This window comes from Taurulus bubalis, assembly GCF_910589615.1.
Source record: "Taurulus bubalis genome assembly, chromosome: 4".
Lineage (NCBI taxonomy): Eukaryota > Metazoa > Chordata > Actinopteri > Perciformes > Cottidae > Taurulus > Taurulus bubalis.
Genome location: NC_136592.1, coordinates 23268460 through 23340548, shown reverse-complemented (window position 1 = coordinate 23340548; position 72089 = coordinate 23268460).

Genomic DNA, 72089 nt, shown 5'->3' with positions numbered 1-72089 from the left:
GACAGCATGAGCCACACAATATCACATTGTCACGCAGTAAACAGAGCTCTGCTTCCCACAGAAATAGGATTGCTTCCCCTTGAGGGGCTAATGACTGTGTCACTGTCCTTTTTTCCTGCACTGAATGAACAACTTAATACAGACATAACCTGAACGAGCATCAAAGCGTGCAGAACTAGCATGAGATACTGATCATATTTAGGCCCTGTGCTCAAGATTTGACCTGTGTATGACTACGATCCTCACTCATTCCTGTTGCATTAGTCTGCCCTTGTGTTTGAAGTGTACTTACAGTAAATATGATACATACACCAAGGCTAAAAGCTTTACATAAAACTGTCTTCAAAGAGCATATTAACCCATCTTTGTTTACAAGAGACAAGACAGAGAAAAAGACAATTTGGCACAATGGTCGTAAAACGCGGCGCTCCCCACCTCGCTGGCATACACACACACACACACACACACACACACACACACACACACACACACACACACACACACACACGCCAGCAAACACACGCTCTGCAGACATAACGCAGACACGAGGCTAAATCACAAGGGACGGGAGCATTTAAGACAGAGTGTCACATTTCTATGTAATAAATAGCAAAGATTGATTTGACCTCCCAGCCAGGTCCTGCAGTTTACTTATACACAACTTCAGAAAAATGGAAGCTCTGACTCTCTGGGGATCCCTTGGAAGGAAATCAGATAGCCTGTTGTGGGTATAAGGGCCGCGGCGGTCCAGCAGGGTCAATATGGCCCTGCTATCAGGCGGCCCACCTCTCCACCAGCGCGCCTACAGCAAGATGAGAGGGCCAAGCCTCAAACATCTCCAGCTGCTATCTCAGCCTTTGGTACAGGGATGGGTGGAGGCTAGGAGAGGAAGGTCAAAGGGTTTGGGTTACCGTGTCCTTTGGGACAACAGACCTATCTTTTGCATTATTCACAGTAGCCCACCGTCCTCATATTCCAAATATAGCCATTTTCACACCACTTGCTTTCGAGGGCTACAACACAATATGATCTGCCATCCATTTATAAGCTGGCTCAATCCAAATACAGTGAAAAGAAAGGGTACAGGCGGCAAACTTTTACAGCAAAATTTGCCAAAGATCCGTTTTCCAAAAAAACATCTCAGGAGCTGCCCTAGGGGCTGGAAATTAGAGTAGATACCAGCAGGTGTAAAGTAAGATCCCAATTTCAAGCACATCACCGGAAGGCAAACGGCTTCTTCCTCTTCTACAGTGCATATCTGCAACCTTAAATAGGGGGCGGTGTCTCTGTAAGCATTTACAGTGACACAAGGGGAGGAAATTGCCTGAGACACAGGGCAAAAATGTATGTACGTCTGGCACGCAGCTGCAGGACGGAGCTCCTGAAACAGACCGCCTGCAATACTGTGTACCACGCTACATACCGACAGCGGTTAACTTACCACTGTTTCAAGCCAAACACCTGTGCTTCTCATTTCCCGATAATACTGTCGGTAGAGTGAACATAACATCGCAGAGGTAATCCTAAGTAAGAGTGAAAATACATAGAAGCGGCTCTCAAACAGCAACATGTGCCGCCTATAAACCTCATCTTCTGTGGAGTAATTATATCGCTATAACATGAATTATCAATGACCCAACGCGTAGTGACAACATCTTCAAAATATTTCAGCCACACCAAACAGGAGTCACCAAATCAGATGAGTCCCATTTTCATGACAGGGTCAATGAGAGATGAAATCACATGTGAGGAATGTCAAAAGAGGGATCTATATATCTGTCTCTCCCTCTCTGCAAGCCCAACACCTACTGAACATGCACTCCATCTGGATGGCCTTGTGCTCTGGTAAAGTATAACTACATGTGTACATGCATGCCCGAAGGATATGCAATAAACATTTCGACATGTCACAAAATGCAGAAATATTAACGTTCTATTATGTGATTCAAGGAGGATATAGCCTCATTACCAGGTAGACGGGTAAGTGTCTCTCATTTGGAGCAAAGCCTACATACCGCTATAACCGCAGGAAACGCTGGAATGCTGTGAACACATTGGCCGCTATTGACTACCAAGCTCGCTTTCCTCTCAGCTCTGCAGAACGGAGGGAAACCAGCCAGTGATGAACGATGGCAGCACAGTCAATGAAAAATCAACTGGGAAGCACAAAGCTCTTAATGCTCAGCCATATTGGCTGCTGACGGGAGCAAATAACATCAGCATAGCACTTACAGAGACCAATCATACATTTCCACAAGCAACGACAGAGGTTCCGGACCGCAATAAATTCTTTCCCCTGATTAAACAGTAAATTCTGCATGCCTATCAGGGTCCCATTAAGTGGGGGGCTGCTTTCAAAAACATCATTAATCAAGTGAGAGATATGGAGGGAAATATCAGTCATCGATTGTAACTGCTTATGACAGTTTACACAGCTTTATATCTGCAGGGAGTGCTCGCTGATCTATCAATTACCAGCAGCCCTTACCGCATGCTAATTGTGCATTTTCCCCTCTAATGCATTTGCACTGTTATCTTATAGGCTAATGAAACCAAACAAATCAATAAATATAAATTATACATGCAAAGATGTACTGCTGTGAACATAAAGCCTCTAATTAATTGCACTTGATTAATTTATATACTTTAATTATCTCTCCTAGCTGCAGATGGCATAAATATCTGGACAATCTGCTTATTGCTATGTCAGTCATAAAACGGCAGACGCAGTGAAACTATTAGGTGAGGCTAGCTTTGTCACAGGAAAACACACAATTGCTGACATAAAAAAAGCCTTTCCTCTGAATAATTTAAAGAGACCAAATTGCCAGACAATGCAGGGCTCGCTACTGTTGTAATTTCTTTGCTGGTTTGTTATGGTGAGTAGTATGTCCATTTTGCATGAGCAGAATAGCCCACCACTGCATGTTTAGTTTCCATGCTTTATGTCTTTTCTCTAAATGGTTTAAGCTACATTTAAGCAATTTCCCTGCAGAAGTTTAAGGAAAGCATTTGTGGCTAAATGAAAAATAGCATCACATATCTGCTGAAATTCATATGTATTATGCAATAGGTCTGCAAAACTTCCACTCAGTTTTTTATGCTATTACATTTCAATTTAGTTTGATTATTGAAAACTGTGTTTGTGCTATGACTTACGGGTGCTTCTGTTTAAACTCTTCAGATGATTGGTAAACAGCCTGTTAGCATTGCCAGCATTCTTTATTTAAACTAATTGCTGTGCATAGCTACAACTTAACAAACTTGCATGAGTTTCAAGCCAGTTTAAGGGACAATATTGGATCTGGTGAAGCAAAGCGTAGAATTCACAATCACTACATGTAACATCATTATAATGCAACAAACTAATGCAGCCACACTGAAAGCAGCAATATGATACTGCAATGTACTGCAATGAGCACAAAGTTAATAGGAGGTGAAGTTAACCAAATAAGTTGCCTTCCGAGGGTGCACTAGGGGAAAGATAGCGAGGCTTCTGAGGGTTTACATCTTGATGCTGCTAATGAGGGTGTTTTTAGTATAATTACCCCAACAGGGTGCTTGGCAGTATAATTACTAGAAAGACATTACAGAGGAACATTAGTGTGTCCAGGTACAGTAAATATGTCGAGCTACAAGGTGACGAGGTCTGCTGTTTCGCGAAGCTGGATCTTTTCTCAACATTCACTTTATGTTCCCCGTTACCGGGAAATGGAAAGTTATGCTTGAAACAATAACAGATTCCCTGATAATGTTTTACATGTTTAAAAGATTTATGTGTGGAACTGGAAAATGGATGCGTGTGAACACTTGCAATGCAGAGAGTCAAGTGGGAGTCCAAAACAGTTACGATTTTATAGCTGAGACTCAAACTGCAGCTAATCAGCTGCTCACAGTTGAATTTACTTTATGAAGTAAGAGAATACCTGGCAGGGATGTCTAGCACTTTTGCGTAGGCGACTCCAGACATATAGTTTAGAGCACATAAATGCCACAATGCCTGTAAAAACACCTGGACTTTTTGGCCTCGACTTCAAACATTGCCTTTGCACTCTATTTACCCTTACAGACCTTTCATGTGGTTAGGTGAAAAAAACTAATAATAATCTCATCCCATCATAGCTGAATGTGTGACATGATTTTTATCTCACTGCCCAGTTGAGGTTGTAGCGCTTTATTGTTGTTTGTAAACAGCTAAGTTAAGAAAAAAAAAAAGTGGAAAACAAAAGCACCGGATGCCTCACATAAAGCAAATATTCATGTACAGATATACAGATGAAGCCCATTGGCATTTATTATGAATAACCTTTACTTAGAGTTTGAGATATTGAAAGCTGATAGATATATACTTTATTCATCCCTAAGGGGAAATACAAATGTATATACACTCCTCATGCATCTATTCTTTTGCATCATATATTGTCCTTGTACTTGGTGTCTTTAACATTTTTTAAATGGTTACATTATATTTACTCTTGTTGAATTTGGTAATTCAATTGATTGGTTTAAATATAAGCCCTGTTTGACCACACATACACAACCATAATAAGAAATACACCGCAACCATATAAACAGAATTTGAGGATAGAAGCAATTTCTTCGACAGCGTGTCTTTACTTTATCTTCCCTAGCCTCAGAGCAGAGACTTTTAATCATCCCGATATGATTTAGTCACTTTTAAACAATAATGATCATGGAAGCAGCGTCATTTGGGAGGAGGTGATCAATCAGAAGCTCATTCAGCTTTAATTCATGTAGATGCACACCTAATACTCATTACAAAGATGCAATTTCCAGCCAGTCAACGTAGATTAATGGGGAACCATCTCTCCTAGTGTTTCTTTGCGCAGTGCCATGCCTCCAGCAGGATGGATGACTTTCATACAGACAGAACTGGTCCACAGGCTCATTTGTTTAATAGACATGCTTATGACAAACTGGTTAACTGAAAACATACTCATCAGAGAGCAATCAAAGTGACACACAGTAGAGTTTTTCTTTGGTAATTTTATTGTTTTGGTTCGACACATTTACAGAATTCAAGTCACACATTTTTCCATCCAAAATATTTTTAGAAAAATAGTGCAACAAAAGAAAAAAGTGATACCTGAATGATGTCACGTCAGAAATCTGTAGATCCATTTCAAACATTTCACTCCCCTTCTTTCATTTGTTAATAAAAGAAAAATATTGTGTCAAACAAAGAATAATGTTGTGGACAAAGGTGATTCTCTTTTCTGGAAATGATTATTTTTTATATTGAGTGGACTTTACTTTAATATATAGACTATTTTTTGTCCTATTGAATGTTTTTTTTTTCCTCCATATATCTCATTATGGAATACAACTTTTCAACCGTTTACAATTCTAGACATAAAGCAATAGTTTTGTTTTGACAACTTGCCCCACATAATAGGGCAACACTATTAGGAGTGTGTGTGTGTGTGTGTGTGTGTGTGTGTGTGTGTGTGTGTGTGTGTGTGTGTGTGCACGCAAATCGTCACACAAAGAAAAGAAAAATACATAATTTCCGTTTAACTTCCGCTTTCAGTTTAACAAGTAAAGTATTAATTGTATTTTTTCAGTCTTCGCAGAAACAATTCAGTTCTTGGATTAATACCCAGACGTTGTGGTGAACCATTTTCATCAAAGTAGTTATGATGAAATCTTAATTTGATCACAATTAACAACAAGACCCAAATAACTATGAACAATCCTGTCCTTTATTTCTCTATATAACCCACAGTATGCTCACATAAACCCATGCAAATCATTCATATTTCTAATAAGTCTCTCCAGGGTTTAGTAGATACAAAGGAACATTGGGACTTTCTTAAAATACAAATTAAACCTTGATTAAATAAAGAGGAATACAATATCATATTGAATTAGTTCACCATTGCCCTCGAGTATTTCACACTCTTTTATCCTTATTTTTAAAATATGATTTCCATCCCCAGGTTAGACAGAGGAGGAGAGGGAAAGCTGAACTAGATACAACCTGGTATCTCCAAGCCCAGGGAATCTACGAATTGTGCAGTTCTGACTTCCCACGTATCAGCTGGAGCTGGTGGCATGGCTGAGGGGGGATTACAGGAGCTCCAGGTGGCTGGAGTAGAGTTTCCTGCCCTAGGCCATATCACTGGCTGTGGGTTGGACCAGTGTCCCTGCCCATTGCCCTCCCCTTCCTCTTCCCCATATCCTCCTTCTCCCTCAGCAGGACCAGCCATCCATCCTGCATTAATTGGGTTTGGTGCTAGAATCCCCCTCTCACGGCACACGCTCACGTCCAACCACCAGCCGTAAAGACAAGCATGTTTAGCGCAACAATTATGATAATTGCTGCAGAGCACTCAGCTAAGGGAATAGGCAAATCTGATTAAAGGCCCTTCTGCATGATCAAATATTAATCTGATGTGTCTTCACTCTGACCTGGCTTGGAACATAAGAAGCTCTTATGGTCTTATGCATTAACAGATTTGCAAGGGCTGAACTCATAGCAACTAATAATATTGGACATGCAAGTCTGAGCGCTAACCAAATCTTCTGGAAGCAGAATCCACTTAGAAGAAAACTAAACAAAAATAGCAAGGATATAAATCAGACTAAGCTTTATGACGAGTCAATTATTGCAAATTAGGAATGACAGTAAACACCTTCTAGTAGGAAATTCTCAGAACCACCTGTTGTTCTAAACATTTGACTAAGCCCTGTTTTTGCTATATGTAGCTGACCATAAACCTTCACACACAAACACAAACACACACACACACACACACACACACACACACACACACACACACACAGCTCTACCTGCTTCATTAGAAGACGTAAATCTTCATGTGTTTTTATTTTTTAGAAACAATAAAGAGTTGTGCAAAAGCAAACCCATGAACACAGAAATACAAACAGGTCGACATAAAAAAAACAGTTCTCCCTTTTTAAAAGGAATCCTTAAAATGTATAATTCTAAGATGCAATGAGTGTTGAATAACAATTTGAATATTTTCCATAAATCGTCCAAATTATTTTATTGAGATATAATCCAATATTTTGTACACACATCACTCAAGTCTAACAAGAGGATGATCAGAGGGTGTTAGCAGAACTTTAAACGTTAGACAAAAGATAGAAGAAAAAAAATCCATAAAATATATTTGAAAATGTATTTAATAAAATCATGAGATAGCAGCCTCATGTATCAGTAAACATATCTACGGTTCAGCGCCATGCATGAAGTCCAGTGGGCCTCGTCAGATTTAACTTCCCAGCCTACAGTAAAGACTAGTGGTAAAGAGTAGAGAGCAAGCAATAAACAAGATGGCCATGAACCAGACAGCAACCGGCAGTTTAAAGGAGATTAGAATGATATTAAATCAACACAAATACCCAGTATTTAACAACACAAAACAGCTTGTAAGAATCATTGGATTATGAATCTGGATTACATCTCTACACCCTCTTTGCTGAGGGGGGCAGGAGGGGAGGGGTGACCTAATCTACTTACAAAGCATATTTAACTCACTATGATTTATAAATAAGATCAGGCTTATTCCAAGGTCAAATCTTAATTCAAAACATATTGTTTACCCTGTTGGGCACTAGTGCAACAGATGTCCCTGCCACCCGCTGCTCCTCCACAAATAAATACATTCTAGTATGAAAATAAAACTGTGAGATGGTGCAGCGTGTGTAAAGGGCAAGAATGTGCAACTGAATAATGCAAAGCACAGGACACACCAAATAACATTAATACATACAGTACAATACATGCACACAGGACCAATGATGAGCAACATTCAGAACACAAAGTGAGGGCTGTAAAATCGAAACATTAAACTTAATAACATAAATTCACTTATGGGAATTTCTAATTAAAGTCTAATTACATTTCAAATTCATTATACAAACTTTATGTCTACCAACGTAAAAGGCTATCACGGTGCCTAATCAAATTTTATGCATGCAACTCATGCCGGCTCTTGATTCTAGGGATTCAACACTCTCAAAGTTGAGATCTTCACAACATTAGATGTTTTTTTTAACATTTGAAAAACAAATTGGAAATTCATTTTACAACCATTTTATTATTGACTCTCTGAAGTCATATGGAGTAATCCACTGACACCATGCATTTAATGTAGAGCATAGTTCTGTGACCCAAGTCTAAGGCTGTTTGTGAGAATGATCCTTCTTGACTAATATGAGATTAACCCAGATGCTTTGCACAGGAATACAAACGCACTCGCTGTTAGCGTGATGGTGAATGCATAGAAATGCCACACAATGATAACAGTGCAAGACTAAATCCAGTTACCTACAACACCTGACTATTTAGGATCAGGCAGTGAAGCAACAGTTCAAGGCCAATTTAAAAGTATTTTAGAAAATACAACATGCATGCATGTCTTTTTCTGTGGGGGGGAGGGGAGGGTGAACGAGAGCAATCTGAGGGAACTCACACGTACATGAGGAGACGATACAAAACTCCACACAGGGAGGAGAAGTTTTAAACCTGGAGAATGCTCTCTCCTGATGAGCCATGTGTTGGCAGGCGTGTAACACTGCTGGGACACAGAAAAGCATTTTTGTACAAACGGAAGTAAAGAATAGATAAATGAATACAAGTAAATCCACAGATCCATTTTTAAAATTAACTTTATCCTTTGTGGTAAGATTTTATTTCTAAAATAACAATCCTAAAATGTCTCAACATACAGGATTGTTCCCGCCCTATCGATGAAGATGGGAGCAGTATTTACTGTAAATGGGGAGCTGTTCATGCCATGTCCTCTGCAGCAGGAAATAGTGACATCAGTCAGTGGCAGAGATTGATCTGCTAAACTACTAGAGCACTGACCAACATACAGATGGAGGAACCAGTGCAGCAGGACCAAACAATTCGTAAAAAATAATATATTTGGGAAACCTTAGTTTCAGTCAAGAGCGTAATCATCGTTCTACATGACCATGTTCGTGACCATGTTTGTTTGACTGAAGGTAACCACAGGAACAGAGCTGATGCTTTACACTACGTTAATGGTTAAACTCGCTTACAATTTAACAAACACTGTTAAGCCAGTGATCACATTAGCCAAACAGTCAAAACAGATACAATTTTTCTGTTGTTTTTATTCTTTTTCGGTATTAACTAGCTGTGGTTTAAGTGTGATAATGTAATGTACTCAGGTGTTAATAATGCACTGGGACTGCCACTTAACTTCCTTGGATAATGTTCTTTGCATTTGCCTTGTCTACATTTAAGCATCTAGAAATGGAGCATACTACTGTGCAAATATAAAGCATGGCGATGTAAAGAAGTGATATCTAGTAATAACGTCTCTCTTTTTTGGGGATGGAATAAAAAGTCAAATACAATATCTAACAACGTGACACAACTGGAGGAGTGAGCTCATGTTTGGCCGGAGAAAAGCAGAATGTTATTCTTCTCCTCTGAGTAGAGCAAGCCCTACTACTGTCAGCCCGCGGTCATTCCACAGCCCAATCTAAACACTGGAATGGGAGAGGAGATTGAGTATTTTCATGGCACGCTGCATTGCACCCCGACGCCATAGACTGACCAGTGTTAGAGTGACCACAGCTCATCTGCCTGCACGGGAGAAGGTCAGTAATCCTTCCTGGACGCTCGAGGAAGAGTGACAGCGTCAAGGCGGAGAACCCTTTCTGAAGCACGCGTGACGATATGCGAACAGAAGACTGCTTCTCTGCTATCCACGCACGTCTCTTGTTCTGTCCTCCTACACAATTGGATTATAGCAGTACACCTCTTAATGCTGAACAGTTCCCTAAGATTTAATATGCCACAATTTGATATATGACTTAATTTAGATGGGAACCTCATGACATGCAGCTTGTGACCTCCTATTGAAACCCTCATTAACTCTTTGTGAGCATATTAATGCTTTTAGACCTGGACTAGGATGAGGAGTTATCAAGCTTTATGTTAAGTTGTATTTGTTACTTCTTTTTTTTAAATGGAACGCAAATAATTATTTGTGAGTACCAAATTGCAAATGATTTCAATGAATGATCCCAGGTATTTACAATTTGTTTATTTCTATTGTTATTTAGCTATATTTTGATGTAAACTACATGGTGATAAAAACTTTTCTCAGATTTTGAAAAAGAAATCTTTTTGAAAAGATAAAAACACTTAAATTTTGACTAATTTATTGAAACAATAATTCCTTTATTTGTGTTTTATAATGGTGCGCAAATATGCCTAAACATGTCGTACAAACTAATGGAGCAACATGATTACATTAACCATAAATTAATCATATTCTCCAAGTTTTGTTTCAAATGCAAAGATTCCTGATTCAAGTGTTACAGTACGTACATATATATATGCTCTTTTTTATATCCATATTTCTTTGGGTTAGGGAAACATAGTCGCGATATTGGCTAATTGTAAAAATGTGTGCACAATGACATTAATAGGTCTTTTAGTCCTTTCCATTCACTGCATGTGTATTTTTTTCACGCAAGTGTAACTTTTACAAATAATAAAAAAATAATTTTAAAAAACGTAGAGGAAAAAAAATCATATCTACATTTTGTGAATAATATCCAACCACTATAATTCTAATATCTCCATTATTTATATTGAATTGTGCAATAAATGGAGGTGTGCTGCTACAAGTGGCTGAGGTTTATTTGCACGTTGGTGCACATGGAGCCCAGGCAGGTGCACACAGCCCACCGTGGGGTATCAGGTATCCCCTTGGCCGAGGCCTCTCCCATTTGTCATGGTGAATGAGTGGTCTGCCTGACTGCACTTTCTCATTCCATTTCCTCCCAGGCTGCACTGAGGCCCTACCACCCACTGTACGCTGTCATTTCTTTAACCCCTTTTCCATTCACATGAAGTGTGGGCAATAATGCTCTCTCGCATTCCTCCTTTCAATAGCTTACACGCTACGGTCCCCCACCTCTGCGCGCGCACGCACGCACGCACGCACGCACACGCGCACACACACACACACACACACACACACACACACACACACACACACACACACACACACACACACACACACACACACACACACACACACACACACACCTTCTCCTGGTCAGCCTACACCTCCCCTAATGGTGTGAAAAACAAATGCTATCCACTTAATAATAATGATCAAAAGAAAAGTAATTAAAAGTATTAAAATACTAGTAATTAAAATGCATATTTAAATATATTTAGCTATGACATCAACATAATCTAATTCTTCCATTAGAAACAACAAGGCCCTGGCAGATGCTCATAAGCTTAATTATTAACTTCTTCGCAAGAAATGTAACGCACTCTCTCCTCACCCTCTCCTCTTAGTTCACTAATAAAGAAAGATGTTAGTGCTGCTCTTACTTACGTCCACAATGCCTCCCACCATCCATGCTAGAGCTGTGATATTTGGCTCAGCCATCCTACCCACCATGTTCCACAACAGTAAAAGCCCCAACACTGAGCCCACCGGCACCCTCTCTGCAACTGTAAGAGGCAACTGGAATGGAAAACATTGTCTGTTCCTACTCAGCAAGGGGAAAAAAAGAGCTGGAGCACAAGTAAGAGTAATTGCAGAACACCCCGAGCTCATCCTATAAAGAAACTTTGCTTCTTTCTTTTTTTTCGGGGGAAAAAAGAAAACCAGGAAATCTCCACTTATTTCAACAAACATTCAGGAACAAAGCCGGACTTTTTGGGGGGTTTTAAGTGTGCAGTGCCTGTCCATGTGAGACCCTGAGAACATATGTTGTCTGGCTCCACTGTCGGTGCTGTGTAAAGAGATTGCAGCACCATCTGCTGGTGACAAAAAAGACAATGAAAGAAAAAGTAGAGAGGAAAAATTTGAGGGAAGTTGGGAGACCGATGGGTCCAGAAAGAGCGGGTTTAATAACCACTTGGGTCACTCACTCTACCAGCGTTCATGGCACGATTTGGTGCTTTGGATAAAAACACCGACATGACTGTATGAGGAAGACCGAGACGATGGGAACAAGTGCTGTATGTCAGCATCACAACTCAACTTCAAAATCACGAACTTGGAGAGGTAAAAGTTCACGGAGGCCTCTTCCTCACATCACATTCATAACTCGTATAGACGTATAAACAACCTCTTTCGTGCTTGCCCTCATTTCCTGCGGTGAATCCCGTGGACAACTAATAACGAGTTAATCAGCCTGATTGCACATTCATCACTGTGATCGGTTTCTTTTTTTTTCAGCTGACGAGGGGAAGCATGTTTTACTTGGGAAATGAAATATTTGGTGACCTGTTGCTTTTGACCTTACACTGGAGACCGAGGCCCTACAGCTGAGTAAACAGCAGCGCTGCTGGGTGGACAGGTAGCAACTAGTGCCCAATCTCCTCAACACTGACCAGTAAAACAGTGTTGTTACCCTGGATACATGGTTCATAGTTTAAAAATATGCTGCAATAGTTGTATGACTCATCTAAAGTTTAACTTTTACGGAATGGCACTATGTGAAAATGTAGGTATAAGCGCCAACATTAGAGGCATAAAACAAAGCCTATTACACAATCAGCAAATCTTTCTTTGATAAAAGTATAGAGAATTTGAGAATTTGAGCTGGTCTCATCTATGACTTTCATTTAAGCCTCAGCCGTAACCTCACATCTTCCTTTTCAATGGACTTTGTGAGCTAATGCACAATTTTAGTTTCTCGAAGTCAATGATCTGTCTTTTCTTCCTGATGTGGTAAATGAATGCACACATTTGTTATACTAGAGTGCTAAGTCCCAGAGCACTGAGAGACGCTCAGAATGATGAAGAGATTCTACTGTAGTCCTCCTCGGTAAACCCACATCACACACACACACACACACACACACACACACACACACACACACACACACACAGCAGCCAAAGAACTTCAAGGCGAATTAAGATCTTTACTCTGGGTCTATTCAGCTAACTTCAAAGGCTGATATGAAAACCAACAAGACCAGAGGGCTCAGGAGATGTTGGGAAAATGAGGAGAATCAATATCTTTGAGAGGAAAGTGGAGGAATTATGTAAATGTATTATTCAAAGTTAGGGAGAAGTCTAAATGCATTTGTTTTTCCTGCAATAACGTCCAACACGTAACTTAAAAACCTTTGAGATTTGTAAAGATCTGGTGCTTAAGCAAAGTTTGTTTTACTGACTCCATGCAAAGTGGTAATTTATGAGGCTGTAAATAGACAAAGGCATATGTTCATTTTGAGGTGGAATCCGAACATGCGGTGCTTCTGCAGTATTTTAAGCAACAAACAGCTCCAACAATCCAATATGCATTATATTGTGTACATGTAACATATCATGCTGAAGATAATTATATCATACATGTACATAATAAGGTGTAAACTACACCTGTATCATGGAGGCGTTAAACATGGCATTCTAAATATCTCATTTTGTTCACTATCACTTCTTCAAGGTGCTTTTTCAATTGGTACTTCTAAAAATAAGCAAAACAATACATGTCAGATAAAACACTTAAAGTAAAATTAATTATGATTAGATCTCAAGCTCCGATGTACTAGAAGTTGAGAATTGAAGAAGATAGATTGGTTGTGCCTGATCAAGGTCTATTGAATTCTAAACTCTCAGCCATCCTCAAATGACCAGTCAGCACTAATGCATCCATATTGTGTCTATAAGTGTGAATTGATTTATATTGCTGCAAAGCATCCCCAAGACGTTGAAAGAGCACCATTGGAACCCAATACCAATTATATATGTTTGTTTCTGGGGAAATGGCCACTCAGTACATCGGATCAATGTGAACATCAAAAGGTCAGAGCAATACATTTCTGCTGAAAAGTTAGTGTGCCATCAAGCAGCTCATCTGCCAGCCAACAACCTGCTTCTGACTGGGAGTGAGGTGCAGGAAAGATGGACAGATGGATGTACATCGGCAATGGTTCCAATATGAACCTTGCTCTTCGCCGGTTTCCAAATTAGAGCAGCTCCAGTCATAAGTAGGCTCCTCATCTACACCTATACTGTAAATATACAGATAGCATACAAACAAAATAAAAGTTCTGGAGTTTAAATGAGGCCCTGTCTGAGCCTAGTTTGAATGGGGGGCTTTTATAATGAGGCGATAAGCATGGGTAACCTCAGCAGTCTAACACAAACTCCTTGAAACTGAGAGTACTGTAACCTTCCCCATAGGAGCAGAGCCTATCGATATTCATATGCAAATCTAATTAAAGACCATATTAATTACCTGGGCCTGAATGCCTCTGCTGAAACTAACACCTGGCAAGCCTGCAGAGAGGATATCCTTATGCAAGCATGCCTTATAGATTGTTGCTTTTTTTCCCCTTTAACTGCTCATGCCTCTGAGGACCTTTTGAATCCATATTAATTTCCTCTCTGGCAGTTATGTGGACAGGGTATGAACTCTGCTATTTCACTTTTAATCTGTCAGTAATTTAGTAATGTGTAAGCTAATTATGCGGCAATAATAATGTAATTGGTTTTGGGAGCTGTTCAAAAAAAATCAATGTGTTTGCAGAGAATGCAGTAAATTGCATTGGGTTATTATAATCATGTGTCAAGTGCTGATTATGTTATGAAACTAAAAAGTGGATGTCAGCCACAGGTCAATACAGCCGAGCTCCATAAAAATCTATGCCTCTCCATTCGTTAATGTGAAGAAGTCTGAGCACTGTGCTCTGCTTCCTCCCTTTACTGCCACCATTTGCCCATCAACATCCTGTATATATGACAGAAGCCTCAAGTATAAAACATAGAAGATAATGCAATAAAACGGTTTCTTTATATTTGTCAAAATAGACATTCAGGCTGGTTTACAAACTGCCAAATCATCTCCTCTTGAAGATGATTCTTACCATCTGCCGATGTCATAAGCATCACTTTTGTGTAATATGTAAAACTAAAATGAGAATTTAAAGTCAGTTTGCCTGGTAATGTAATGTCTATGATATAATAAGTACAGAATGTAAAGTAATTTAACAGACCAAAGGGATATCAGGAAAAGTGAGAGATAGTAGAAAGCAACAAAGATGATACTGAACTACAGAGAAAAATCAGGTAACGCAGTGCAAATTTTAAAGCATGATGTACAGTACTAAAAATAAATACTTCAGTGCATCTTGATGAGAAAGCTGGAACAGTTTGGTGAATAGTCGTGTGCTTTTCGTTTCCACAGAGAACTCACAAAGTGAAAAAGTCGAGACGAATAACTACTTTTTGAACTGCCAAATCCACTGGGTCATGAAGTCCCAGATGACACAATAATATAAAAAGAGCTAAGATAATTAGGAAATCAATTCCTATAAAAGAGAAAAAACACAACAGTTAAAAAGTTTACACAAATTCAAATGAATAACCACGCACTTAAACATGATACTTTATTGTTTGATGAGACTTGCATCGTCTGCAGGACGGAGTGACGTCTTGATGCTGCAGTGAGAGAGCCGCCTCTCCATTTCTGGTAGCAATTACAGCTGTCGAGGGTTATGATTGATAGCCTTTGTTTACAATGTTTATAAGGGGAGACACATTTCAAAACATCGTTTTGGTGTACACATAAATAATTAAATGCAAATCCGGAATAAAGACTTTTGCAATCGCACCAAAAGGTTCAATAATCAAACAGCAACAACATTTCCCATCTTTACCATGAAATTATGTCCGCTTTACATACCCGCTCATACATCTTAACTTGACAGGTTTCAGCCAACTCTGACGGTAACTGGAGGTAAAAGCAGTGCTTATGTCGAACTGTACATACTCATCAAGAGAGGGGTTTGAACTTTTCTCTTCTGAAAATGATTAAAATTAAATATCTTGAAAACAGAGCTTACGCATTTTTAACTGCCTGCAATACGTCATCTTAGGAAAGCTCAATTTCCAATTGCAGGATCATTTCAAATACGGAGACACAAAGCAGGAGAACTTAATTCACCATGAAAACTAAATCTATGCAAATTTACTTTGATTGTGATTTAGTTTCATGTGCCTTAAATGTTACTTTGCAAAGAAGCTTTCTCTTGACATTTTTGAAGACTAACAAACTGTTTGAAAAATGTCTGCCTCCCTGGTTGATACGCCTCAGACATGTCTGGCTGACACCGAGGCAGTGAGTCAATTGAAGCTTGTATTCCACAGAGAAGGCATTTAGATGAGACCAGGACCCGTATTGTGAACAAGGGGCACATCTTTCTATGACTCCAATGGATTGTTATTGTTCCATAGCTGGCAAAGAGCCTTAAGATCCCCACCCCCACCATTGCCCCATTTCAGTCCTTATTCCTTTAGCCTTCTATGTTTCTCAGGCTGTTCTCCTGCATTGTTTACTTATTATGGACCTTTTTGCTAATTATCTTTACTTTAAAATATACTATGGCCACAATTAACTTGACTTCTGTGGGAGAAAAAAGCAATAGCTGTTTTTTTCTAAGCCGAGCAGCATCAGTGGCTTTTTTTTTTTTTAATAGTGGTGATAGATCCCCAGTGCTTCTCTCAGGTCCTGAGTGGCTGAGCTCTGGGTTAGCCAGGACTACTGAAACATCCTTTCACTCCCAAATCAAACTAAACCTCTCTCCTGTTTAACAAATTGCCTGAACCACAGAATTCCTAATCTGGGGAAGGCTTGATCAAGCTTTGAAGTCTGCAGGTCAGTGTAAGGCCAGCATTTGAAGTCACTGCTGAGGTTGGACTGAGCAGATTTTCCCTGGTGAAGGTACAAGAATACAGTGAAAGCAAAAGACACTGACACAGAACACTGTCCATTTTCAATAGCTCACTTCCTTAAAAAGAGTTTGGGTAGAATTCCTTTTGGGATTTTGTGGTCGATTAAAATGAACTGTTCAGACAGGGGTTGGAACACAAAATAATATTAGAAGAAAACGGAAGAATGAGAGATGATGAACTAATGTTATAGTTGAATACGTCACAAAAACCACAAGAGTCAGTTCCTTAACATGGAGAGAACTGAGAAAACGGTGAGCAGTAGGAAATGTTAATACTCAGTCCCATTAAATCTGGTATGGAGATGCTTAAACCACGTCACACAAACAGAGGGTTACCATTATTGTTTTGACTTAATGATTTGGAAACTTCTATCTAAAAAATACTTGAGCGCCATTAGATCATTTAGGAACCAAACATATTGCATTTCTACCCGTCAAATACTTTTTCACAGCTGTGGCACACACACACACACACACACACACACACTCACGATTGTTTTCATATCTCACAATGACACATGGGCTGTAGCCTCCCAAATAACAGTCACAAGGCAAAGGTTGCCGAAGCCACTTACTCTCTCCCTGGTTGCTGTGCATGGAGAGCTCAGTCCCTGGGAGAAGGATTCGCTTATGGCAGAGCTGGTCAAGCAGGGAATGATTCGCGAGAGCTAAGGTCACAGGCAGATGATGAGGCTAATTAATCTTGCTTTGCACTCTACTCGCTAATTATTTGCTTCCGTAATTATGCGCCGAATACTAACCCACCCTCCTGAACCGACGGCGCCCATCCCGACCTCCCGCCTGTTCCTAAAGAAACAGCCCATAAATTTGTATTCATGGTGAACGTGGTGGCGAGAAATGTAATAGCATTGCTGTATTTGTGACGGATGTTTGAGAAAAAGCAGCGTGTCACTTTGCACAACCGCGACCCAGCACTCGCCTGCTTCCATTCGCTACGATGAAATGCATCAAACGCTCTTCTTCGCACCACATCCCTTACAGCAGGAAATCACACAGAAACATGGGAGGATGTAAAGGGTGGCGGGAGGGGAATCATTAAGTAACTCATTAATTCTACATAATCACTCTTTCAGACACTTCCTCTGTGTGCATGTCTTACTGTTAACAAGCCAGCTTGCATGAGCTTGGCAGAGACTGCAGAGACTGCAGCAGCAGTAAGCAGCAGAAGCTTCAGAAGGTGGTGATGGTTGGGTACTCAACATAAGAGACGCGAGACAGAGACAGGCAGTCACAGAGTGTGGGGATAAAAAACGCTGGAGTAGCAGGAGAAGGCAGGCTGGAGACCCCAGGGCTCAAACAAGAGCTAGATTTACCCTTATGTGCTAGTCTGGAGGAGCCATGGTCATTGATCGAGGCTGCAGAGCCATGGAAGCCGCCATTTAGGCTGGAGCAATACAACTGTGCTGGTATTGATTGATGAAGCTGGTCCTGTTAATATCATTTATGGTAGGGGGGCTACACCGCTCTCTGGCAGAGTAAGCCCCCCCATAATAAGTGGTAATTGATGGCATGGGAGGCCACGGCTCCCTCACCCTGCCTTCCCCCTACTCACTGACCCCAGTCCTGTGAAAGTCAGATTGATTGCCTCTAACACAGTTATGATTGATATTATCAGATTACATAACCCGCTACAGAAGCCTTGTGGGCCTACTCAAGTGGGCACATTGATTTTTGATTAAGACGCCACTCAACACATCTTGGAAAGAGCCGGGAAAATATATCCTGCAGATCAGGCTGCTTCACGAGATTTCTGAAGGGATGTTTTTGATCGCATCAGTGGTTCTCCAACAGCGCGTACTAAAATGGCTCATGGGCGATACAGAATGTGAACGCCGTAGCTCGTCTAACAATGTTGTTCTCATTGCAAAGTGAAGCAAATTTTGATCACAGCAATGATTCCAGTCAGATAATCTCATTGTTATTTGGTTACAATTTAGTTGTACTTCCCTGGCCATATTGTAATTATCAGTCAGATAACTTAGTGGTGCTAGCTGGAGAAAACTAAACTGAGTTTTGAAACTTTGTTGAAATACTATTTGTGTTTTAACATGCTTGTTGAACAGCTTTGCCTATTTTATCTGAGAAGCTGGAAGCTATAGGGTGAGAGGAGCAGACCGACACAGGATTGTACCTTGTAATCAAAATATCCGGCCATGGAGAATATGCGACACGGAACCGCAGGTTTAAAAATCACTACGGCCACACTGATCATTTTCACGAGCATCCACTAGTTTTTACAATTAAATTGATTTATATATCTCATCTGTTGGTGACCAGTTTGTTAAAATCCATTTTAAACAACAACAAAAAGAGAACAATAAACGCTACATGATTACAGTTAAGCATACTTACTGTAACAATACACTCCTTGCCTCAGAACAGGGGTGGCAGGTTTCTAAAAGCACCGGTGCAGTAAATGGCTCGACTGTAGCATGACCAGGTTGAGTGCCCACACCCCTCCTCCTGAAAAGAGTTGTTCCATTACTGTGGACAGATGGACGACATCCTGCACATCTCAATGGCTTTCTGTGAGTTTGATGCAATTTTCATTTGTGTCTTGCCGTAGGATGAAATTTAAATGTGTATGAAAAACATATTAGTGTTTCCCTAGAGGCTTGCCACAGTTTGTACATGCATACGGTGTTGAGGTGACGCTCAATAGACAGAAGTCTATTGTACCTGAGAATGTGTGATGCAGGCTGTGATTAATGTCTTTTCATGACTTTTCTGACACCTCTGGTGTAATGGCTCCTTATTTTAGAAATGGCTAATTATCATTTCACTTAAGAATTTTGTTGTCACCATTTTTTCCTGACTGGCAGGGTCATATTTAGCTTATGTGAGAGCTGCCTGGTCTATGGAAAAATAGTGAGGATGATGGAGAGCTAAAATCTAGTTATGAACCCATAACAAACCTACATTTTCAGTTTGATGGCAATTTAATACAGAAAAAAAAGGATCAGTGAGGCAGCTGTGTGAAGTGACCTCTGGCTGACCAGAAGAGGGAACAAGGCTGGAGTTATGTAGCGAGGAAATACATCTTACGGCAGGGGTACAGTATGAACAGGTCTACTTGTTCAAAACCACAATATTTCCAGATTCTGCAGGGGTGACGTGAAATAAAAACACCACATGGTTAAAGAAAACACGTGGAGTTATTTTTGTTAAATGTAAATGTCAATAAACTTGTATATCTCCACATGAAAAGCGAGAGAATGCAAAAAATAAAAACATATACATATATGTGTATGTGTGTGCGTGTCACATACAATAGTTATGTTATATTATGTGTGTGACTTACATTAGTCTGATTGCTTATATTATAGTGATAGCCTTTAGAGAAACAGAGTGCTAGCAGTGTTCATTGACTGTGTAAAATGAGGAGCTGTAGCTGAGGGATGATAACCCCTGCCTGTACCGTTTTGCATTCGGTCAATACATGGAAAGATAAATTAGAACGGACTTATAAATATGATAATAACAAACTGTTTCCTCTTGTGCAGTTCCTCAATGTTTTATTGCATGTGTGGGCATTCTTCCAAATAGAGTTGAATTGATTTGTTTAATGATCTTCAATCCCTCCAACGCTTTTCCCTCATTCTAACAGCCTGCCTCTAACCCCTCAGCATCTAATGCCCTAACCCCCTGCCTCTTTATCCCACCCTCACCGTCATCAGCACAGAGTAAAGCTGTGAATATGAGCATTATGAGCTTTGGGTTCAAAATGTAATGGTTCACAAATCAGCCACTATGGATTTTCTGCTACTCTAATCAATATCTGCTGGACGGGGGTCAGGATTTCCAGCTTACAAATATACTCCCAATTCATATCAGTGAGTTAAAAGTCCCATTGCTGAGTTGGAGTAAGTTCATGTCATAGAAGTAAGAATATTAAGGGAGGCAGACATTGTTTTAAAGTCCCAACTTCTGTGCTACAATACATTTTGGCAATTTGAAATATGGCAAGGAGCTTGGCATCCATGCATTTGAGTGTGCACCATCTCCTCTTCAGTACTGGCTCATGCTTGGCCCAGTTGCATCTTGGACATGTCAGCTTCCATGCAGCAGCTGTAAAAAGCCTTATTGCCTGTTGGTAATGATCGTCTTATATTGACTGCTAGGCTCCTAGTTTACATCAAATCAAGAAATGTGTTCATGAAATTGTGCAAAGTCAGTTACTGTAAACATGTTTTAGTCTTTTAATATAATAATTGTCAATGACTAAAATGTTATTTGCTTTATTGTGAAGTCATTCGTTGTAAATTCAAAACATGTAAATGTTAAAAAAGTAAATCTTCATTTGTTATAAAGATTCCCTGAACGCAAATGCAACTAATACTTCTATACTCTTACAAATAGCAAAACAACCACTGATAAAGCTACATTATTGTTGCAGTTCTTGCAATAAGCGTGTGAGCATGACCAAACTGTTCCCAGCATGACTTGGAGTCCTCATCTACACAGGAGACCTCTACATGATGGCCAAACGGCAAAGAGAAACACAGGGCTGTTCACTGCAGGGCAGCCTCACATGATTAATGACCTCCAATTAGGGCCGGGATGGCAGGTTTCATGGGTTCCTACTGCCCACACCGCCCCCGACTAACGATAATCTTTCTCAGGCATGCCTCAACAGCTCAACTCCCCTACATCAACAACATCCCAAGCTGGGACAAGATGCTCTGCTGTCCAAATAGGACAGGGCCCAGCGTTATTCTCTTCTCCATGACATCAATAGTGTGAGATCATTTAGTTTCATTGGGTAACAAAGCTAAGGCACATTCACATTAAGGTCGTTAGAAGTGGTTTTAAATGAGCTGTACCTAAAACAAGTTTTATACTACACGTTTGTATATGTTGCTTCTGCTTCAGCTACTTTCAAATGCCAGAAGCCAATATGGAGCAAGTTGAAATGACAGTAAAAACAAAATTATATTTTGTGATAGGAAACCCCTTTCTAGTGCAAACATTGTCTTCATCAACATTACTGATGAATGAATGAAATAACATAACAATGATTACTTTAGCTACCTGCATATAATGATTTAATCGCTCACTAATTATTTCCATTGGAAATATTCCTATTGTCTCTCCACTTCCAACTAGAGCTGTAGGACCATCAAAAAGTACCAAGTTCAAGGCAGTTCATACACTGGAAGTATTTTTGGCAGGGCGGCTGGAATAACTTCAGTAGACTTGGACAATATAACGAGATTATCATTCAACACTATATTGGTTTTCCACGATAATGGTCCTCACATGTCCACAATAACCGAACTGATCAGAATTGTTCAAATTCAGTGTTTCTTTCTGTCTGTCTCTCGTTGCTGTTCTTTTGGTTATATAAATGTAATTTGGGGTGCTGTACTTCTTTGACCGCAAGGAAAAGTGGGTTTTGAAAGGCTTAACAGCAAAAGAGATGAACGGATTGAAACAGAATATTTTGGTCAATAAAAATGGGAATTTTGCAAATGATTACATCTATCTTTTTATAAAACAATGTTTTACTTTTGAACTGAGGACTGAGACAATTAAAGAGACAAAAGCACAGCACTGAAGATGATACTTGATCAGTTTTAATATCAGTCAACAGTATTGTGCTAGCCATCATTAGCCTCAAGGGGCTAGAGCAGCTGCTTCAGCTTGTCTCTCTCATTGAGTAGTCCGAGTAGTGAAGTTATATAAACCCGTTCAAAATTGTAGGGGCAGGCCCCAACGAGGTCGAGGAAGTATAAGACTGGATCTGTAAACCCCTCACATCGTTACTGACCAAGGTCCCGGACCGGACTTCCCTTCTGATTGTCGGAAGGGATCAATTGGGAAAAATTTGCCCAAAACTCCAGTAGTCTAAACCCAGCTTTTGCCAAAAGAATGCAAATACGCCTATTTTGACAACTGTGCAATAAACAACTTGGGACTAAAAATGTAAACACAAATCTCAGCTGCTCTCTTAAAACTCATCATCCAACAACATATGCAAGTCTGTCACAGACTCCATTGACAAAGAGGAGCAGGACCAAAATCATGAAAAACGATCAACCCTCAATCATCAGGGCTTTTGCAAAGGTAAAGGCACTTCAACATGTGTTTATTCTGCTCACGGTTTTCGGACTTTATTACTGTTTTCTTGATTTTTCTAGATGACGCAATCAATCATGATTGATATGGTTGTATTGAAACGCTCAGCTATTAAACATGTATGTGAATGTATGGATGTATGGTAAAGGTTAGTGCTGTTGCTAAATAAAAGCAAATAACATATGTGTCAAGGAAGCAGGTTTGTCTAAATCAGTATTGTTTTCTGTTCCACCAAGAACTTTGGGCATCATGATGCCTGCTGGAATCAGGACAGGCCTGGAGGATCCACTTCTGTTCATGGAGTTTTGACTTAGCCCTCCAAAACCACTCTGTTATTAAGACTTGGAAAAGGCTTCAATTGGTGGAGGAAAGGGGGAAAAAAAAAATCTGAAAACAATTAAACACAAACCGCGTTTGTACTTGGAAACGAGTGGCTGTTGTATTTCAATCCCAGACGACCTATGGGATGTCACGGAAGTGCCGTTAAAAAGAGAAAGGATGCGTGAACAGCTGTTTTCTGTGATGGCTCAGACTGCTTTCCATGATTTCCTTCTGTAAGACTGAGTCAGGACTACCACAACCCCCCGGCAGCCTGCTAAACTTTCCTCACGTGGCACACATATGACTTATAGAGTAGACTTATAGCACTCCATCTGTCTGTGATCATGTGTGTGCACTGCACACTACTGTACATATGCGAGTGAGGCTCAGAGGTGGAAATGTAGAAATGGGGCCAGTGCCCCTCATTGCATCCGATACAGACGCAACGAGGCACCCTTTGGCAGTATGGGATGCACAGGTCTTACCAACTCCAATCTAAAACCATTAGCGGCACTATTATATGGTAAGAGCAGCTGATGTAGTATAACAAGCAAGAAATGCTGCATAGGGCAGGTGGGAGTGGATGTTGGACAGGTCAAACAAAAACAGGACTTTAACACAGGAGACCCACGTGAAACCATTTCAACTTATTTTGCTCTAGTTTTTTTTTTTTTTTTAACATATCTTCACTACTTTACTATCGCTATTTATGTAACCAGCGTACTTATTTTACCCCAAAACAAAAGCTTTTCCTGAGCCTAAGTAGCCCAACACAGAGGTTTATTTTGAAAAAACAATATGCAAATAACGAGCGGATGGAGGCATGGGGGGAAGCGGGGGTGGAGAGAGAGAGAGAGAGAGACACTGCTGGAGGAATGTGATTAAGTCTGTTTATGGAGCTCTATCACTGACACACAAGAGCAGGACCACCTGCAGTCTGGAAGTCATTACGCCAGGGTCACGGGATATCCTACATGTAAACTCTGAGTCACTTCACCTCAAATTGGGTGTAAAGATCCCATTTCCTCCCATCGACAAACTGAACCACCTGCAGGGTGATAGGATATGATGTCGTTGAGCTCTACAGCCTCCATTACTATTCTATCATACTGCTACAACAAGAGTGAGACTAGAAGCCAGTCTGACTGGTTGGAGATTGAAAGGTATTCAACTTTCAGTGTAAGATTATCTTTACCATGTAACACTAAGTAATCCTTTGACAAAATAACATAAGAAATACATTTGAAAGCCTGGTAAGCCACTGCTACTCAAATTTAAATTGATTAGCAAATTAGGCAACGCTTTGGGTTTGTGAAGTATTTCCCCAATTTCCCCATTATGAGCTTTTTGGTGATGATAATATCAATGTTTGTTAACATACAGGTAAAGGCATCTCCATGGGCCTCAGAGATATTTGCCACAGAGAAGAAGCCATCTGCTGAAGAGAGCCGTAACTCATGTACCTTCATATTCAAATAGACGTACTGGAAAAAGCCAAGGAACACAATAGTTACTGTTTAAAATATCTATAGAAAAGAAAGGATGCACCATGGTAATCTTGGAGCAGTCATAATTCATATATTTATTTTTTTAAATATTCCACATGACAGTGTGAAATCAATGTGACATCAATGTGAAACAAGTCACTTGTAATGATGCAACTACAGAGAATAGTCATCTTTATGGGGCTTTAAAGCCAGTTACTGCTCATCGTTGAGCTGTCCTGCCTGCAACTTTACCATTTTTGTTCACTCATTTCTCTCATTTTCAAAAATTAGAATCTAAAACTCCACTCCATGCTGCCTGCTCAGCACCAAACCACTCAATACTAGCTAGTGAACACAGTCGAGCATTTAGCAGCTGAAGAAATAAATATTTCCCTCTTTTGAGTTGGTAGAAACTAGAACATAGCTAAAAGAAGAATATTGGACATACATCCACCGTGAACAGAAAGCTCCACATGAATGATAATCTTGCTAGAAACCCACAAAGGTTATATGTCAATGCTGGGTTCACAATTTGTTTACACTGCCCGCAGTTGGACAAAAGATGAGTTTTTGTAGGTTTTAAGTACATGCCGTCAAGGATGGTTTCTGTTCTGTTGACATTGTCAAATGCTTTTTAGAGTTTGGGTCAGCACTTGCAAAGATAATGCTAATGTTTTCTTCTTCACATACTGTAACTTCAAAATGAGTTTAGTATGTCAGTTTATACAAACAGTGCTGGCAAAGAAACCACATAACTTCTTATTAATCTACTCTTACAAATAAGCCTCTATTATTAAATGTAGAACTGTCTAATTAGCCATTTTGATTATTTAGTGTTAGGATTAAAGCACAAACAGAGCAGTGTTGAAATTGAAAATCTACATGTAAGTGGCAAACCTATGGTGAGATAGTAAGTGCAAATGAGAAAAGACACATTTTCTAATTTGTCTCATTCCAAATTAAGTTTGAGAGAAGCAAAGCTGAAGTAAAAAAAAGGAAAGAAAAGTGCATTGGATTAGCAGGCAACATAAGCCTTCGCATAATAATTTGTAATCACTCAGTCCACATTCAATATTAACGTGGGCGTTTTACTATTATAATAGCTAAATTATGCCTGTCAGGTAAATTATTATAAACATTTAAAAATGAATTATTTTGTAGAATATTACTAGTCACAAATACAAGCTCTACATTACCTCTCTTTTTGAAGAAAAAAAAGAGAATAGAAAAGTGACACTTAACTAGAGCTCTGACAATGAACAAAAAGGGAACACAGCCTCATATTTGTTATGTACACTTTTCACCCATCTCGTGGCTTGAAGGCAGATGAGCCGACAGCGTGTTGAATTAGATGGATGCATCCCCGCTGTCTGACAGTTCTGAATCATGGCTCTAGCCACACACACCACCAGCAGCTCTGGAATGTCTGATAAAATGATATTAATTCCACACATTAATGGGATTAATGAATCAGTGCAGCTCAAAGTAGAGAAACCAGCTTTCCCTTTTTGTCTGGCCCTGAAATAATAACACAAAGGTAATTATAGTGCATCCATCAATCTGCTGCCGGACAGTCTAATTATCTGGGCATTTCTGAAGTGCTCTCACTTCTTCGCACCCATTTGTATTGTGTGATATGTTATTTTTTCATTAATGGAGAGCTCATCTGTGGCTCCTGCAGCATGTTACAGTGACTGTCTGTCAGTGGCTATGGGAGCTATGATTGAGAGGTGAGGGTCTGGAGATTGAGAGATCCAAAATGTCCATGATGGATGAAGATGTCATACTGCTAAGAGGTACACATCATCGACTCATCGTGCATCTTGACAAAGCACTCTTATCCTCCAAAGGGAATAATGAGTATGCTGACAGCACATCCACTATAATCAATGGCTTTCAAATGAATAATCAACTCAACTAATTGAACAAAGAATTTCTTCTTGGATTTAGCCTCTTGGTAAAACCTACTGTGGCCGAGTCCGGAGTTTGTCTTCTACTGCAATGGCATGTTTGGTCCGCTAGCTGTGTGTGTGTGAGGGAGAAAGAGTTTTATTGGTTTCTACTTTTTATATTGCTTTGTATTTTGTCTTTTCTTGAACCCTGCCACTATTATTGGCAGAATTCTTTGCAACCCATTTTAGGAATGTGAAAAACAGCTACATTGACATAAGAATGTAAATTCTGATATTCAAAGGATTTCCAGAAGAAGATTCTATGATTCATATCTCAGTGTAATTATTAATATACGAAAATAACCAAATATTGAGTGCAATGTTGTTTTTTTATGCAGCTCATAAATTGTTGCCTGGATCCAGACCTTTGAATGTGCTGCTTCATCTGGCATCATGAATGCTGGAACAACTCTGTTGTCAATCTGTCTTCTCCATATTGGCCAACATCTATGTTCATCTTTACTTTGCTGCACTCTTAAAACCCTGGCAAAACAAATATATTGGCATGGTTAACACTTCAGAAACTCGCAAAGCAGATATGCGTTTTACAATATTTACGTTTTGTAAATATTCATAGCTCGGTGATAATACGGCGCAGAAATACGTTTAAAATTCTTGAGGAATCAGTAGGCTTTCCGCTTCCTTCTTCCCGTGAGCTTGAAGGCGATTCCCACAGAGAGATAGGGACAGGGCTGTGTCGGGTGACGCAGTGCCGAAAGTACTCGTCACACGAAAGCCTTCACTGTGATTTGTCAACTCGTATGTCTGTCGACATTTTGTGAAAAAACTGACCAATGAACACGCAAGAAAATCACAAAGAACCTACATGGAACTACACACCTGAGCGTTGTAAATACGCTGGCGTTTTCAGTCCTAAAGAAGAGAGAACATGGTGAGGATACGAAGGAAGCTGTGGCGGCGATTTTGGAGTTGCGACGAGGACACAGGACTATCAGACCCTGAAGGCTTCAACTCCTGCGATGAAGAGGAATATGCAGAGAGAAGGGATCCATTTGAAGATGGGTGAGTGTATTTACTAACTCAACTTTGTGTTGCAATTGCATATGTACGCTAGCAGAGTGAGCACATTTAGCTCACGGTTACGCTGTTCATTACGTTACTGCACGGTGCTGACTAGTAATGTTTACAGAGAGCACCGTGCGCGCTGCTAAATCGTTACGACCGCCGTCATCTTTCTTTCAGTGAACTTTGTAGTGACCAGTAGTCATTTATTGTACCGAGAGGATTCACAGCTGCTACAGTGGACAACATGCAGCTTCGCTGCAGCCACCTGCACCTACGTTGTCGTAAAAAAAAAACGATAATACAACATTTAGTTTTAAACATTTATTTACATGTATCCACCATTTTATTCATATATTTCATTGCTTTTGTGAACCTAAGACCTTTGGTAAACCAATTTCAAGCACCAAAACTGTTCGACCACCTGAGTAAAGTTATGTTTTCACAAGAGATATGAAGAATTTCCAAAATCGAGATTACATTTTTCAGCTTCAGGGTCATACTCTCTCTTTACACTTTTTCCTTATGACAAATGGTGCCTCATTATATAGGGCTGAGATTGTTCTGCCATTTTTGATATAACATGGGTATGTATCTGATATGCAAGTGCCTTTAACGGTGAATTTAAGAAATTATGTAAAATCGAGAAAATGATCTGAGTCCCTCAAGGGTTAAACATCAGTATCGACAAGGGTTGCTTAATTATGGCAAAAATTATAAACGGTTGTTTGCTTGATATGGAAATCCCAATATATAATATGGCACAATAATCATGTTATGTTCATTATCTTGTTTTCATAATTGTCGAAAGCCAAAATAGAAATTTAAACATGTTTAATTACACAGCCCGAGTGTCAACTTAAAATGACATTGGATTCAGGCGGATACGTTGGTCTCTTTTGATTAGTTAGGTAAAACCGAATCCCCTCCCACACAGAAATCGGGTCCATCTCCAATGTTACACTGAAGATGGAAACGGAAAGTTACGAGTTGTCTATTATGTCTTACTTCAAGTGACATGAATTGAGCAATTTCAACAAATATATGCACATTTGGATAAAAACAGTTTGCAAATACATTACAGCGTTTTCTCCATTGTTGGGCATCAATGCTCGTCATATTTAAACAAAAATTATAAAACCCCAATCCCCAAACCACTCCGTGTCGTTGTCAAAGCAGCTGCATAAACCACGACCAAAACTCAGCCCTTCTCAAACAAACCCTTCAGCTCCATCATCTGGACTGTAATGGATTTCCAAAACAATAATAATTACGTGAGCTGACCGAAGCGGAAAAAGGTTTGGCCCAAGCTTCCCTCCATCCCTACTAATTGTGAAGCGTACAGGAAGCCACTTCCTGGAGCTTCCTCACTAATGGTCACAGACGATTGACATTTCAGAGCAAATAAAATGTCCCCCAGCTGTCAAAGTAACTGTGTTTGTATCCCCTTTTCCGTCTTTCTTTTATTTCAACAGAAGAAAAAAGAAAAGAAAAATGTTTCACACAGAGACTCCAACCTACAGTTTACATCCGTTTCTGTGAATAACTGTGTTCCACTACACCTGAACAACTATTACCTAAAGAGCATCGGTTATATTTCTTTAACCCATTGTTTGAGGAGGATGGAGCTGTCCCAAATTTCCATTAGCTAAAAAAAATGAATTGAGGAATGCCTTTAAAAGCTTTTATACATCAAGCATGCCACAAATCATTTGACAGACAATGTTATGATGTGTCTCCCGTCTTGGTGCAGGGGCTGGCTCGAGGGCTGAGTCACCCCTATCTAATAAACACTCCTCTAGCTCTCCGTGGTCTCGGGGGGAGTGAATGGGAAAAAGTACAATCGGTGGTTGGGTTACAGCTGTAGAGCCAGCCACAGACAGGTTAATGGTCATATCATAGAGAGGCCTCAACTTTAATTTCAATAAACTCTTTAAAATTTTAGACGAGTCATTCCACTTGATTCAAGTGTCTTGTAAATGGCTCATAAATGTCCATTTATTTTTATAAACACTGGGGTCAGTTACTTATCAGGCCTAGCAGAGGGACACTTACTCAAAAGTGGTTCTCGTCTTTGTTTTTGCATAGAGGCAGCACAAATGACAGTAAAATAAACAAATGAAGAAGGACATAAAACAAGACACAGGCCTCATCCTGTCAATGTCAGCGAGGCCCTTACAGTTATGCACTCCCACAACATGATGAGTTTCACGGACATCATCTCTCATTTCTGTTCCCTCGTCCGACTGCCTTTAAGCACTTTACTTTGGAGTGAGCAAGCCCATATGGACACACGCTCAGTTGTGAGGGACCAATTCAGAAAACAGGTCACATGATGACCTCATGCCATACACATATTCATGTATTACAAGATAAATAGCTGTAAAACGACAATGAACATTTCCTGAGCATACAGTGACATACAAAATAATAAATGAATGCCACATACATAGTTAAAACATCAAATATTAAAAGCCTCAAAGTGCAATAAAGATATTTGTGTGAGCCAGAGAAAGACACTTACACATATGCGTTTTACCACAGAAAGTCATAGAAATTGATTTGCTGCAGCTTCTTTTTAACAACGCAAGGGCTGCCATGTTTAGACATGTCTTTTATTTTAAAAAAGGTGCATTAGTCATTGGTTAGCCACTAGGGGGCAGAAAAACAAACTGGCAGGCGCCCAGACACCACTGTATCATAATATGTTAGCAAAGAAATACTTACAAATGCCTCAGTCGTTTAGTATGCCAAAATATTTATCAATATCACCGTCATATTGCTTAAACCCGGATCCACATCCTTCTCTTCTCTGTAAAAACAAAAAGACTCACTCTAAAAAGGGAGAAAAGAAAAGCAAGTAAATGCTAAAATAAAGAGATGGGAGCAAATTCTCAAAACGCACTGCAATGCAGAGCAAACGCACACACACGCCAAAGTGAGATCATTCCTAGAGGTGACATTTGGAATAAATCAGACCAAAACATCTGTAATTCGAGTCCAGAATATGAAAAGGCAGCCAGACTGATGAGATATGTTGGATGATGAGATTTCCATTGTTCATTTTTTATTGCAGTTAATGTTCATTGCAAACACCTTTGGCCTTAGGTTTACATTTGTTTTGAAAGACAAGTTGGAAATTTTCTGAACGGGCAGATTAGCCACCATCTGAGTTATTTAGCCAGTACGTTGCATTCTAAAGTTTGTTTGGCATAAATGGCAGTAAACATCTCAACTATAGAGGTGAAAATGATAATGCAGGGTACCTATTCCTGTTGAGGACTTATTGAAGAGTTACAAAAAGTCAATCATGAGTCTGATTGTGGTATTATACCATGTAATCTTTTGTTTGTTTGTTTGTGTATTTTGTTTTTATTGTGTCACCAAAAGTGCTGATGTGCTTTGTGATAGGATAGGCATTTGAAGTAAAAATACTATTGAAAAATCCCTCTGAAGTATTCGATCATCATCTTAGGAGGTAAACTGGTGGACAGAGGGTTACCGACCTTTGATGAACAGGGAGCCTCAACTCGCCGGTAGGAGAGTGCCCCTTGGGGACCAGTGCATTTTAAATACTGAAACAGAGGTATAAATGAAAAAAACAACCTTGCTTCTCTGGATGTAATCCCTGTTAACCAATCAAAAGCAAACATACCAAAAGCTGGCCAAGATGTCCAGGCAATATTTAAGCATCTCAGGAACATTGGTGCCATTAAAAAGGGTGTTTTCTGCAGCTGTCATTACAGTGGCCAGACTGCGCGCACACACAGCTCACCCATGACCATGTAGATGTGCTCATTTTCCTTAATGAAATCCAGTAGGTCTTTAATATGTTGTGGAGAGCTTAAGAGTATTTGTTCTGCGCTCACACTTCTCACTCCTGACGACGTAGATATGTTAATTTTAATATGATATATTAGTATCATCTTAAATACAATCCAGTAGGAGAAATATATTTTGGAGCGGTTCATAGTACTTTTTCATTTTGATTTTATATAGCACTTTGTTTATTTAAAAAAAAAAAAAGAGTTTAGTCTGTCCTTTTAGAAATGGCAGTAATGACGTTGTTTTGTTTGGGGCGCCATTTGTTAAATGAAGACAGGTGGACAAGGGCAGCTGTTTTGCGAGAGAGCCTTACTGCGTTATTATTCCATTATGAATTAACATTTTACATCTAATGTTCCAGACAGTTTAAATTAAACAAACTGAGAAATATAACTATTTATATATATTTAATATTATTTTTATATTATATTTAATATAACTAATGATTATTTAATTATTGTTTGTGAACATTTTCAAATACCAGTGAAAGAAAATGCACAAAATTTGCAACCCTAAATCAGACTTGCCCGTGTTCAGACAATTCATTACAGATTTGAAAAGGTTTTGAGACTCCCTCAACACAGCTTCAGTAAATGTGACAGATCCAAAATGTCCCATGTGAACGACAACCAAGTCTCATCAGTTTCCTTTACTCGAACATAGGAATCCAGCTCTTCCAAGACTATAGCTTCTTTACGTTGAGTAATTCGCTGCAGTGCCTGATAGATCACCTTCCCAGCTTGACTTGTGTGGTTGGAGGCAATTTCATTTTCCCAACCCTCTCAGAAGTTATCTAAATAGATTGTACAATAATCTGTTGTGCCCTGAAACCACAGAGCAAATAATTATTCTGTGTTCAAATGTTTGACGGGAAAAATTAGTAACAATCACCGAGAGAGCAGGTGTTTTTCTTTTTCCTCCTCAACCCCCAACCCTTCTCTCTGAGTGCCCGAAGCAGAAAAGGTTGTGTACAAGGCTAGTATTGATTTTGAAACCATTCGACAAAGAATAAATAAGACGGGAGAGGAGGGAGGCCTTAGCCATGAGCTTTTTGATCAATCAACATGTCACAGCTGGAACTAAATTCAATTCTTATTTATCAAAATCCCCTGCTTGGTTAGAATGCTATGCAGCGATGCTTTGCAGCAGGCCTTAACGGTCCTTTGAGCCACAAGCATCACTGTCACCGGCATAGATTTCATGACGAAAATACTTTGCTGGGAAATCTTTATCACACGAAGGCAATATATTCATTTGAATTGCATGAGGTCACGTAGTCGCAGAGATGCGAGACACATTGCATTTTGTGCTCGTACTTAAGATCGCCAATGTTAGGGAACATACAAACTGCTAATGGCAGAAATAATATGCTATATGGAGCAAGACATGCAGTCGTTGCTGAGTAGGTCGAGCATACAATTGCATTTATGTCCATAGATAAGCAGCTATTACTTTTCATCGCTCTGGATCTGCCACACACCCTGTAATTTCTGACAACCTTTGTGTATGTTCATAAAACAGGGATCAGAGGTCAGGATCCAACCAGTGATTTGATAACAATACGGTCTGATGAAGGCTGAACCACCAGAGCACCTTCACCCAAACACACCTGATTAAGAAATCTATTTTCTGTCATCTACCCATGAAGTCACATAAAAGCTTTCTTGACTTGTGTTATTATTGAAGGAAAATGGAAAAGAGGTCACGTCTTTAGAGCTGTCCAACAATCCACCCACTCAGGCACCTTTACTCCGCCACCATCACTTCATACACTTCAACTCGCGCTCCTCTCTTTGCTATTGGCATTGTAATATTTTGTTAAGTATAAGGGGTAAGGGTTGGGGGCTAGGGAGGGGATGAAACCCACTTTGACAGGTCAACCACCCATCACGAGGTGAGCACACACATATCTGTGAGCAATTTGAACTGTAAGAAGAAACTGCAGCAACTGGGGCACCCTCACACAAATATTAGAGTGCTATGCAAACTCCACACAGACGGAAGAAAAAGCAGCACCTTCTTGCTGTTAGGACAATGCTAAACACTGAGCCATTGTGTCAACATCACAACTCACAAATGGGCCATTGAAATGAATGCAAGCATACTATGAATGGTAACATAATGCGTATGTACATGACAAACCTACATTGTGCGTTTACGATATATTAGAATGATGGCAAATTCAAACAAATGTTCTTCTCATGCATTATTTATGCCCCCACAAACGTAGAAATATCCAGTGTCATATAAATAAGAAAATGCCCAAATATGTTTGTTAGTTGATTTAAACTCGACTAACAAACCTATTTGGGCAGAAGTAAGAGTTCAACTCGATCAGTCGTCCTGTGACGGTGTTATGTCAGGGAATCCTCCCCGAAAGCACAATTAACATGAGTCACATGCCAATTCTGTGTTAGTCACATGTTATACTGTCTTCTCTAAATGTTAACAGATTGAATGATATGAGGCAGACACATGCACAGGTCACACTGCCATGTCCTCTGTCAATTTTCTCATCTCTCTATTCCTTTATGAACTGAACACTTCTTTCCTGTTCCCATGCCGTTTAAACTTGTATGATTAATTGATTATCAAATAGCATAAAAGCGGCGTAAATCTGAGAGATTAATGCCCTCTTGTGAGGGCTGAAGGTGAGCAAATTCTCCCATGATCCACTAACAATAAAAACGGAGCAAGGGGGCTAACAATAGCGGTGAAACATATGATCATCCAAAATGTAATGATTGTAGTAGATGTAATTTGTTTGTCAAAGAAAAAAAGAAGAAAAGCGCCGCTTAATGGCCATGTATAACGTTGTGACAGTAGTTTCTAGTGTTTCCTTTATATAGCGTGTTGCAAACTACAACACAATATATGATTGGCTATATTACGGCCTTCCATGGCAGCATTTGAAAAGATTTGAGTACACCAGAAACTCACTACACCATAATTCTGGAGGGACAGAAAGAGACAGATGGAGAGGAGTAAAAAGAGATTAAGTTGATACTTCAGAGGAATTTCTTAGTATGGAAATATTTATCTTGAAAATTGATTTAGCTAATAACCCCTCTTAAGTTATGTGAAAATAAAGAATAATTTCAAGGAAAGTGGCACACCTATTTTTACAACAGTGGAAAGCATAAATGAAAGCTCATTCCCAAACGTGTGAATAATCAATCTGAAAGGCTTATGACGATTAACAGTGTGAGATGCAATAAGAGCTGGGTGTTTTGACAGCTTAGATTTGGATTAAACCTGGCTTAATAGGATAATTTTTCTCACAAAAGGCACTCCTTCAAACCAGGGCAATCAATTATTATGAATTATACATGCATTGAATTAAGTGTCTAATGTCATTAATATGTCTCATTAGTTTGCATTGAGTGCAGGAGATTTTCCCCTGTGTGACTCCTCCATCAAAAGGAGGGGGGCTTGTGGGAGGATAACAGTATTTGCATTGAGAAGAGGCGCCATTGTGTCAATGTCAAATGAAGTGTTTGTAATGTCTCTCTCTGCTGCTGGAAAGCATGAGCTTTATTCATTTCAAATATTTTCAGTGATGCATTAGTGTCAGGATGTGTCGGTTCCATTTCTCAGAGACGAGCAGAAGCCTGACAGCCCAGGCGGATGTGTAAATACAACAGAAAACACTTAACTATGAGATCATCTGCACTGGGTTATTAATCTTGCTTTTTAAGGGCCTGCATGGCCTGACTCCATCTATGATCCTCCTCGCCTGGTGCTGCTATATTCTGAACCATGTTATCCACAGGAAAAGAAAAAAAAAATCCATTAAAGAGATGGATGCATTTTGGGGATGGTTGGAAAACAAAAAGGAACACACAAGTGCTGATTGGGTGGGTTATGGGTTAAAGGCACATTTACAAAGGGCGTCTTTGTTTGGATGGGATACCACACGGGCCATAACGGTTGCTGCTACGATTGCTGTAAATCCGCACATCTTACTCGCTGATAAGTGGCCCCTCGCTCAGTGGAAGAGTGCAAAAAGAAATATGCTAAAAAAATAAAAAATAAAAAAAAAGTAAAATGCTTTCTCTAATACAACTAGGCAAAGTGTCAACATTTTCTAATATGACTTCCGTAACAGGAGTAGCCTACTTCACATTAATACAGTTACTTGGAAACTGGCTCGCATACTGTTGCATGGTATTGATATTCCTGGTCATGTCCCTCGCACAGAATGGATCTCAGTCCTAGTTATTCAAGGCACATCTCAAAACAGCCATAAGCATGTATTGCAATGCATTAAATACTCACATACATAGATACCTCACATGAAAAATGAATCACTATTGGTAACTTTGGAGGCTGCTTGAAAAAGATAATCTGCTATCGTTTAATCCTAAATGTATTCATAACAGCTCACTAAGGTCATTGTCTGCAATTCCTGCACAAACCACGGCATATACTGCATGCATTTATTCACAACATTGACTTCTAGACATGTCCATGTCTGGTGACATCTTCTCTGGTGAAGCTGATTCAAGGGGTGATGATATCCCAAATCACAGGCCCATAATGCATTGCATTAGGCCAATTGCCCTCTACAATCACAGTATAGCATCAAAAGTCTTCATGTGAAGACCCTAGATTGACGATAGTCACGTGACCAGTATGGGGTTAAAACACCCAGAAGTATAAATACACACAAAGACATGTTCTTTTAACCATTAATAATTAAAATATGTCAGGTTGTAGAGGCGGATAGAGGGCGATTGTGCAGCCTTTACATAGGACGAGGGGTTTCTTATAAGGAGACGCAGCAACCTTAGCCTTGTTGAATTCAATCCAGGTATGCTTCAATTAATTAGAACTAAATAAATAATGTGCAAGGAGCCTATTTAGAGGTTTTATTCTCAAGACATAAAAGCCATTAATTATCAGGGTCAATGTGAGAGAGGGAGATAACGGAGAGCGAGGGCGCATCGAAATAAGTGTTACAGGTAGAATGCTAAATGCCAATTAAACTCGACAAACTTTAGCACTGCTTATGAGAAACAAACTCCTAACTATCAAAATATATTTTTTGTTTACGGCTGTCTGACATTTTTCCAAAATATAAATGTAGTGCCCAACTGAAACAAATAAAAGCCTCCAACATTCCCCTGAAATTACTCTTCCTTGTTTTTGAGTGTCCAGGGAGCCAGGTGAAGTCTGCCCTTATTACCAATGTCAGAGATTCGATTAAGCAAGAGGAAAGCAAATGATCCCAATGAACTAATGATTAATCCGGCAGGTCTATTTACTAATGTACCAGAATGCATTAGAGGCATAAGTTAATGGGGACAGGACATCAATTCAAATACAAATGAACCACATTTGCATTGGACGCTTATTGACTGGTGTAACAAAACGAATTACAAAAGGTAATCTACTTATAAACCTTAGAGACGGATGAAACATGATTCCCAACATATCTACGATTTAACTTGGACGCATTCTTGCCTCCAGAAATGACAGCATCAATACAAACAGATTGACTGGGCTGTCGTCAAAATAAAACATCCCTCCAAATTAAAAGGGAGGCTCGAAATAATTAACCTGATTTCCTGTCAGTGCATAGAGAGAAGCATTTACTCTGATTGGACGAGACACCTTTCGCAACATATTCTGGAAACTATAACCTGTAAGTGTGGCCTCAAACATTTCTACAACATATTGTATATCAACAAAAATGTTGTATGTGTACTGCAGAGTTGTAACTAACTTCCATCATCTATTGGAAGCAGATATTTTCCCACACTCTTCAGTGCCAGGCAAAGGACAGTGTGGGGGATCGTCAAACCCGCCAGAGGCGACAGTGCTATGGCACTCCTGAAATGGCTCTAGCCGAGCGCAGGGCCTTCCCAGGGGGTGAGTAAAAAAGTTTAAAAAAATAAAAAATACTCCTCCCGCTTTGTGGATGAAAGGCCCAGACTTAATCCTCGCTTTGTTCTTGTACATAGATGAACATGAAAGCCCTCTTCTGTGGATTGCTTCTCTTTCGGCCCTTGGGTAAAGCGCTGGACCCAGAGCACTGTCTTATCAATAATGCTGCGCTCTTTACTATAGGCTTAAGTTGGTGGAAAATATTCCACAATTTGACAGAAATCTATCCATCCCCTCTTCCCAGCGGTAATGACACTTTTGCTAGCTTGTCTAATACCATCTAGTAAGTGATTTTTGTAAGGGGAGGAGGGGGGGTTTAAAAAGAGAAAAGCAGCAGTTCTATTTGATGTTTCGATCTGGGATTGATCTCTGAGGAAAGACTCACATTCTGAAAGTAGGATTATTGGCTTCACTGGCTCTTCTCAGATGTCAAAGATCTTTGAACAGCCTTGTAAAGTGCACTACTTCCAGGCTGCTGGTGAACTGCTTATGAACTCATCAAAAGAGCACCTGTCTCCATATTAATGAGGCGCCATGCTCCTGACAAGGGTCCTCTTCCCACACATACCTGTCCCCTTGAGAACCTCATCGCTTTTCCTGGAAACTGCAGACCAAGGGTGCTTCTCATTCTCGAGCTGGTCTCTTCTCACATTCACACTTTGGAGCAAACGCCTCAGATCATCCCAGGTACAGAGTGCCACACTGAAAAAGAATCAGAAACAATGAGCAGGGGACAGCGGCAGTGGCGTCCCTAGGCTTTAGCCCCGGATGTTTTTTAATTAGCCCCGAATATTAATTTAAAAAAAATAAAAAAACTTTTTTATTTTTTTTTATTTTGGTGATGTCATTAAATTAAACTATTGTTTCTCACATGGACAACTTATTTATAACTCTAACATGCGACATATGTGCATATGTTCTGGTTTGTATGTTTTCTCCCCTTAAAATTACAATCCAATAGCCTACTATCATACTTAACCTTAGGGCACTAGGACCTTGGGGAGGCTGCTGCGCTGGCTTTCTCACTCTGTAATGTCTCTCATCAACCACAGCAGGATTACACCAAGGAGTTTATCTCATAGTAAACTACACCAAGGAGTACCATCATACAATATTTATCATTCGATAATTAAGATGTACTTGAAATGTTTTTATTATTCAAGTTTTTTTTTACTATTGAATGGTATATTTGACACTGAACTAGTTCATCTTTATCTCAGTGATAGTGTCTAAATTAGCATAAAATATCATTGGTTTGTAAAAACTACACAGACAACAAAATAGATCAAAATCTTATTCCCTTCTGCTCAAAATAAAACAAGTAAACAACTCAAAAGCTGTCAGGTCCATTCTCCATCCAGTGGATTTGGGAGTGACGTGGATATGAAAGCTAGTTTATCCGTCTTTCCTTTACAAGCAGGAAAAGTATTTCTCTCTCGTTATTTGAGAAAAGTTCATATTTGTGTTCACTATGACCCTGACATTCTGTCTCTTCTATTATCAAATACTGAATGAATGCAAGCAAAACTACAGAGCAAAATCACACTCTTTCTGATAGAACCAATCTATGAACTGTCTGAAACAATGGATAAATTAAACACAATGAAAAAAAATTGGCGCGCACAGCGCGTGAACACATGCCAGTTCTCTAGGGGCTAAGCCCCCCCTTTCCTTGAATCCTAGAAACGCCACTGGACAGCGGTGCAGATCTATATTTGAAAACACATGCTACAAATTAGTCTCACAGTAAGTGCAGAGGACAGTGTTAGGGGCCGATCACGGCAAAGCGAGTTGAGCCGGTGGAGCGGGGTTGCGTGTGCAACCAGACAATCAAATGTAAATAACGAGGTCAAACATTTTGTCAACGCAAACTTCGAGCTTTTGCTGTTGCTCTTCTGTTGAATGAGAGAGAGGGGAAAATTACACAGTTCATCGTAATTAACTATCCCTAATATCAATGTCCAACCATGTTTCAACCACAGGAAGTGGGTGATAAAGTAAAGTAGTAAAGCCTTTTACTTGGTTTTATCGGCTGCATTGGTCAATTGCATCTGGAGCTAAAAAGTTGAAAATATTCTAACTTTAATGCGCCTCTAAAAAAAACCTGAACAACACGGCGCAAGAGAGGAGCGCACGCCAGATGGGCAGTACCGTAGGAAAAAAATGGTTTTGCGGGCAACCCGTTTCAAGCGACCAGGTTGGACATAAGGTTGTCAGGCATGCTGCAGACAGTTGACTATATTGCAGTGGGTATGTTCAACGACTTAACGGACTTCTTGTACTTCTTTTTTTCCCTTGGAGTGAAGTCACTGTTGTGTGCTCTACGCATTTATTTGCGTTGTGTCTCAGGAACAACGATGCTTGCTAGGTTAAAGCAAACGCTCTATAGATACGTGACGAGGGTGTGGCTAAGTCTGTAGTGGTGGCGGAGCCGGAGGGGGTTAGGGGGGGGGGGGCAACTGTAATTGATAATGTAAAGGCAGATGGGGGTCTCCAGGGAGACGGAAAGAATCCAAGCAGATGGCCAAATCGCGCCTTATGTGGAGCGGAGGACTCTGCCCCCTCGTCCGCATGGTATGATGGATCATTATAGCCCTCGATGCATAAGCACCAATATGCTTTTAAATCTGGACGGCAAAGCTGGAGGAAGCAAACAAGCAAAAGTGCCATATTTCAAAGCTGCTGTCAGGAGCATGGGGTGGAGGGGGAGGAGGGGCTACGGTAAACAACCTTAGCTGCAATGAATCTAATTAAAGACCCACCTCTACTGTCTACCTCCCTTACCGCCACAAAAACATGGAACTGTTCCATCTCTGTGTTAACAGATTCCCCTGTTAAGGAGCTGACATCTTACCCAGCGAGAGACAAATATGTACACACACACACACACACACACACACACAAACACACACACACACTTTTATATTTCTTCATCAAAAGCCAGAGTACAAATGCCCACCCTAGCTCCCATGCTCGCTCACACTTGATACTGGTCATTGTGTTTTGATGACCTACACTGTCGTTATCTTCGATCAGCTGTTGTGTGCGTAGACACAGACAGATTAGTTAATATGGTTGAGGCCCCTTTGATCTCGCCCCGTCCCTGGGTTAACTCTATTAATGTCACCCCGGACAACCTATTTCATATTTACTAAGTCCCTTTCATCTCCCCGTGCAGTAATTGGTCTCCTAATGTGAGAGCACTGGTGTGAAGGCCATCCATCGGACTTAAATTACAGAGCATGCACTCCCATCTTCTCATAAAGACACTTCAATACTAACCAGCTTTTCAGCGTTGGGAATTGTAGCTTTAAGCAACTGTTCTAAATCATTTGTACAAAGTTGTCCATCTTTGGTAAAATAAAATTGCATTAATACAACAAAACAGCCCTAAAACTCATAGCTAGCACCTGCGATAAATTATTGTGTCTCTGTGTTCAACAAAAGATTGGAGATAAACTGCTTATACAGATTTAGCACTCGAGTTAATATACATTGGATTGGTTTTCTGAAACATTGTAAAAGATACTGCACATAAAGCTTGCGTGTGTGTTTACCATCCTGATTCCAAGATGTATTCTGATCATTGTTTCACAACCTCAAGTACTTGGCTGTGTGATACCAAAGGAAAATGTGTACGTGACAATCAAAACATTTAGACTAATGTTTGGTTACCATCAAAAGCACTGCATATTTATTTAATATGCATTTAAATAGGATTGTTAAAGTCATTTTTTTTAAATGGTTAAATGTAAATATTATAGAGGGGGTTGCATTTACTGTTTAAATCTACAGACCATATATTAATTAAGTGTAACATTTTACACTTTATTTTACTGTACCTTTCATGAAGAGGTAATGTTTGCTTTGCAGACTCTTTAAAGCAAACTAGTGTGAGAAAGTGAACGTTCACTATCAGTGAAGATATTGAATGTTGCAGCTATTTGGGAAGAAAAACTGCCAACAGAACAGTTAAGTAAATGTGTCATTAAGTGGGGAATGTATAACACCTCCCTGGGCCTCCCATATTTCACCTTCCAGAGTAGCATCAGCAAATATTAATATTTGCTTTTCATTTCAAGCAGCAGAGGCACTCTGTTCAGGAGGAGTGAAAAGGGGAGGAGAGTCTGAGTGTGGCAAATTGGGCCTTCACACAGGATATTATAGAGACTAAAAGTGCTTGATCAGCCAATGAAATAGAAGTTTACTTTAATTGAATTAATTTTTTTTTTCAAAAGGTGACATGAAGACTCACATAGTGAGCCCTCATTAGAGCGGACTGAGGTAAAGGCTTTCTTTGTGAAGGGGACTGTGATTGGCGCTTATACACATTGAAACCTGGCCAAGATACCTATAGGTTTATAATAATGTATTATAATCAGTTAAGATGTTAACCATGAATGGTTAAAAACTGAGCAATGAGTTAAGCATTCAAATGTATTACCCTGATTATCTGTTGCATTACATAACTACTTTTTGATGAAATGTGGAACAGATATGGTCTGTTGCTGTACAAAAACAGGTTTCAGTGGCCAGATGCAACTATAAATGTCCAAAAGAGTGCTTGTGTCCACTGCTCCAATACAAACTTTGGGGAATGTAGTAACCACTATAAGACTGATATTGATTGTAATATAATAAGGAGCTGTCACACCTAAATGGGAGGTACCAAATGGGCTTTCTACATGCTTTCAAAAATGTCATTCCTCTTTGCAACATGCAGTAACCATGAACAAGTTCAGAAGGAAAACTTGGCCATTTTATGAAACATTGGGCAATTTTCCATCAATCAAAAATCGTTCCTTTACCTCATGCGCAATAAAATCCCAGAGGAGCACTGATTTCACACACACACACACACACACACACACACACACACACACACACACACACACACACACACACACACACACACACACACACACACACAAGAGAGGGCCATGTTTCAGGAGAGTGCCCACTCATTCTACACTTCAAAGAGAAATGTATGATTCTGCTAAAATGGTGAGTGTCTGCACTCAATTTTGGTAATAACTTGCTCAGAGAGGGAAAAAAAAAGAATCTGGAAGCAATTTGAAATAGAGGAAAAGGAAAACTTGGCTCTACCGACAAAAGTTATTCTAACTATTGACCTTTCCGGGCTTGAATGGCTATCCCAGGCATTCTGGGATGCCACTGCTGCTCTCAAACGAAACTTTTTAATTATGTGCGTCAGTATTGTTTTAGGCCTCGTCTCCTGGGTAAAGCACTTAAACTATAACCGTATGCTCACCTTTTCACCACACTATTTGAACAGTGGGCCTTTCTGCTATTATTGTACTGTTGATAACACAAAATAAAATCAAATTTCAACTTTCAGTTATAACTGCTTTTATTTCAAGTGAAGGGAAGCACCGGAAAATGTATATATTTGTTTGGACTTTTCACTAAAAAACATTTTTTTTGGCACATTTTCCAATTTCTTTCACTGTATTTCTATTACATTAAAAAAAAGCCACTCAATTGGCAAAACAGAAACATAATTCAGTTGTCCCGAATGCTCTATGCGTTTCAACAACCTGCTGAGCGCTCTTCCTTTTACACTGCTGCTCCCTTGTGGTGTATCCAGATATGATCGGCTGTTTTGACAGTTAAAAACCAAATGTCTTAGGTGATTAATTAGCAGCAAGCAAGTAGATGGATTGTTCTGTTTATTTCTACTGTGTCCTGTTGCGTCAATAAAGAGAAGTTGCACTTGTTTGTACGTATAAAAAATACAAAAAACAGATACACAATATTAAATCTTATATAGAAATGCTTCAGTCTTTTTGGTTCAATATTTGCAAGTTCTAATTGCTCTTGACTCGCCAATTACACCCGCGGCAATGAGTTGGCTCAACAATAAATGCTAATTCATGTGGTGGATGGCTGTATGTCTCTACCTCCTTCTGCTTAATGGGTCGTGGCTATCTGGATCATGGATACTACTCATTATATGAATCATTTCTGTCACATTCATTGAATGTGCTGTAACTCCGTTACGTTATTCATTCTGGCCACATGACATCTATTGCTTCTGTCCATCCGGGGAGAGGGGGGATCCTCTGTTGCTCTCCCTCAGGTTTCTTCCCCTTTTTTTTCCTTGTGAAAGGGTTTTTACTATCTTCTTGGGGGAGTTTTTCCTGATCCGATGTGAGGTCCCGGGACAGGGATGTCATGTGTACAGATTGTAAAGCCCTCCGAGGCAAACTTGTATTTGTGATGTTGGGCTATACAAAATAAACTGAATTATTTCAGTAATTTGATACCGAGCATACACCTTGCTAATATCCTGAAGTCTTGTCTCTCATTCATATCATTGTCCTGCTACCCAGCACCCTCATCCCAGCCCTGGTCTCTCACCAAAGCAATCAGGTAAATCCCACATTAAGTCCTGGGAAACAGCCCATTAATATTTCACTTGTTTCCAAGCCTGTTTGTGCCATACATCAATGCCCAAATGCTCCTTTCAGAGCCATACATTAGAACTATTTTCAAAATACTTCATTGTCAGCCTGTGGCAGCCTCATTACTTATTAAGATAAGAGAAAAGATGTGCAGGAGCAGTTGGTGGCTCAGCTTGCTTTAAAAGCTCCTTTCTACTGTTGCCGCCGCCTCCTCCTCCTCCTCCTCCTCCTCCTCCTCCTCCTCCTCCTCGAGAACCTTTAGGAAGTTGCTTGGATGAAAATAAGTGGAATGTTAGTTTAGTTAAGGGATAAGAAGAGCATGCCTGCCATGCTGGGTAATGTGTGCTAAAAGAACTGCTTAGCCAGCACAGTCGAGCTGCAAAAAAGAGTGTCAGTACCTGCAAAGCATCAATTTGACCTCAAATCTGCAAGAAGGATGTTAACAGCAAAAATATTTGGATGCACTATGTACAGCTTTTGACTATAAAATATAATAAAATGTGAACATCTTTGCATTGTGTAAAGCAGTAACTGCCAGTAAAAAGTGTGTACACTGGATCATACACAATGACAGCATTGCAGGCATACAATTCACAAGGATAAAATGCTTCACCACAGCATTCTTAAAAACCTAGGCATGTCTGGTGAAAATACCACATATTATATTAAAAACTATGCTGATAGTTTTCACCTACTATCAGAGCAACTGTGAATATGATGCTGGACTACAAGTCATGAAGCATTGTTAGAAATATACAGTACAATATGGCAAATTTGATATTTTTCCAAAAATATACCACACTGATATTTCAAGAGAAACCTATTGTTTCGTTTTTGTTTTGTTGCTTTTTGGGAAATATTGCAAAACAATGTATCATGTTGTTAAAGAGGAACATAGCAGTCACACATTGGTCATATTCTGGCGATTCTTTAATCACTGGAGGAGCAATTGGGTATTAACCACTAATATTCAAGTAATGCGATAATGAATGAAGGATAAGAAAATGTACGTTCAGATAAACTCACTCAGTATTGACTCCTCAAGGGCTATTTGCTTGATCAAAACCCCACTCGGAATGTCACCTCAGGCATATCAGGAATATCTGAAGAGCAGTTACGAAAGATAAGAAGGAATACACTGCCATAATGGAGGGGTGACAACAAAAAGAGAGATTGCAGAGTTATTGCCTCATCCTCTCTGGCAAAACATATTCAATTGCTATGAAGGGTTTTCAAAATCTACTACAAAAGAAAGAAAAGATCAGAGAGGAAAATGTAAGAAAGTCTTAATCTTACTTTATAATCTTACGTTACTGTCACTCTTCCAGCATGATGGCATACCTTTGTAACAATTGGGAAACACGTCCAATGCTGATGACAGGTCCAGCCATAGAAACTCTTGACAGCAGAGTGACTTTGTTTTGACAGTTTTCAAATCAATTAAATAAATGCTGTACCTTGCATCATAAAAAAGTGAAGACAAATTGTCTCCATCTCCAAAACGATTAGGTTAATAAATGGAAAGCAGGAAAAGTAGTGGACATAACCCAGGTGAAACTCCAGGAGGTCAACACTGGGCTGGAAGGAAACCATCAGGCATTCATTTCCTTGAGTGTCACTAAATCTGCCACAGAAAAGTCAGCATGAAAAAATATGCTAAGTCTGATGAATATTACAGGTTATCCAGCTAAAAGCAATGGTTGTGACTGAGGATTCGTGCCGTTTGTCAAAATTGCCATTCACCATGTGTCAAACACCTGTATCAACCAATTCGTCACATTCTGACTTTAGCCTTTTTGAATTGTCATAGCAGAAAAAGCACAGGTGTGAGTAATAACACCAATTAAAGAGTCGTTCCATTAACGTACCCAGCAATCATTACAGCATGAGTCTGGATTTGGACGATCTAAATGGAACGTGGCCATCATTATTACTGAGATTAATTACACCTGTGCCTTTCCTGCTATGCTCAAATGACGTATGTAGCGGTGACATAGGGCCTGTGCTAGCGTTACTGTTCCTGCACCACCACATACTGGATGGAACAAAGCAGGCATACTGACCGTAATGTGTTAACGTTGTATCACCACGACTGCAGTAAAACACATACTGGACACACCGCGGGGGTAGTACTAAGCACACCTATGATACATAGAATAAAAACACGCCTGGATGCACCTGTAGCCTAATGTCAGAACGACGCCAATAGGTCGGCCTAACGCACCAAACTAAAAAAGTTGTATAAAGGATATAACGCTACATAGAAACGCTTACTTTGTTTCGGTTTGTTGTGGTTCTTTCTGTGAACTTGCTCTGCTGGTCGTGTCCTTCTTTTCCGTTTGTAGGAAATGCCTTCGTGTCGCGCAAACTTTGGCAACATTCTCTCTCTCTTCCCCCCCTCCTCCCCGACTTTACGTTTTTCCTCTTCGGCTGTTGATTGACCTTTCACCTCTGCGTCTTTTCCCATCATCCTCGCTGCCTCGCCGCGGTGAATAAAAGCGACAGTCCTGATTAATTTACTGACGTGGTAAACAGAACAAAATGTGTCGTTGTTATCCGCAGCCTTAAGTTGTATTTATTTTCTTTTTTTTTACAGATCGCAAATTGGCTTTGTCATCTGGCATATTACAATCGTAGAGTAGCCGATGAAAACAACAAGACACAGGTGGATGCAGTTACAAAAAGTGTTCCCTCAATGAAAAGCTGAATTTACTTTCAAAGTCCCATTACTTTCCTCACAATTTAAGAATTATATAAATATACATGGGAATCAAAATATGCAACATGAAATAAATAATTTAAATTGCAATGACACATGAATGAATGTTTGATTCTTTGACTTAACATGTGTTAGACGGAATCTGTCACCCCAACTTAGACCATAAGATGAGAAATGTTTTTTATTACCTGGTTGGTTCGGCCTTTTTTAAAGCAATGTTGTAACCTACTACTTTTAAATACCAGCCCTTTAATTACCAGCCATATCTCCACATCACAACGTTCATTTTACATCCAGTTATTTTTTGCCCCACCCTAAAGTTATTCTACACAGGCATTTTTAGTTCTTCCAAAAGGCACAATACATTTGGGGAATACTAATAGCAACAACCTATCAAAGCATTGTTGTTGTAATGGTACATGCAAGGACATCTTGTTGCCATGAATGAGTGAGATACATCTTTGTATGTGTCTGCTGTTGGTAACATTGTGTATGAAAATTATTCTCTGATACTGGTCGGAGTAGCACAGTAATTTCCCTCTGTATTTTGTATTTACTGGTACTGGAATAAGACACAGCATTAAACTTCTTCTTTTTATTATCAATTATTTGCACACATATTATTGCAAATCATTGAAGTAAGCAGTAGATTGAGAATGCTCCCATTAGGTATCACTTCAGTGGGCTGCACTGCATTCAAAAGAAATCCCTAAAATGTTCAACCAACTAAAAAGATTGCATTGTGCATTTTCACAATCCAACACACAGCCAACTTTAATAAAGGCGAAGCGTGGTCGGCACAGGTAAGTTGATTAATGACTGAAGTAGGGCTATATTTTTCAAACCAATCCCAAAGTCCATGCACTTTTCCTCACGGTTTACAAAAGCTGCTCGAGGGGCCGGGCAGGTACAGTGCAGGGAGCATCATCTGTTCCCAAGCAGATTACTTACACTGTGCCTTTATCAGCCATCTAAACTCAAGCTATTAGTCATCACAGAGCAGACGACAAGCCCCGAAAACTGAGCATTTACTGTGCAATGGTGATGAATGGAGGAGCACTTCAATGGTCATACATCAACCAAGCATCACACACACACGCACACACACACACACACACACACACACACACACACACACACACACACACACACACACACACACACACACACACACACTGATCCCTCCTCTCTCTCGGAATGATGGAGTTAATATTTATACATGTCATTTGGGCATTTTAATTTATGGTTATACTAAACATGTAACACTGTTTGACTCTTCAGTCTTAATAAGATAATAAAATGATATAAAATTGGTAAACTAATATGTGCGCTCAGTGCTGAGGTCTATCTGAAGGCAAACTACATGCAATCTGAATAGAAATCAGTGTTTTATAAATATTATTTCATAATGATTTCAAATCCCTCAGAAAACAACATTAGGTTGATGCAACTAAGTATGATACAAAGTGAAAATGTTATGATATTTTGGTTAGCCTTGTTTCCACAAATAAGCAGATGAGTACACTCAGTATTTCAGAATCATAGCCTCCACTGCAATCTTTTGTTGTGGCTCTGAAAGGAGAAAGGATTTTACTGAAATAAAATGTTCGCTGTTAAAAAGCAGCATGATGTTGGCTTAAGCGTTTAGCTTCTCAATGCAGCGCTCAGCATGAAAGACTTGCCCCACTCAGTGAGCAGGAACTCAATATAGTCACTCTGCTTGGGTTTGCTTGTTGACTAATTTCCCTCAACCCATACTCAAACAAATCAGCAGCATGTTGGGAGTCAGGCAAGTGGAGCGAATCCCTGGCAAAGAGCCGACAACTCTCTCAGCAGACACAGCGGGAGTGTTTGGACTGTAAACACAGAAGCACCATTCTGCCTCATCCATACATGCATTCATCCAGGCTTTCTTTCCCCCAAACCCAACCCTCGTGGCACACACACGGACACACACTGCCAAGCCAACAACTCTCTGTTACTCGTACACGTTCATTCATTCATTTTGCATACGTTGCTACAGAGGCCACCAAGCTCTCCTTTTGCATGCCCACACCATCATGCAAGCACCATCACAGTTTTAGAAAACGGAGACTTTGGTGCAACAAAGAAGTAATAATGAAATGTCTTGCCGATGTGCACGTCTACACATACTGTACTGTATATGTGAGCATCGCTGTGCACCTGTGTGTATGTGTGGATACGAGAGAGTTCGGTAGGGACGTCCCTGTACTTTAGTGTGTGGCTCCCACGACAGCCCGGGGTGGCACATCCATCTATGTCTTTTTGCCAAATTTGATTTTAAATATTTATCACACCATACATCTTGGCTGAAACAAATTGCTGGCAAAGTGCTATTGTCTGTGAAACATGTAGTAAGAAGGATGGAGGCTTTAGAGGGAACATCAATGTTTCATTTGGTAAAATATATGAGTGTATATGTGCAACTACAGCACTTCTTAAAACAGGAGGATGATTCAGAAGTTAAACTTTGTGAAGTATGTTCTTCCTAAGGTTCAAAGGTGGAGGTGTTTAGTGAACAAATGTTCTTGGTTACTCTCTTCTCTTTCTAAAGCTTCACACTGTACACGTTCTAATTCAAAGGGCATCTTTACTACTTACAATAAAGCTATTAATCTAAATGTGTCATTGTTGGCAATGAAATGCTTTTAAAGAACAGTATGGTGGTTGAAGGTTTTTAATTAAGCTTATTGTATTATAAGATTGCTTTTTTTGTTTGAGAAAAGATTAGCTGAAGACGTACAACAAAGTAGGATATGTGCAGCAGTGCATAATAAATCACGAGTATCATTTTGTTGAAAGCATCTTGTTAAGTGCCTCAGTACACATTTCCATATACAAAATAAAGAACATATATGCATACATACATTAGACACTACAGATTAGGGATTTATGGGACTTGACACATTGACAGGAATACCGTATAGGTTCCATTCTTTAAGCAAAAGTGTTGATTCAGCATAGCAGTGCTCCAGATCCCTGCTGTGTGGGTGCGGTTACTTTGCTTGTTCTTTTTAAAACAACCCACTTTGCATTTATTGTCTTATGTTTAGACTCGCAAGGGCTCAGTGTAGCCACCACATTCTACTGTTAAGCATGGAGCAGCTCTTCTGAGTGCCTTACTCGAGGGCATTCAGGCAGCGGTTGTTGAGGGAGAGGAGAGCGATAGTCATTCATTTTCACATCGCTCTGTGCAGAGAAACCAATATGTTGGACCTGCTGCTGCTAACTATTGGAGTAACACTGGACCAAATTCAGAGTAATTGCGGCTTTCCCGGCAAAACAAAAGATGATGTACAGCTTACCTGGGGACAGGAAAGACACTCCAGCACAGCCTTCCTCTGCTGGGTGATGTCAAAACAGCAGCAGAGCCAAGTGACTCGAATATTGCTCCACTTTTGTTACATTGCTGTGCTTAAGGGAAGTTACTGCCACATATGTGATTTACTACATTGGTTTCACTCTCAAAAGCACCCATGTATGTATTGTATTGTATCATATGATACAAAAGTGTAATACTAGAAACAAATGCTGTCAGTATCAGCCAGCAGAGTTGAATATTCAGCGAATTTAAATAGAGAACAATTGCAAAAGGAAATAATTATAAGTGAGGCTCTGACTAGGAGATGTAATCCATACGCTCTGGAGCCATTGTACCACTTGATGTAAGTTATCCAACTGAATGCTTTCACCTCATTCTTCCAACCAACATTTGTTTTATAGTGCCCCAGAATTATATAAAAAGCATTATACAGCATTGTGCAATATACTTCTTCAACAACATCTGGCTTTGTTTTGTTCCCAACTGACTGATGCCACTGTTTGTGTAAAATAAATACTGCATGCATTTGTAAAAAATGCACCAATTTGATTATTCAGGGCTGAAAATGAATCTATGTGTGGCTGCATAATGAATATCATCTCAGTGTATACAATGAATCATGTAATTTATTTCAGTTGCCTTTGTGCTCTACTGGTAGATGACCACACGATGGTGCCCTTGTCTTGTGTAATATAAAAGATTGATAAATAAAACAAAGTGCACTGGCAATGTGCAAAATTCTCACATATAGGACCATATATTACATATTACTATATATATATATATATATATATATATATATATATATATATATATATATATATATATATGTATGTATATATATATGTATGTATATGCTTTCAAATCTGATATTTAGACATGTTTTTCTTCAGATTTTTTGGTGTGATCTTAATGTATGAATTATTAGCACATGCAAAGTGATCATAACAACTGACATCCCTTTTCATCGGCCACCTTTGACCAAGAATTGATTTGTGCAATTAGTGCTCATTTTGCATCAATATTTTCCTTCCTGCCTGGAGAGCTAGACAAGCTTCATAGCGTGTGCATTAATACCAACTGTGAAGCAAGTTGGTATTAATGGTGGTCTTCCCGGCAACAACAACCGCCCACTAGAGGGCACTAGTGTAGCACCACAGCTGGGAGAACAACCCCTTGTACTGTTGCCATTGTTTAAGTTAACACCATTCCCTTCACCAAAGGACTGGCTAAAAAATGCAGCAGTGATTAATTACCAATTCAGTATCAGTTCTCAGTGCTATCCAGTATTCAAAAAGAGGCACACAAACAGTGCCGTGCGACCAAACAGTGTACGAAACAAAATAAATCAGGAGCTTTCAGGCCATGGCATTTTGACATGCATCCCACAAAGATTCTCAGAACATAAATATGTATTACATCTGCAACTCAATTAGGCACAGTGAAACTGGCCTTTGGGGTAGAAACCTGTGAACTTGCATAGATTTGCGCTCACCACTCCCCGATAGGCCTTGAGCTTTACAGCTTTTGCTATTACTGATAATCATCCCAGCTGACATAAATGTAGAGGTTGTGGTCCAATACACATTTTTGATCTGCGCGCACCACAGGAAGTTAAGCTGCTTGCATACACCTGGACAATGCCATAAAAGTGGATCAATGTCTGCCGAATAGCTTCATTACAGTCAGCCGTGCGGAGTTGGCATATGCAAATATCCCAGAAATCCAAATGGAGAAATGCAGGTTCATTAAATTTGGCAATAAAATATTTGCAATACCTCATTGGCTTCTAATGGCCATAATGAGGAGTATGACTGAATCCAATCGGCGTGCGTTAGATTTAATTTGTTTGGCATTTCACAGACGGGAATGCATTTAGAACTGTGAGTAGACATGAGAAGTCATTACAAAACCAGGACATAGACGAAAGCTTGCCTCGTGGTGAGTCTGTGTCACCACAGAGCCACAAAGACCTCCACTCTTTCCAATGAGGATGTTTCCCAGAATGCTTTTATGGAATATGCAGAGGCCTGAGCCTCAACCACATACTGGAAATGCCAATGGTTGATTTTACCATATTGCGTTTCAACATATTAGGTTACCGGGACTTAATTAATGCAATTCCATTCCTTATAACTATCTGCAGCTGGCTTTTGTCCAAGCCCAGGTTCAACTGGTCGGCAAACCACTGTCAACTAAAAAGATACTCCAGGAAAAACAATGAAGCTGCTTGTCATCTGAAAAAAGAGATATAAGCAGACAGACTATATCAGTCCAACGCTGTTTCGCAGACTGCGTAATTTGCATTATGTGATTGGAACAGCACACTGCAAATTAGAGGACAGCAAATCAAATAAAGAAACAGTGTGAGCTTTGGTCTAACAAGCTGACAAGCAAAAGCCAGCGGGACTGAGGGATACTGCAGGTCTCAATACAGCAGCATCAAAGTGCACTATAATCTAGAGAGCACAGAAAGTAATTCCTCATGCCATGAGTGGGATTGGAAACAGATTCTTGTATGTTTTTTTAGATTCAATAAGCAGCAAAGTGACACACATTGGTAAAACAGCCTCATTCAAGGGCTGTTTGCTTTGCTTTTCATAGCAAAAGTCAAATATGCCGCTCCATATGCCAACAAGCTATGGTTTGTGTGTGAAGTAACAGCTCTGGAGACTCTAGATTAAATGCTATCTATCTATCTATCTATCTATCTATCTATCTATCTATATCGTCAATTTATCAAAGATTAAAGCAATGTTTTTTGCTCGTGGTTGTACCAGTCAGACTAATACAACATCTGTGCTAACAGGAGAGTGAATAATGAAGGGTAGGAACAATGCAGCACAGAGCAAATGATTATATCCTGTCAGGAGAATAAGACTCAATTTGATCACATTCTTTCCCTTTCAGGGCGCTACTGCAATTTATTCTATATACACAAACTAGCTAATCAATTACAACCCCGAGCTAATGTAAAGATGCTTTTCATACGCAGCCCCCCTCACCGCTGGTTGCTAAGATAAATTGGCTGTGACCCAAGCATGACCCTGGCTGATGTTCATGAGACCATTAAATTTCCTGCAAAGAGGGTGGAGTGGGGTTTTGTATGTGCATTTGAATGTGTGTATGCACAACTGTGTGTGTGTGTGTGTGTGTGTGTGTGTGTGTGTGTGTGTGTGTGTGTGTGTGTGTGTGTGTGTGTGTGTGTGTGAGAGAGATAGAGATAGAGAGACATACAATAATAAAAGGGAAGGAGGTGCAGGAAAAAGAAAATGAAAAAGAGGAGAGAAAGTGGTGCAACACACAAGTCACATGTCACTACTTTATTTTCTCATTTGTCAATAATAGATTTCCCTGAATACCAATTAGCATTTATTTGTAGGTGTCCGTGTTTTAAAATGATGGGTGGAGGATATGATTTTTGGAATTAAACATCTTCATTTGTCATTTTTCCAAGCTGCCTGTTCCTTTTCTTGACAGCGAGTGTTATTATGAAGCCACACCAGCTCTCAGATATATATATATATACGTCATTGGAACCGCATTACCCGTAAAAGAGGAAATAGTTACAGTAATGTATACCATCTTATGCTACAACATTATGAATCTGTATTGTTGTTTTTATAGATGTGTGATCTTTAGTTTAGAGGAAAATAATAAAGAAGAAATATATTTTAATTTAACAAACTACCTTTTTCTGCTGTGATCATTGCAACTGTTATGTTGCATTTTACATTGTTACATTCAGTTTTACTTTGGCAGATCTGGCATTGTTTTCACTACACATTCCTTGCTTCAGTGTTTAAGTTAATTGTTTTCTCACCTGCAGAAGTGACTTCATAATTTTGAGATGAGTGTGTGTGTAGATATAATATACATATACAGTATAAAAGCTTATTGCTTATTGCTTATATGTAGCTGAGTGGTGATGACAGTTGGGGTGTGATTCACAGTCAGTATTGTGTATACGTGACAGACATAACTCATTGAGGATGAAATGAAATGCACACAGTATTTTTGTTCGCCCACTCACTAATTGGGGTTATGGTCCAAAAAAATAATTAAAAAAAGGGTTTACAAATATGTAGCAAAGATTGTTATCTTGTGTTTGAGCAACAGTAGATAAAAGTAACGTCTTTATAGACATATGAAAAGATAAATCACTAATGCACAGTCAACATGTTGTCGATGCGTGTTAAGTATATATTATTTGTCACAATTGCATTATGCAAAAGGCATTATTACACACTTTGTATTCAAAAGGTTACAAATGAACATAAATAAACGCTGTATAACATGCATCCAGTGTCACAGATGTGAATTCCAATAATAGGTTGTGATGGTGTGAGAGATACACTTATTATAGATGTGTACCATAAAGAATACAGTTATTATACTCACCTATGTTTAGGCCCTTTCCTCGAAACCCAAACTAAAAAGGGTGTATATCTGCAACTACTAGGGCTATTTGAATAATTTGGGTGTTATAATAAAAGGCTACACATGTGAGATGTTGTTCAGATGTGTACATATCAGTCTATATGTTACTGGTTAAGAGTAAATGAAGCTGTATCAGGATTATTTCTTTGAAATGATGCAGCTCCAAGTCCATGAGTTGGGCCACATGGACATTTTGTAAGAAAGAAAGCTGTGCTATTCACCATCATATGAAGAGTTAATTCCAGTCGAAGACCTTCTTGTTTTCTGTGTGACATGTTCCAATCTTTATCATTGATTTCTACTCGTCCGAAGTGGGTGATCTGTATTGAAGCTGATAGCAAAATAAGAGATTGACAGTAATGCGAGTTCACCATGCAAGGTCACCTGGTAGTAATACATGAACATCATCTACATCCATCCATGTGATGGATTGCAGGCAGAAAAATGGTCTGAAATTCCTGAAAAATTATCCCAATTTGCCAATTCAATTCAGCGAATCAATCACTCTCCCACAGACAATCCATTTATATTGTATAATAACTACAAATAAGACAAATGGGATGGTTTCTAGTATGTCACAAATAAAAGTTGCTAACAATTCGCAGCCAAGCACTGCAGTACACCCCTTCAATTACTGTAATGCCACTGGCGCTGCAGAGATCAACTGTACAATCGTTACCTTATATTAGCCAACAGACATTGAGTGGAAGATGCCACAGGGGTAAAGGGAATCTTTACACATGTACACAGCAAAATGAAGACAATTATTTTGGTTGCGCTGCATCTAACTATGTGCAGTGTGCTGGGTGGTGTGTGTCCCTGATCCCCCTAATGGATTAACACAGTGTCCGTGGATTCAAGGGTCATCTCTTGTAGCTCTGGGGTATGACCTCAGTGTTCTGCACTTATCCCACAGTGTTAAAACACATCCACTCTGCTGTACTTGCTCTCACAGATGCATTGTGGATGCAGCGAGAGGCCCCCACCATGGCGGTTTGTCATGTTAACATAATCCAGAGTGATGTCTGGTTAATTTGTTTCCCTATTTTAATAACCTTGCATATAAATAGTTACTACCAGCTTGCGCGTTTCATGCATTTTCACCTATTGAGCCTCAGAGGAAATTAGCATTTGAATTTGTAATCTTGTCCCTTTTAAAGTTGCATCACATGCAGAGGCTAAAACCAGGAGACAATTAACCTGCAAAGCTAAGTGGACAAGAGGATCTGACAAAAATAGCTCAGAGGAAAATTAAGTCAAGTTACATATTTTATATGCTGTTCTAATCAGGTTGGCTGATGGTAAAGATTTCATCATGCAATCTCAGAAACATGGGTTGTAATGTGATATCATTTTAATGCACTGTTGCGATTCAACGTAATATATCATGTATACTTAATAATCAAATATATCTAATATACCTGACATTTGAGAATAGCACAACACACACACAAAGTAAATAACACAATTTTCAGGTCAAAATCGATACGCTTCTTAATTCCATTAATTCATCAGGAACTAAAAAAAACAGCCCTATATTAGCTGCAGGACAATATATTTTACCATTATCCAAAGTGTTTTTGGATGACTGTAAGAGCCTAAGGTTTTGAAAAATTGTCTCAGCCCCCGGAGGAGCATGTAATCCTTCAATTTATTTGAAAGCATGAAAATAACTAAAACACAAAGTACGTTTTAATGCCCCTTCCTCTACTGAGCCCATAGAGCAAGATAAAGTAGGAAAAGAGGAAAAACAGCTGAGAGCTACATTTCAAAATCTTGTTTCAAAATGTCTCATGGACGATGAATAAGAACCAGTTTTTTGGACATACAGGAAGTACGTACTGTATTTGGTCACACACACTGCACTAAAGGTACCCTGTTGACTTGTCTTGTGAACAAAGACAATCAATATTTTCTATGTTAAATGCATGCCGGGATTGTATGAGGAGTCTGTCATGTTGTACAAAGTAAAGCATCATGAGTAGTGGCTCAGAGGGACAGAAAGTCAGGGTTATTATTAATAAGTGGAGGAGAAAGAACATTATGCTGGCAAGCTGGCTCATGAGCCAGCAAATTGAGCTTGCAAGTACTAAAGCACCACAGAGATAGATCATTAAGATACCCAGAATGGAGCTAAAAATCACAGTTCTTACCATAAGGATTCTGTGTAATTCTGAAAACAAGTTTTCTTTCCCGACAGCTGAACTCTTTGTGCTCTACAGAAGCATGTCTATCCAGGCAGTGGCTGTATGCAGAACCATAATAGTGTATGGAGCTTCAAACCAAGGTCTTCAGCTGCTACTCCTTCCCAAAGCAAAAGATTAAACCACTTCACCCCCAATCTGCGAGTTCTATTTTTGTCTATTAGAGTACAGAACTATTAAACCACCAGGTTCTGTGTGGAAGCACTAATGGTTTTGCAAACATCAGCAAATGGCCATTGAGAGATTTAAAGGGCCCTTGAAATGGTGACAATTCTATGGCTAAATTGGTTGCCAGTAAAAGCCAGAGCTTGCTCAAAGAAGTACACACAATTGTTAACGAGGGAGCTCTGAATACCATCCAAATTATATTTTGACGGTGAATGAGAAATGGACAGCAAAAGGATATTTATATATTATATATATATTATATTATATATATATATATATATATATATATATATATATATATATATATATATATATTTATATACGCATTGGGCATATGTTTTACCTTTATTAAACCAGGGACCTATTCTTCGCACCTGGCTTACTGAGTTAGCTGGCTAATTTTCAGGATAAGATGACGTCGGTCAGGCTTTTCGGTTTCTCGAAGCAAGTTTAGAAAAATCACCATAGTAACACATCCAAAAATTTGAACGAGATTCGCTGGATAAGCTGGCCACTCCCACCGGACAAAAAAGGCAGCTCACTTCCTCATTGATGAAGGAGCGATATTAGTTATAGTAGTTTTATAGGGAGAGAGTTCTTTGAGATCGGCAAGATTCGTTCTCACATCAGGATGACTTCCTGTATGAGCGCTATCGATTCTGCCGACAAGGATTCATTTATTTACGAGAGCTTCTCGAGCCGCGGACATTGATCACCACACGCCCATTGCCTGTCTCACAGACACAGACTATCACCCGCTGCATGCAGTGCTGTTCGTAAAGTTCATTTAGCGCTTAAGAAACGTATGGATGTGTTGAAAGCACACATAATTATATGACAGTGTTATTAGTACACCATACATATCATTATTGTAGACAATGATTACGGTGGACTCATGAGAAGAAGAATACATAGAATCATACACAATGTATTTTCACTGCTTCAATTGATTGAATTTCTGATTATGAACAATACATACATACTGATCCGCCCATACACATATTCAAACTCCTAGTTATATGGTAATCTACACCTACATGAATATACACATATATTGTACATGTATTGCGCATTCAGTACATATATCCTCATAAGTATATATGTATTTGTATACTACTGCCAGCAGGCACATTTAAATACATATAATCTGATTGATTTGGGTGATGAAGCACTTCAAATTAGCCGATACATTTTCATAGCACTGACGCATTTAACTTGTCTGATATATTTGCGACGCTTATGTCTCGCAGCGGAGTTAAGCTGCGTTCACACCGAAAACGTTGCAAAAACGTTGCAAATCGTTTGCTGTGAATGCAGCATTAGATTTTGCCATGATTAAGGTATTGACTTCCTCATATGCATTAATGATCCTCTCCTGCTTCTCAGCGGAGAGAAAAAAAGAGGTTCCTCTGAGTTTATTTGCCATACTGTTAGAACATCGTGGTGTCAGTGCTCGATTATTATCCCTTCTGAAGAGGAGCGGGCACGCGCATTTATCCAGATGACTGACGTCTGGTTAAAATTAACGGGACCGTTTCAGCACGGATCTGCCTTTGAGAAACCAAGTTAGCCTGATGTCAATCATCTCGCTAATTTCAGCTGGATAATAAGACATTTGATCGACTTTGTTGAACCACGTACGAGAAATTGGGCCCAGAGCATTATCTCCTCTGTTTAGGACCCCACAGTCCTAACAACAACAACAATAACAACAACAACAAACAAACAAACAAACAAAACAAATCTAAACCGTGTATGAATACAAAACAAGTTGTTGAGATTCATAGTGTTACTTTATTAACACAGCAAATCTACTAAAGTACGGTGCCATTAGTGTTGCAACAGAGATAAAAATGTGACAAAAAAGCAATTTCCGAAAGCAAGAACTAACTAATCAACAACTCTCTTTTCCAGCCCATCTGATATACAAATTGTGCCTAATGAACCTTGCAAAATCAATTACCTCCGTAATACTTTGCATGCAAGGGAAACCATACACAGAATGCATGATGCATACGTAAACAGACATTACTCACTGCAGATTACTTGGGCTCCATTTACATTGCATAAACAGAAAACTGACTAGTGCATATTCCTTAATCATGTTTATTTAATTAGAATGCAACTAGGCCATATATATAAACCATATCCACCTAAAGACTAGTTACAGCATTCATTACTGCAAACAGCTTGATTTATGTTACAGCATGCAGGACTATCAAATAACAGTAATGTGTTGGGAAAACTACACTAGGGCGCAGAATAATACAGCATGCAGTATTTAGTTGACTCCTGAATGATGGATGATGCTACTTCTTTCTGCTGATAGAGTTCTTTTTACATGCCTGTTTAGCACTGACACTTTGGCATGAAATACTTCATCATACATGCTGAAGATAACATTCTTAATGTATTGTTTGAGCATAATGTAGTTTATGTTCAGGAGACGTAAAGAGTGGCCTGCACGAGTTTGTTCTTTGTGGTGCCTTGAAAATTTGATTAAACATATATCTCGACTTTATCAGGCTCTTTATACTAGAAATAGGCGTTTGTAAAATGTTCTAAAGGTATGAGCCTATTAATGGAAAGAGGCACAGCACATACTTTGGAAATAATTCATCCTTCAGTGCTTACTCTGTTGCATTTACAACAAAAGGCTATGTGATTAACAATATATCATGATTGGTAAAAAAGTTGTTGAACAGTACATCAAACTTAAAAAAAAAAAGCTGATCCACAGCTCTTCTGCAAACTAACATACTAGAGAATTTTCAGTTTTTGAGCAGAGAGGCACAAATCTAAATCTGGCGTCATGAATTATTAAAGCCCCCTTTATGGAGCTTTCTTCAGAGGAGAATATCCAGCACAGTATAGTACAAACTTGAGATCAAACGGAGCAGAGAAAAAGAGCCAAATGTAATGCAGAAAGTATTTCCACCAAAGTGTTCAACGTTGTTCTGCACATAACAGCAACTTCAGTCAAATGAAATATGAGAAAAAGCTCCATGATTGTGACTGGAAACAAAGAGAGAAAGAGAGTGACTGGCCTCTCTTCACATGGTCAGTGCTGGTCTCTTCCATGGCAACCATCATTTGAATGCATGCACAGGGGAAATGAGAAAACATGGCGTACCTTATTAGAGGACAAGACGATGACAGAAGAGCAGATTTTCTCTGCCGAATATCAATAGACAATAAATAGTTTTGTTTTGGAGGAGTGAGTGTCAATTGTAGATGAATCACTCCTCTCTGTGTCATCCGACTCTGCATGCCTTTGTGAAATTGCTTTTTGAGTCGGAGCCGTATTTACAAAACATTTGATCTCATCCCTGAAAGTATTTCTAAATGGTATTTTTATTTTTTTTTTTTGTATTTTATGGGCTTTTCATCCATTTGATTTGGACTGTGGAGTGTTTGGGTCGCACACTTGTTCCAAAACACACACTACATGAAAAGCTGTCTTTAGTTTCTCACAGCATTATGCTAGTTGGGTAGATTTAGGACACGGCAGACTGCCTAAAACTAAAATAGAAGTTTATGAGAAGGGTGGAATGGAAAACAGTATATGCTCAATTTTGTTCATGCATCAAGTTCATTTTGACCTTTAAACAAGCTGTGTGAGAGCCTAGAAAAAGCGTACATTTGATACTCTTCTCCCACTAATTGCTATCAACAGCCACTAAAATCCCATCAAAAAAATACATTGAATAACCTTAAAACATAATTTCATTTATCATACAAACAATTAAAAAGTCCGTAGATTTTTAAATGTGATACAATTCTTGCGATGACAATAGAGCCAAGCTATCCAAAGCCAGTCCAAAGCTATTTCAGGCTATTTCAGGCCCAACTGTTTTTGTTTAATCTAAAACTGCTACTGGGTATAGAACAACATTAACATTAATTTATAGTTGTGTGTCTGCCCACTTGATACCCGTAGGTCCAATATTCTCTCTCCTTTTAGCTCAGTTTTATTCCCCACCACCCCTTGATGAAAATATCTGTTCATCAGTCAGTTGCTAACCTGCGTTGGGTTAACAGAGCTTTTTCACTGATAACAGCTGGCTAACCAAAACAAGTTATAGACCATAAATCAAACCACTAAACTGAAAGATGCTAAAACTCTCTATTGAGCTGAAGGGGAACTGCAGAGCCAAGTGACAATTATTTGTGCGTTTGTATAAAAAGGTGATCCTTTTCACACGTCGTCATTTGCTCCAGTGTTAGTATGAAAATATTGATTTGAGCAGCTTTAATGTAATTATTAGAATATTGGTGTATGTATTTGTAATTATATATTATCGACAAATTGTTGACAAATAATGCAACCTGGTATTTAGTATATTCTACAATAATAAAGTTGTCGTGGTATTTGAATTACCATTCAACTGAAGTGTTAATGGTATTTCGTCTACTCCTTTGTATTTCTCGATGAAGACGAAACCAAAAGGGAAAACCTAACAAGGCTACACTAACACCTTTAAACATAAAATGAAAATAACCCAAAATAGCATAAAACTGAGAACAATTCCAAGTGTCAGTCACTCTGAATTCCTTTTACACCGTTCAAAAAAAGCCTTGCAAAAATCAATTACATTTTAAGGCGCTAATTAAACACTTTTTGTTTTAATCATAGTATTTTAATTGTACTCCCTCTCACATTAATTCTCTCTTTCTTTTCAAATGATCTAATTGATTTCTCAAAAGTGTACTACTGTCATACAAATGGGGCAGTATTGTATTAACTGCTTGGATGTTTTATGGCAAATTATAGTTATTGAGACAGACATTGGTAAATACTAAGAATGAATGAATACTAAATAGTGGGGTTGTTGTATTAAAATGCAGGTAGTTACACACCAAATGTATGTGTTATGCTGTTTGTGTTTTCAACCAAAAATATATTAAAACTAAGATTAAAAAACACCTGGACTGAAACACTGAAATGTGTTTCTGGGCTGAGGTTAGGCAGGGATCAGAAACAGAGAATATCCTCTTCTTCCTTTAGTTTGATTTCTGATGCCTTTTGTACTTTATACTGGATAATCCAGGCCTTTTTCTTTAATTGGTAATGCTTCCAATGAAAATACTTCTGTGGACTAACCTGGAGATTGTTACTGGAAAGTGACGTTAATATTGAATCCTTAAAATATAATTTCTTAATGCTTTTAGCAGAAATTAAATTAATTCCCCTTCAATTTATTTAGGATGAGGGAAGAAATCAGAAACATTTGCACATGATTTGAATTCTGCTATACTAGTACTATTCCTGTAACAGAGAACAGATACATGCATATATTCAACACTCTACATAGTGTACTATATATACTGCAGTGCCTTGATATATGATGTCACTATATTCCTGTTGTTTCACAGCAGTAACGTGGCAGAATACAAGTGAGTGGCAATCTCTGCAACTGTTTAACCTGCAATATGCATCAGAGAAAGGTGAAGCGCTCGCTTATTCAGAAAGATAAACCCAGCTCCTGGAGTTAACAGCTTTCTAAGAGGGAAAATGTTTATAGTGTTTAAAACCACTATAAATTGGAAAAAGAAAGAAAAGCTGAGATAATTTTGTTTGAGCAGAATCTCTCCACTTGACTGAATGTGTCTATAAAATTCTCAGAGAAAAGTAGGTTGCTAAAATGGACTTAATTTGGCATGATAGATTGAGTCCATGCTTCAGTGACTGTAATTGAATCTGTGACCTATTTCTTCAGAAGAAAATTGTCTCTTGGGTTATTTGTCACCATACATTTTAATGGGATTCAATAGACTGACACTGAATTTATACATTTTCATCTAATTATTAGCATTCTCCTTCCACTCTGCAGGTTGTTTTAAATGTCCCCTTCCATGCAGTAATATCTCAGGCTTAAACAAAACAGGATCATGCTTGCCAGGATGCAGATTTGCCTTTACAATTTAGTATATTCATCACTTATGTCAAAGAGTAAAATGGAAATCAGCACAAACAGAGCGATGGTTGCCAGGACACTGTGGTGGGCTGGACTGCTATTTATTTTGTGATATTCTTCCCTCTCAATGCTACCAGAGATCAGCTGGTAAGACAAAAATCACAACATAAGTCAACCATGGCCAGTTGTTCCTGAACTGAATGTCTCTATAAACAGAGATCACTGTAGTATCTTATTCCCTGCTATAAATAATATACAGTCACAATCATCACTGAAATAGTTTGACATTCGGTAAAGCATAAAGGGATTGCTGTAAACAGATGAGATGAAAGGTTACAAGGTTATTTGATTGTCATTATACAGCAGGGTTGCCCAATGAAATGCAGATTGAAGCCGTTCTGAAGTCAGGTGGTACTTCTGTCTCTCTTTCCAGAGCAGCAGGGTGAGCAGGCTGTGGCAGGGGTGGGTATTCACTTTTAATATCCTTTTAGCTCTTTGTGGGCACCTCTTTTCACCAATACAGATGTTTTGTAGATGGGTACCTGTGATGTCCTGGGCGGTTTTATTCAACCGCTGTAGAGCCTTGTCCTGGGACGTGCACATCCTCTTTAAAAAAAAATAGCAAGAATGTGGCACAGGAATTTTCCCTTCTTAAGTTTCCTGAAGAAACACAGCCATTTATGGGCTTTCTTCACCAGGGTGGAGATGTGTGATGACCAATCCAATCCACCAATCCATAGATATCTGTACAACATTTTATGAAAATCCATCCAATAGTTGTCGAGACATTTCACTTTAAACCATGAATGTCAATCTCATGGTGGCACAAGACGAAAGGTCATTGTGATGCATCCTCTGGGAACCATGAATGTCCTTACAGAATTGTATCCATCAAGTGGATGATGAGATTTCAAACTGGGTAAGTGAAAACTTTGATCCGCTACTCGCCATAGATGAAGAATCTAGGTATCGATGTAATGGTTGATCTTTTGGACACCATACATATCACCAAATGTCATGGCTGTCCATTCATCCATAGTTAACAATATATCTCAGTCTGGACCAAAGTGGTGAACTGACCAACTGACAGACCATTGCCATCTTTCGAGCCATCCCATTAGCATGGCTAAAAATTACATGTTGACATTTTCCGCGTTGTCACCAACTTTATCACTCAGAAAAGATATTTCATCTGTCGCTCACAGCAGGAAATAAGACTATATCAGCACTAAGTTAAATCTCTTCAACTGCACATCTAGCACCCACAATTGGAAAACAACAGGAGAGACAAACAAAGAGCAGAAATCTCTTAACACAGCCCCAACTACACCATCACTGCTTAGTTCCAGTGACATCAAAATCCCCAGGAGGGGTGGTCAGAAAAGTACAATGCCATTTTATATCATTCCTTACTCAGTCAATTCGCTCCTGCCTTACACTGCATTCAATGGTGCTTCCATTCTTTGGCTCCCAATTCCCTGCTGAAAATCAGTGGAATGCTAAATGCAAATGGAGATAATAATTATAAAAGTTATCTTCCAAACAATTGGTGATAAGATATTTCTTATAGGACTGCATTAATGAACGTGTAGTCATAAAATGTAAATTCATAATTACATGACTTAATGTAATGTGGCTTCTAATGATAGAGTACTTCAGGTGGTAAAATGCAATTAGTGGGGGCACCAACCAGTTTGGCACAGCTGATGCCATCAGCTGTCATACGTACATTTATGTGGATTATAAAGTTCAAAACTAAAAAGACCCAACTGATAAAAGGCTCTTTACTAATTATAGATTGATTCAGTGCCCTCTGCTTCTTCAATTAAGTCAAATTGAGAGTGTTTTCTTCATTCTCTCAAAGTCAACCACTGTTTATCATTAAAAGTTCAATTGGGCGACTCTCGGTGGAAATGTTATCCATATCACACTAATGAGTTCCTAGACATTTTATTCTAATTCATGCTACTAATTCCTGTTAATGAATTGTTGCTGTGGCTCTCTCCATCTGCTGAGTTGAGGAAAGTAAAATTGGGTCATTGTAAAAAAAAAAAAATGAGTGAAATTGAAATATGGGTCTAGTTTTCCTCCCCAATTTGTTAAGCAAAATGCCTCCGCAGTGTGCTAAGTAGCAGATGAAAGCTAATGTTTGCACTGGCAACTATTTGCATGAAAAAATCATTCCGTAAAATGATTTATCATATTTACTGCTGAGCAAAATGTAAAGCAGTGAAGAATGCCAGAGGCAATCAAATTCATTCGCAGCAACACTGCTCAAATGTATGAGCTAACAAACATGTGAATGCAACAACGTAGAGCAAAGACATTGTGTTAAAAATGTTTTGCTGCACAGAAACCAAAATTTCATTAATAGATCACGTTAAATATATTTTTAATCGGACACACATCCTGTAAGAATCATCTGAGCTTGGAAGCCATGAGGTCAATCAGGTAACGATGAAGATTTGCTACAATGGTGACAACGAGCAGTGATGCTTCCGGCTCAAGATGAATCCAATCAAATTTAATTCAAGCCCATTGACACCCATAACCCGAGTCTTGCAAGGCCACAAGCCCAGCTAAACCTCTGTAAAAAACTGTGTAACTTGCAATAAATACCAGCTATATGACAATTTAATGTAATGTAATTTCTGAGGTTGAAGTTGCTTTATATTGAACACTGTATTTCATATCTTGTCCAACTCTTTTCACACAGATGCAGGAGCACAATTCCATTGCCTGGCGTGTCTAGTGATAGACAACTCTAGACAGATCTTCTTCATAACCCCAGTCCAGCTTTCCAAAGATGGAAAGATAGGCTTTTACCTGATGTGATATGGGAAGGATGTTAACTTCTGGATGCAAAGGGTATACACACATTTATTTGCGCTCTGATGGTATTGTCCCCTTCAACACCTCGACAAAATATGCCACATCAATGGCAGAGTGCATCTTGATTGCCTTTTATCAAGCACTTTCTCAACCTTAGGGGTACCCCGCATGGTGTCACCTAAGATGCAAGGACACAGGGTATTTCTAAGACTCATATAGGGATGTTTGTTCTATTTCATTTCCAAAAATAAATTGAACAGAAGTGAGATGTACCACCTGTGTACATCTGTGTAGTACTTTTGGAGCTTCCTCTGTGCTCTTTAAAACTGATTGCAAAAGCACACAGATTCACATGAGAACTTGACCAACTGAGGTTGAGAGACTTTTAAGAACTAAAAACAGGGTTACTGGCAAAAACTGTTGCAGATAGTCATTAAATTGTCTTAAATACCATTCCAATTAGTCAGAGAACAATTGCACTGTCTGATGGTATTGTTTAACAAATGCCGGAGCTATTAAAACTGGCACTGCTGTGGAATATTAACTATACTCCTCTGAGATGTTATTGAGCCAGAAGTCTGTCAGACAGACAACAGCAGCTTCCTGCAAATACCAACATTATGGTTGTAATAATATTGTATTAAGATCTCTTTCTCTCTCTCTCTCTCTCTCTTTCTCTCTCTCTCTCTCTCTCTCGACTGGCCAAATCAATTCCTCATGCCTCGTGTCTTTACAATCTACAAAAAGTGCAATTTCACAAATACCATTGATGCTTGCCAACAAATTAAGTTTGTTTGAGAAAGAGTTTAATCAACAGCATGTGTGGCAGTTCATGTGCTGCTAAACATCACAAGTGTATTTGCTAACTGAAACCTATTTAGTGATGAAATACTAGGCCACTAACGTGCAAACAAACCTAGCAACACATGTTCTGTTTTTTTTCTCAACTAGTGACTGTGAACTTTAAATGTGATGGCTAATAACCCCCTTACACACACTTTTCAGTGGATAAGAATCAGACCCAGTCTGACATTTGACCTTGCCTCAAAGCACACCACAGTGCCACAGTATACACTTCAAAAACCCTTTGATATAGACAGACCACCAAATTAATAGCAAGCTCTTCTTCATATTCTATCTTCAGTGCACCTCATTCAAGCTTTGAGACTCAGCACCACAGATCCTGTTTGATGTATTTGCCTTTTGTTAGTGGGTAGACTTCTTATGTGGAATGCTATGGTAAAAACAATGTAGTATGCTCTAAGAAACTGGTATATTAAGAGTTGTATTCCATGTAGCATCGTCTGAATTGTGATGGGCACTTTCTGTGTCAAATGTTCACATTCATCACCTACGGCAGGCCTGGCCAACCCGCGGCTCCCGAGCCGCATGCGGCTCTTTGCCTGGTTTCATGCGGCTCTTGCGTTCATATCGAAGTTTTTTTTTTTTTTTTTTTTTTTTTTATCTTTTTATTGATTTTGCAAATACTTTAGACCACTGGTGTCGAAATCAAGGCTTGAAAGCCATGAAATCGCGGACCCGTTTTCAGTCATTTGCGGACCCGTTTTCAGTCATTTGCGACCCATTTTCAGTCATTTGCGGACCCGTTTTCAGTCATTTGCGGACCCGTTTTCAGTCATTTGCGACCCGTTTTCAGTCATTCGCGGACCCGTTTTTAGTCATTCGCGGACCCGTTTTCAGTCTTTCGCGGACACGTTTTCAGTCCGTCGGGACGGTCATTTTACATGGGTAAAAAAAAATAAAAATCCTGTGCTTTTATTTTGAAGGGATTTTTTAATGCGGCAGAGTGCAATTTATTCAATTTCAGTCATATTAATGTCATGTGTTGTAACTCTGTTACATTGTTCATTCTGGTCACATGACATCTATTGCTTCTGTCCATCCGGGGAGAGGGATCCTCCTCTGTTGCTCTCCTGAAGGGTTCTTCCTGTTTTCCCTGTGAAATGGTTTTTACTATCTTTATTTGGGGAGTTTTTCCTGATCTGATGTGAGGTCCCGGGACAGGATGTTATTTGTACAGATTGCACATTTTAATTTGTGATTTTGGGCTATATAAAATAAACTGAATTGAATTGAATATTCACACACTCCTCAATGCTGCGTTCACAACACACTTTACTTGCGTGAGTTTACACATCGGACTATTTGTGATAGTTTGCTTCATTCCCAACCTTTTTTTTGTTATGTTCAAAAAGGCTGAAGTTATAACATTATTATGTGTGTTGTATTACCTTGTATCCTTAAGAAGCACTTTTGGGTTTTTAATTGAGTGTGAAAGGGAATATTTCTGTTTGGCATACTGTGATACTATCTCAGGTTCAAACCTAGGTGCCATATTTTCATTAAATCAAATTGAGAAGTTGAAAATGTTCCTCGCTTTGGTCGCGGCTTGTCATTCAGGGTGATGGTGGGTCCTGCAGCCAGATCAGTTAAACCATTGCCCCAGACCACATGCATGTTCTTAGAGTTGTGTCCTTCTCAACTGTGACAAAAAAGCTTTGAACAAAGTTAATATAATAACGTGTGTTTAATCTTTGACTTTGTTATTTTCATCTGTTTTAAGTTTGATCTTTGATAGAGTAATGTTGGTTTCTTAACCCTAAATTAAATGGATTTATGTCGTAGTAACAGAGACATTTTAATTTTTGGCTCACGGGGGGGGGGGGGGGGGGGGGGGGGGGGGGGGGGGGTATGATGTGGCTCTTTGCAGTAACACAGTAAAAAATGTGGCTCTTAGTCTCTGACTGGTTGGCCACCCCTGACCTACGGTGTACATCCTGCAGGAGACCATGTATTCATACCCATTACACCAGGTTTGAAAAGCGTGGTGATTTAAATGCCAGCAATTATATTGATCCATGTCTGCTTCAAGGCCTTTTCATGTCATTTCCTGCACTATATTTGAGGTAGTCTTCTTGATAAGAAGCCTGCTTCAGACCCCCTGACATTTAATTAAATGATGTGTTAAAGTCTTGTATTTCCCTCTCTGTTACAGAAAAAGTTCCATATTGTCTCCATTCTCAAATGTGACAAAACCGGGTTAAAGATAGAGCTGCATTCCGTATTTGGCATGAATCTTTGTTTCCTCCTCACCATGGTGGCAGCACAACTGGAGAACAGTGATGAGCTTGATAAAAATGACACCAAAGAAGAAGAAGAAGGTTGTCAGTTCTCTCACACACTCAGGCTGATATACCTTAACACCGAGCTGAAATGACATTCATCACTGATTAAAACATTATTTGGGTATTATTACAAATGGTCCATATCACATCAACATGTCACATTGCCGGAACATTCAAGGAGTTTATCTGCAAGATGGTAGAAAGAGTTAATCATTCCACTTCTCAAATTCACAAGGAAAGTATTGCCCCCCTCTTAACACAAAAGCTATAGCATGCAAATGCATGTAGTCAATTCCTCCAATGAGGATATAGTCACTCGTGTTAGCATCAGGGAATGACGATGATGTTGCCTCAGCAGAATCTGGAATTAGAAAGGCATCATAATTATTCTGCCTTTTCTGATCCAGCAATCCATAAGGACTGTAGATTGTAAGGTGACCTCTAAAGACATTCACCTCTAATGAAGACCTGCCGCAGCATACAAAGACTGCCTTCATCCAACAAAGCCTTGCATCGACCAAAGTACTGTAGTGTTGTAGACAGCATACAAGTGAAGGAAACACACACCGCATATACAATGCAGCCTATTAATGAGGTCTATGCAGGAGGCGACACAACAAGAGAAATTTACACCACAAGTCCTGCACTTTCCGGGGAAGACCAGACTCACTCAGGTGAGCGTGTAGTGTGTGATTGCATGTTTCATAATCAAAAAAATGGGGGATAATTTTCTGCCTATAACCTGTACATGTGTTGCAGTATCAGCAGACAATACCAGGTTGCAGAAACCACTTTTGCTCCACAATATAAATATTTCAAGGTGACAGAATAGTTTCCACTGGTGAAATTGGTAAAGACTTTTCTTTAAGATATCCGCTATTATTATTGTGGATTGGAGACTAGTTCCAGAACATGCTGTATGAGATTATCTGTGCAGGTGATATGTATTGATCTGTTAAGACAAATCCCTGAGTAGCACATTAATATTCAACCGTGATGACATAATTGACAATGTGTATGATTTTCCTGATTATCCTCAACAAATTTAAAATACATTATTGTCTGTAATAAATGAGGTGCAGCTAAGTAAGAGATTAAAAAATGTGGGGATTCTGGTAATGAAATTGAAACTGTCAAAATACACACTTATTCAGTAAGTAACATATTTGTTTCCTGTTTGGTCTTGCTGCTTTGAATAATACAAACTGTCAACATGAAACATAATTTCATTTGCATAAGTTAATTAAAAACAGTGTCTGACTTTTTTTCCGCGTTGATCGAAATACTAATTAAAAACCACGAGTAATGTACACGCAACTGATAATGTTGATAGCTTTTTTGAAAACGACTGAGAGGATAATTATTATTTATTTTTTTCAACCAAGGTTGATTGTATTGGAAATATACTGGGTTGTGTTTCTTTCCACGAACTGCATTTTTAAAAGACAGCTGCTTTTCAACCAAGAGTGACAAAGTCAAATTCAGCAGTTCATACAACGAGAATAGTCAGTATTCCACTGCTGTGACAATCATTGTCGCATAATGTAGTGATTGAACAGGAGCACGCAGCATGTGTTCAACATCATTTGTCCGAGTGAAGCTCTTGTCTTGTGCCGCGCGCAAAATGGCCGAAAATATTCTTTTTTAAAAATGATATACTTATAAATTACAATTCCCCATGCAGCACTCATTCCATCACACAGGGCTTCATACCCCTGAACCCATTTGATGGTTGTGACATGCATCCTTTTTGTGTATATTTTTTCAGGTACTCTGTGGCCATTTAGATAACAAAAGTAAAGGTGATGAATGTATTTTTTGTATTTTCAAAGCAGCATACAATGTTGACAGGCACAGTCAGGCATGCTAAACAGAAACTGATCCAGTGGGGCTCTATTCTGAGAGCTGCGTTTGAACGGAGAACAAGTCTTCAGAAAAACACCTCTCTGGATCAACTGAGTTGTTCCTTAGTTTTTGTACACATTGTGTTTGTAGTGACATATTAATGATTTTGTCTGCAGGTAATGATCAAAGTATAACAGTAGACACGATCCAATTACAGTGGATCATAGGCCCACATGTCTGGACAATAAAATCCTTTCCTTCTATCTCAGCCCTCTGAAAGTGCATGCATAATGTTTAAGTCTTGTCTCTGCTGCTAATTAATTGGAGAAGCAATTATATGTATGCAGCTGTTCGGCCAGATGCCAGTGAACCCTGCTCTGAAGTCATGCTGGCAAATTAAACCTGACAAACACGAAGCGTATATCAAGAGTTTGTCTCATAACAAGAACTGCATCTGGTTTCAGACACGCCTGAGACTCAGAGACTGCCCTGAGTAGCGATAATATGTGACAATATTTGAAATATTTGCCGATCCATCAAGTCTAATTAAATCAGGCAATTAGAGTAGCAACATAAAGACAGTGGGGGGGGGTGATACTAAAGAACGTTACCATTTACCATACCATTAGATATTATTTCAGTTCCATATATGTGATGCTAAAACAAACCTGTGTCATAGTTTTGGGTCCTTGTGTCCTTCTGTGTCCCTGCACTTCCTGCCCCTGTGATTGTGAAGCCTCGCTCTCATTGTTTCCACCTGTGTCTAATCACCTGCACCTTCCCCGTGTATTTAAACCCTGTTTGTCTCCTACCCCAGTGTCTGTTTGTCTGTTTATGTTCCTGTTCCTGGAAGCGGTCTTGTTTGGGGAATAAATTACGTTGCACCGCTATCGCCGTTTGGGTCCTCTTTAAAGCCACCCCGTGACAACTGGACATTATCTGTTTGTGAAAAAGATGTGGCTTGGAATGTGTTGGAGCGAAGCCAAACTGATCTTGACAAATACTAACTTGGCTTTGGATGGAACGAAACAAAAAGGTTGTGACAAACAAACACGTTTTGAGTTATTTATGATTTATAATAGCATCTTTATTATGGAGCAACAGACAGAGCATTTGATGCACCAGGTGTTGGTTGGAGTAGAAAGCCCATTAGGAAAGGCCACAATAAAGTAAGAACAATTGGATTTGTAGAGTGTGAGTAGCAAACACAACACAAAAGCACATTAAACCAACCCGTAATGTGCATATAGTAGTATTTATTAAAACCAGTCTCAGGCTGCTGGTAATAGTTTCCTTTCTCATATCCTCCAGTGAAAACTGCACAACTCCAAAGCGACCACACTGTAATGTGCTGCAATGCAGATGGATTTTTCATTGCACTGCTCGGAGGAGGGCAAAGAGGTAACATTGCCTCTATTCTCGACAGAGTTTCTCTTGTCTCGGCAGCCTCCAGTCAAAACGCATGATCATCACTCCTTCTCTCTTTATCACCACAATGTACCGCGTCCTCACTGCCTGACAATTTCATATACGCTGAAATTCATGACCTCACCACAATGTAGAAATTGATTTAGCATGCTGTGATTTGCTTTAGCTTCTGAAGACTATTCTGATTTTTTTTTTTTTCTGACGGCAGTGAGAATACCATGTACTGAATTATTTTTGCAAGGTTCAATTACATTTGATGTTGTGAAGTCAGATTTGATGGT